Genomic DNA, 72,089 nt, shown 5'->3' with positions numbered 1-72,089 from the left:
TATTGACTAAGAGTTTCTAATTTCCTAGAAAAATGTCATTAAGCTTTATAACCAACCTATCTTCATCAGCAACATTGAAAAAAACAAACAAAACCGAATTTGTTACCCTTCTTAGGTCTACGACCAAGAATAATGACTTCATCCACCGATCCATAATCTTGGAAAACCTCATATAAATCCCTAGTTGACATCTTATTAGGGAAATAAGTGAAAAAGAAAGCAGATTTTAAACTGTCAATCTTCTTCTCTGCTCTCTCCACACTCTTTCTCTAGTGACTACGCATAAACTCATTTTGTTATACGCTTTCCAATAAGCACTGAATCCCAATACAAACAAATAGAGATTAATTAATTTAAATACATGGTAAAAGATTTGAATTTGAAGTCTACAAGTAGAAATTCGGGCTTAAATTTATTTCTAAACATGAACCAATCCCATAATAACCTTTTAATTCGATCCAACATCTCCAAACATCACATGTTGCTCGGTTAAAAAGAATAAATTTTCTTATTAACCAATTCCCTCAAAGGGTCACTTACCAAAACATCTCTTTCAATATCTTCAATTTTCTTTCTCTCATATTTGCTTAAATGTTCAATTCCGATTACTCCTTCCAATAATGAGATATCAAGCCAATCACAAACCATACACCATATTACTTTTGCAAAAGACTATGAAAATTCAAGATGTGAATGACTTTATCTTTAATGGCAACAAAGCACACATGATTACATTTTGATTTCCTTGAATCACACCGCTTTTTTCCAATTTGTCTCACGATGGCAACCAGCCCAAAATGAACTTCAAACAAAAAAATATAGATCTTAGATGGAATATTTGTTTTCTACAAAATTACGCATGCCTTCCTTACGCCTTCCGAATACCTCTATTGCATTCTATCTGGGATCCAAATGATTCTGTCGTTACCCATTTTTTGCACTTCAGCATAGTTATGTCTTTACACTTGTTTTTGCTTTAAAAAAGCTTATAAGCTGTAATAATTTTTTATTAAAACTTAATACTTCTAATCATTGCATTCCAGTCTTTTTTTATCCTTTTTACTAGATTCATATTAATTTAAAGACCTCCATGTTGTGAATACCATTGCAAAATTATTTTGACAAAAAACATTTTTTTTCCCACTTTCATACATGCGTGAGAGATTTTAATTTATTGAAAATATATCATTTATTTTATACTAATATAAATATTTACTTTTACATTTCTTTAATGTTCTATAAATATCTAGCAATATAATTATAGAAAAAATAAAAATAAAAAACTAAAAATAACAACAACAATAATAATAATGATAGAAATTTGGAGGTGTTGTGACTTTCTCGACTCGTTTGCTGAAAAGAACTATTTTGATGATAAAAATTTGGAGGTGTTACGACTTTCTCGACTCGTTCGTTGAAAAGAACTATTTCGATGATAGAAATTTGGAGATGTTGCGACTTTCTCGACTCGTTCGTTGAAAAGCACTATTGAACTTCTCACTTTAAAATTTCCATCAACCTAATGTAGAGAAGTTGACTCAATAGATTTCTTCAATACTCCATCAATAATGACAACATATGTGTAATCTTTTAGGCGCTGTCACAATTGCTCTATAAGTAGAGACAGATGTTCCAACATTGATGACAGTCCTATGAAATCTTCCTCACACAAACATGTTGTTTAGGATGTGTAAATTTTAAAGCAGCTGCTCAGTAGTTCAAATTTGTTGCTGATGTAGGAGTTATTTTCGAGCAATTGCTATTATCTCCTGTGAATGATTGTAGAGCGGTTGTAGTGAACCCATGTCCGCATAAAAGTTTAATATAATCCTCTTACTTAGTGTCAGGGCCGGCCCTGAGCCTGGGCAAGCAGGCCCACAGCCCAGGGCCTCAAAAAAAGAGGGGCCTCAAATTTTTTTGGAATAGACTTTAGGAATTGTTCTGTAAAATGATTATATATATTGTATTATGAAACCCTGTATTGTGTGTTGTTGACGGCGCAGCGGTTAAGGAATTGTGCAGCTAAGCTGATGACGCAGGTTCGAGCCTTGTTGCTGCATTTTATGATTTTAATTGTTTATTGTTTATTTGCATAATAAAATTACTTGAATGGCGTACCTGAGAAAAGCACCGCTTGAACTGAAGAATCATATATAGTCTTAAACTACTTTTTATTATATATAAAATTACTTGAATGGCGTACCTGAGAAAAGCACCGCTTGAACTGAAGAATCATATATAGTCTTAAACTACTTTTTATTATATATAGTATTAAACTTTTTGATTTTATTTCTTTTATATACATTTTTGATACTTTTTTAATTGAATATTCAAAAGTTTACTATATAATTAAATAATAAAAAAATACTATGATATAATTATTAATGGTTTGATTTTGTTTATAAAAATATATATTTGTTAAATTTTATTTTAAATTATATTTAAATTTTTTGGATAGTAGTGTTATTTTTAATTAATTCTTATAGATATATGGATAATATATTAAATTAATAAGTTTAAAATATCTTAATTTAAGTTAGTCTAACCTAACGCAATATTATAAGATTTTATAGATTTTTAATTAATTCAACTCTTTTCATACTGCAACAATTGCAATACGTTTTGACGGTTTATCAAAGTGTTACAAAACAACTAAAAAAAAATTATTTTTTATGTAATTACTACTTACAACTTCCACTCTTATAATATCGAGAAAAGATTAAAATGGTAAACAAACTTAATTCAAACGACGTTTTTTTAATAAAAAGATACATTATTAAATTTATTTTATAATAATATATTAAAAAAATTAATAATATTAGTATTATTTATAACTAAATCTTTTGGTTAATTTTTCATTTTTTTTAAGGGTCCACTTTTTATATTTGCCCGGGGCCTCTAGAAAGTCAGGACCGGCCCTGCTTAGTGTCATATATTAAGCCAGGATGCAAAGCATTGAGGAATCAACTTCACCCGCTCCATAACCAAACTCAGCGTCTCTGTTGTTTTCGGGACTCATCTTTTTAGCTACAACATACACACACAAAATTATTAAGATTAACTTAACATATATTAAGTAAATTTTATTCACCTATCAACTTTATTCATCATTGTTAATTTGTATTGTCTATTTTAAGATATATATGTTTTTTAAATAGTAGCCAGATCAACTTCAGTTGTTATTTAAAAAAATCCATTATTTTTATCATTATCACTTAGAACTAATTTTATATATTTAATATTAATTTTACTGTTAGAAATTAAATTTTAATCTAAATTTGAACAAAATATAAGTATAACGTGAACCAAGAATTTAAGAAATAATTTATTTAAATTTGAACAAAATATAAGTATAATTCGAATAGGGTAATGTTTTAATTTGTTTGTAACGAAGATCTTACCTTTGTTTAATCAATGAAATCATAATTGCTTAACCAAATAATAAAGTATATCATTTACCATCAATCTAGTAAATGATAAATGATAAGTTTATATGATAGAAAGTTGTAAAAGTAATAATCACTCTTGGCCACATAATGAACCTGTAAAAAAAATAAAACAAAAATGGATATAATTAAAGCTTAAGATAATTAATTAAAAAGAATAATTTTAAATATTATTCTAGTATATGATGATGAATAAATAGTTAAGTAACAGTCTCTGAAACAGAAAACTTAGATCCATAACTTCGAAATTTTAAGTGTAAAGAGAGAGCTTTACCGGGAAATCCTTAATGTGAAAAGTATCCTTGAGAAAAGCTGTATGCGCTTGAGAGAAAGAAAAACAGGAAGGAAAGTAGTTCTGGGAGATAAAGAATAGCTGAAGAAAATTCACAAAATGGGGTTGTTTGTGATGATGGTGGTGTTGTGGGAGAGTTAAGATGTTGTCTTCTTATAAAGCAAATGGAATCTGATTGTTAATAAAAATATCACATCACATAGCTGTCTATCATTGTGCTATGTTTTTCTTCTTTTGTTTCATATTGAAAATTTTAAACAAAATCGAATTCATTATTATAAACGGGTTAATTGATAAATTCAAGTGGTCTATTTGGATGATGGATATTTCTATTTTTATATTCTATAAATGAAATAAACTTTTTTAAACAAAAAGTAATTTAAATTATTTTTTTTAATGAGTTAGGAATGTGGACTTGTGTAGTTATCCTACAACATGTGCGGGTTTTGGACATTTTTAGTCCATTTGAATTTTGGAAAAAAAAATTTAAATAAACACCTTTTAAAAAAATTATTAAAAAATCGTGTTTTGGGGAAATTTACCAAAGTATCTAGGTTTGGAAGCACACTCTGGAGTATGCGTCATACCAGATGGCGTCAACAGTCAAAAAAAAGGGAGCATGCGCCATTTGAAATGGAGCCTATGACCAACAAAAATTAGGTTAGCCATTTCACATTTCGCCTATGTATAAGTGTTTACACATATGAACCATTTCGAATGGCTCCGATACGTTAGGGTTTTTTTTTGGAAAAATACCTCATTTCCTTTCATTTCGCACACATTTTTATGTTCCGTTTATCGATTTTATCTCCAATTTTTTCTGTCTGCCGATTATTAAGAGTGATGGACATGGCTGATGTGAAGACAGACCAAGATGTATGTACGTAGTAATGTAAAACAAAGTTCATTAAATAAAGTTTTTTTTTAATAAGCATTTCATTATAAAGCTCGCACTAGGGGTGCAACCCTTACAAAGAGACGCTAAATAGCGTTTGAACAAGATAAATGAAGTTTAAACCATTCATAGTAAGTGGCATTGAACTTAGGATAACCAAAAGACAACCATCTCCATGAAAGGAAGATGATATTGGAACAAACCACATCATAGCAAAAAACTTTCCCCTTGAAGATAATGGAGTTTCGCATAATCCAAATGCACCAAATGATAGCAATCCAAATTATGTTTATCTTCACCCTATGATTAACATTTTTCACCTTATCTTGTAAGACTCCGTAATCCAAAAATTCCACTCCGTTCAATACCTCCTTTATACCCCCCAACCATACATTTGGTTCCAAAATAAAGTTGTTACACAATAATTGTTACAAAGTTGTTACACAATAATTGTCCTAGGACATACAATTAAACATGCGTTGAGGTTGTTCCACGACTAGGACATTTGGCCTTCCTGAATATATCATTAACTACCAGAAAACCTCGTTAAAATAAAACATTATTCATATTTATCCAAATAACCTAACACACGCAAACCAAACACAACACAAAAACTACCCTTAGACTTTACACCACCAAATTACAAAAGCAATAAAAATGATCTACTAAAGAAGCCTAATCTACTTCCACGTCTAAACCAAATCAATCTATAATTAAGCTCCAAATTTGGCTACATGCTGAACAGACAGTAAACCAAAGTGTACTTAACAATATCACATACTAGTACTTTTCTTAAATAAATATAAATATTTTTTATATTGTTAAACGGTACAAGTTTCAAAATTTAAAGTAAGGTTAATGTGTCACTTTCAACTCAAACGGTATAAAAAAAAAAGCATGCCATGATCACTGACTAATGTGGACGTTTCTTGATAGTATCTTTAGCGTCAATGTAATATTACATTTCTGTCTATACCATGTGATGCACGAGGGATACTGTTTATATAGATTACTGTTTTTAAATACATAAATTCATTAACCAAATAAATATCTCATTCTTCCAACTGAATTTTATAATTTTATTTTTGTATCTAAAAGATAGAGAATATATATAAAACTATTATGAAAAAATTGGACATAATATTTGAACGAATAACTGTAGCTATCAATGAAGTTTAGTTAGTAATATATTTCTCTCAAAAAATAATATTGGTACATTTTGGGAAATCAATAATGTTATTTTTCAATACAATTCAAGTTATTAAATATGTTGAATTTTTTTTATAGAGTGCATAGATAAATAAATAAATGCTTTACTTTATTTTTTTTTTCTATGAATGGAAATCGAAGGTTTTGTGTTTGTTTTTGTTGAGATAAGTCAAAAATTTAATGTTGTTGTTATTTAGATTGAAAGATTTATGTTGTTTTTTAAGAATAAGTGAAAGGTTTAATGTTGTTGTTATTGAGATTGAAGATTTTGTTGTAGTGTTGTTGTTGTTGAAATTAAATGTTTAATATTATTTTGATATTGAAAGATTTAATGTTATTGCTGTTGTGTTTATTCATCAAAGTCTTGGCACATCTCTTAAAGGTGTGGATAAATTTTAGCTGAATATTTGTTGTTATAAATATGTAGTTTATAAATATAAGTTATCAATGTGAGCCTAATTTAAAATAGGTGTAGGTTTATTACCATGTAACTTAATAAAAGTTTGCTTTTACAATGTGATTCAGTGAAGTTTTGAATTTAATAAAGTTTTTATTTAAAATGCATGATCAATATCTGATTTCAATTTTACCTTTAGAAAGTAGTTATAAATGTAATTCGATAAAGGTTAATAGATATTGTGGTCAATATTGATGTAGTTTCTTGTATAAGCCATTTATGTATCTCGCACTTTAACAAAGAACATTAAAGCTCGAATAATCTTAACATTTTGTTATAGAATTAATTATTGAATGTTAATATTTAAAAAATATATAATTCAAGAGACCAAATAGAGGTATCCATGGTAACCAGTTAATATAAACCAATTCATTTATATGGTTTTGGTTTATAAACCATACTATTTGTCATAAAAATCAGTTTAAAATTTATAACCACTTTAAAACCGGTTTCAAAATAGTTTTGATTTTACGAAAAAAAAATTTAAATAACTAGGTTTAATAAAAAAAATACGAAAAGAACCATGTTTTCAGGGTATTTACCAAACTGTCTAGGTTTGGGACCCCGGGGAAGTGGATGCGCCAAATGAAATGGCGCATTCATGTGTTGCAAGCCAAACCATTTGGCGCAAACACACAAAAATTAGGGCAAAAGAAATATAGCCATTTCAAATGGCGCAAGAGTGCATCATTCAACACATAGGCGCCATTTCATATGGCTCCTATGTGTTGGGTTATTTTTTTTAAAAAAAAAACCCCTTTGGGTATATTCGCGCACCGTTTTTTATTCCGGTATTTTATTTTCGTAAAAACGTCTGAGAAATCGAGTTCGTAAAATTTTTAGTAACGCTATATAATGTATGCGTTATCGATATCGGTTTTTTACTAAAGCTCAATTTATTGATGAAAGACCGATGAACGGTTACAAGAGGTGGTAAGCGAAACTGATACATTGCATTAAAAAAAATACAGATTATACTAAACTTGCGACGAGGTCGAGCCACGATTAGGGCATCTTTTTATATTGTGCCCCACCTGACGGCAAATGCTGCATTTTCGTTCCATTTTGTCGTGGACGTCCATTTCGAATCTAATCCGTGTACTATTGGGACGCCCTTTTTTCTTTCGCCGCATTGCGTCGTTGTGCCAAACTACCTCTCCATCGTACTCAGGCCAGTAATCCTCCTTGGCCACCACAGGAAACGCAACACTGTAAACTCTGAGCAATGTCTGAGTCTTGTAAATCGGAGACAGTAGTGATATAGCGTCGCGGTGGGCATACGCACATGCAGCTATGACGTGTGAGCAAGGCATACGAAAAGCTTGAAACCTTCCACAGTCGCACCAATCTTCGTCAAGAAGAACCCTAAATTGTTGCCTTGGCAGTCCCTCATTGTGGTCAATTGTCTCGCGCACACTGAACGTGCTATTGAATCGGTCGAAAGAAGTTACTTGGTGAGTGTTTGCTTTTGCCGATTGTTGTTGCATAAATTTCATGCAACTATCACTTAATAGTTGACCAGCTTGCCTAACATCACCCCATCTCCTGCCTCTTGTTGAGAAGAGTGAAGCCATCCTAAAGTATGTGGCCTCCACCAGTGCTGTGATTGGAAGGTTACGAATGCCTTTGAAAACGCCATTCATGGATTCCACGAGATTGGTTGTCATATGGCCCCATCGCACGCCATTGTCGTAAGCCCTTGTCCATTTGTCCCTGGAAAGATTATCTACCCAAGTACCTGCCTCTGGATTTGTCATTACAATCTCACTACGATAATGCTGGAATGTGGGTTGGGTCAATGCATAACCAGCATTGACTAGGGCCTTTCTTAGATGTCTGTCCTTGATCTCCCGCATGAAGTTTTGGGCGATGTGGCGAATACAATAGACGTGTTTTGAAGGGGGGTCATGCCATCCGTTCGCTGGATTATTGTAAGCACTCTCTATGGAAGCGTGCCTATCAGAGATTAAACATATGTCAGGCTGGGGAGCAACATGTTCTCGGAGGTTCCTTAGAAAGAAACTCCAAGCCGCCGCAGTTTCACCTTCGACGATAGTAAATGCCACTGGAAATATATTGCTGTTCCCGTCTTGTGCAACCGCCATGAGCATGGTTCCTTTGTATTTGCCGTATAACCATGCCCCATCAATTTGAAGTATGGGTTTACAGTGTGCAGAACCTCGGACGCAAGGTTTGAACGCCCAAAAAAGCCGATGGAATATTCCGTTTCCTTGGACAGGGTTTCCATCCGGGGCATGCGCGGGCAGTGTCTCTAGAATAGTAACAGTGCCAGGTGCGTAACTATGTAGCGCATTGAGGTATCGGGGAAGAATTTTGTATGACTCCTCCCAGTTGCCGTAGACTGTCTCAATTGCCTTTGTTTTTGCAACCCACGCCTTTCTGTAAGATGGAGTGTAGTTGAAGGTTGTAACGATGTGTGATATTATATTTTTAACCTTCAGAGACGGCTCAGAGCTTATGAGAGGCAAGATCTCCTGACATATAAGATCGGCACTGAGTTTTGTATGATCCTGGGAATTGTTAGGGTTGACACACGTGTGTTTCTGCGTAATCGAACCTATTTTCCATGCATTACTTCTCTTCCTATAAGAAGCCAACAGTCTGAACCCGCACTCTGGAATTTTACAAGTGATTACATACCGTTCCAGGTTTGAACGGTCTACTTCAAACCAACGTTGTTCGCCATGTGCCATCTTTTTATTCTTCTCAGACAAGCCTCCTTAGAAGGAAACTTGTCTCCTTCCTTTAATTCTTCGTCATTTTGGATGTAGGGTGTGAAGAAGATGTTAGATGATGGTTCGTCACCTTGCAGGTTCAAGTTACTCATATGTGCTGGAGGTGCGTACGCATGAGCTGGAGGCACCAACGTTTGTTGCTCGTCGTCGGATTCCTCGTTGACCATGTCGTCAAATTCAGTTTCCAGATCATCTTCTTCCTCGTCTATGACGTCAACCTCGTCTTGCTCGTTGATTGGTGGGTCAATAACTTGTGACTGGACAACATGAGTTTCTCGTGTCTCAACCTGAAGAGTAATGTACAACTCGATGGAATCCAACCTAGAGTATTCGTGGGTGGTAAACATATCTTGCAAGTCTTCGTCAGTGGCAATCTCCATCTCGTAAAACTTGACGGTGTTGTCTTCATTGAAAGAGGGACATTGGTAAAAAATGCTTGGAATAGGACCCATTGCAATCTTAGAGTATAGTCGTTGAATGAAGTATGAAAATGTTGCTCTTTTGCTCAACAAAAATGGTACAACGTGAGTGTTTCTCATCACAAAAACGGCTATCTCATGAGAGTAAGTCTCACCGTTTAGATGGGCATGCACAAGGTACTGGGTAGATGAAGTCATTTTGAAGGGGAAAGTGTGTGGGTGTTGTAAGCTCAAGTCAGATTAGGTAAAATTGTTGGTGTGAGTTGTAATGTTTAGTATATATTGGATGTCTTATAAATTTTGCTTCTTACGTCCTTGCATTATCTCAACACATAGACACGTTGATCTATGTCCTGTACCCCATCACGCGTCTGAAAGGATTCCTGATAAGACACACTGATCTAGGTCTGCCACCAGATTCCGAATTGATTATACAAGACATACACACTGATCTATGTCTGCCACCAGATTCCGAATTGATTACAAAAGACAGACACACTGATCTAGGTCTGTTTATATATAAATAATAATGATGTATATATATTTTAAATAATAATTACGTATATATATTTTATTTAATAAATGTAAATATTGTAATTAATAATTATATGTATTTTAATAATATATATTACTAATTATAAATATAGTTAATAATTACGTATATAAATTACCAATTATATGTATGTTAATTATTGTACACCCGCTAGGGTAAATATTGTCCAGACGAAAACAACTAACACAACAACCACATTTATTTTAATTCAATGACCCTGCGTTGACAACACAAAACCATCGGTAAATCACGATGTTAAGTTGCAGAATAGAAAAGAAGAGAAAAGAACACAGAACAGCTGGTAGTACACGCTCACTCTTTGCAACAAATTAAACAACAGTTAATCTAAACTACTCAAGTGTCACTGCAATAACAAGGGGATCTTCAACGCCTCGGTTAACTTCTCCACTGTGTGTCCAAAACATTAGATCCACGTCCACATCGTCTTTCACATGATCCCAATAATACATGTACGTTCCTTCAGGGTTATTATCCGTCAACGTAATGTATGGACATCGGTAATCTAGCTGTTTAACTTTTCTGGTTGGACCATCTAGTTGACGAAACCCAGTGTTGATGGCTCTAACAATTCTCTAGAAATTCCAGTGAGGGTTAAGGCAAAGCCGCATGTGACTACCTTCCTCAAAGAAGACCACAGCCCAAACTGAGTTCATTTTTAAGTGTTTACACTATGATTGAAAGAAGAGTTAGTACTTCAACTCCACACACACACTTCTATTTATAGCGGGTGCAAGGCAGAGGGAAATTTTATTGTTAATTATTAATAACTTAAATAATAATTGGAAACTCTGTAACAATAAAATATCATTTCATTGAAATATGTTAACAACATTTAATTGAAAGGTACAGATATGCTAAGAGCATTTAATTGAACGGTACAGAAGTTACTGAAATGATATAGAAACTGTAGCGTCTAGGATATAACAACGGTTAAAACAATGTCTTCTCTGTCCTCCATCATTAGAGGGCATTGGATGTCGTCTTCCATAGTCTCCCACCAACGTTGCCTTTCGAGAAAAAACACCTCCCCTTGTTCGAAGTCTCTTGATAGATCTGATTTGTTCGCCTTGACTACACTCCCCGTCCAAAAACCTAAGGATGTTTCTCTTAAGCTGGTCCATGGTTTGGATATTCCAAAACATCACCTGCATTGGAGGTTTGACGGCAAAGTAGATAACGTATCCGTTCCTTCTACGAACGTCCGGTTGATAGACCATACGCCTCACAGGTGGTGGAGGCTCAGAAGTCCGGTGCGAGCTATCTGGCCTTATTCGAGATCTCATTTTTCAGTGTGGGTACTGATGCGCGTGAAACCCTAATTTATAGAGGCATGGACGTCTTGCCTTAGGTCCATTTCTTCATTAGGGTTTCATCTAGGGTTTTGCATGCAGGTCCAAAAACGAAAACCCTAATTTTGAAAAAAAAAAAGGTTCCTTCTAATGCGCCATTCCATTTGGCGCATTAGTGTTTTTTGCTTCCTGTAAGTCGCCATTTCATTTGGCGCATAAGAAGGATTTAAAAAAAAAAAATCCAAATGGAATGGCGCATATGTTGTTGGTGTGGACCACTCCTAATCCCACATGGTCCCCACCTGCATGCGTCTGAAAGCAGTTACTGTTAACTAGCATGGGCCTGCAGCAATTGCTGAAACGATTCATGAAAGGAGTTACTGTTAACCAGCATGCGCCTGCAAAAATTTCTGATACGATTCCTGATAAGATTCCTGATAAGATTCCTGCCAGGATTCCTCCTACTCCTGCATGCATGCTACCCGAGCTGTCACCTAGATCTGAGCTGCATGCATGACACCATGCCTTGCCACCGAAAGTTTGACTGCATGCATGCCAACAATTTCTGCAGAAGCAACACCTAGCACTTATGGATGTGTTGACATGTCCAGCATGCAGGATGTTACCGTTTTTTGCCTCATGAATATATAAAGCACTTAGAATTCTGGAGAAACCTCACCATTATCACTCACCTACTCTAACAACAATCCTTTTGCAATCAGCTTACAAATTTACATCCTTCAACCATGTCTCTCCTAACAATGGGCGAAACACACAGAGGAACCCCCCAGAACATCGCTACCTACGTAAGTATATTAGTATTACTTTAAAATCATGCAACTGTCCCTGATCAACTAACTGATTTTTTTTGGCATACTTACTCTTTTCAGAACGCTCAACGTTTTCGCACTCGTAGTCACGCTACCATCGCTCCGGACGACCGCATTATGCCATACCTGAACCTTGCTGGTTTCGGTCCGATTAGCAGGATAGCCGAGTCTTCTATTGACCACAAGTTTGTTCTTGCTTTGCTAGAACGCTGGAGGCCAGAGACACACACCTTCCATCTTCCAACAGGGGAGTGCACCATCACCCTTGAAGATGTTCATATGCTACTTGGCCTTCCTGTTGACGGTAAGGCAATTAATGGCTGTGTTATGCAAGCGAATTCCTTATGCCTTGAGGCAATTGGGATAGACTTGATAGAAGGAACCGTTGGTGCTAGGGGGCAAGATGTTAACCTTAAGAGGTTAAAGTATTATTATAAAAATTTTCACCTGAATGATGCGTCTCCCCAAGAGACCATACTGCAGAAAACTAGGTGTTACTTACTATTGCTTATTGGAAACGTTTTGTTCCCAGATAGCACTGGTAACACTGTTAACTTTATGTATCTTCGTTTGCTAATGGATTTTAGTAGAGTTGGTCTGTACAGCTGGGGGTCTGCAGTTCTGGCTACCGTGTACCAATCACTATGCAAAAACGCAATTGCTGATTCCTGCACATTCTATGGATGCGCCCTGTTGGTGCAGGTGTGGGGGTGGTGGAGGATGTCAATACTGGCCCCGATTAACAATGGAAGTTGGGACTTTCCGTATGCCTTGAGGTAAGTTTTTAGTATACCATTTTCTCCTTACACATTCTACTCCATTCTAACTAAATCATAATATTTTTGTTGTAGATATTGTGTGAAAAAATGGACTTCACACGTAATCCGCGGTCAAATATCACAATGCACCGCACGCTAATTGATCACCTTGGACCCCAACAAGTATTATCTCTAATTCTTTTCTACTTTTTTTTAAGTATTTTCCATAAATAATTTTTCCCGAAGTAATGTATAACTCTCATGCATGCAGTTCATATGGCGACCGTATCTCGAGTGCGAGTATGAGCCTAGAGCTCAGGATGCAGAAATTTGGACGACAAAGTGTTGCTTAATCCGGTACAACATCATAGAAATGCATCAAAGTGACCGGGTAATGCCTCAGTTTGGGATGCGTCAACGGATACCCGACCCTCCAGTTGACTTGGGAGTGTGGCACCTCAGAAGAGTTAACCATCAATGGACACACCAACACTGGAAGGATTTTGCACCCGATCATCGCCAGATGTGGAAGGACCGTCGCCAGTATGTCCTGAACTTCCCCGTTAGTGACCATGAAATGAAACCTTCTCCTGAATACATGAGTTGGTATCGTACAGCCACATCCCCTAACTTGTTTCTTGCAGCTCCTTTCTATTTAATTGATCCCCGTGCACAGAACTACATCTTGCCACAACAACAACAACCGGAAGAGGAACAACAACAACAACAACAAGAACAACAACAACAACTCCGGCAACAACAACGACAACAACAACGCCTACAACAACGCCAACAACAACTCCTACAACAGCAACAACAACAACAACTCCAGGAACAACAACAACTCCAGCAACAACAACAAAATCTATTCAGTACTCCATCCCGTTCCGCACGCAACTTCCGCCAATCAAATATTTTCCAATCCCAATCTCAACCATTACAAGAGTATGAAGACCACCATCATTCCTCGGACCAATATCAGACCCATTCACAACCATTCGGATTTGGAGCATTTGCAGGGTCCACAAGGGGATTCGGCCAAAACCTAACTCCCGATTCATCTAGCCTTCATCTTAGTCCCGACGATGGTCCTCATGGTGAATCCTTTTACCGTGGCACCCCCTCCGGCTTCGCAACACCTTCAAACCAATTCGGCTTTAATCAAGGTAGTTCTAGTGCTGCTGGATGCTATGAACCCGAAGTCTTTTCCCAACCCACACCACCACCACGACTAAACACATTTGAGGGAATGGGTAGCCGACTTTACAACAGCGGTTTTCCGGATAATTATGGGGGCATCGACGAATTCATAGACAGCGATCCACGCGACATCCCAGTACCAGGCCCCGTGACACAAACCCAACAAGAAGCACAAAGGGGCAGGGGTAGGGTTAGAGCTAGGGCAAGAGGCGGTGTCAATATTCGCGGCGGAATCAACGATCGTGGTAAACGTCCCATTATAAGACCAGGTTGCGGAACGGATGGCTATCTTGGTGATGGACGTCATTGATCATGTTGTTGTATTTTCATTAATTTGTTGTATCGTTTCTCAAATTATTTGTAACCGATGTTTAGTTTTTTAATTATATTGTAATCGATGTTGTTGTATCATTAATCTGTATTTTCATTAATCTGTTACAATTTCGATTTTCGTTTTCTGCTTTACATTTTTAAGACGAAAAAAATATTTTACAAATTTATTTATGTATATATCTTAACAAATAAAAATATAATAGGATTTTTAAAAATAAATATTTTCATAAATCTTAATTAAAATAAATTAAAAAAAATGAAAAAAAAATGAAAAAAAAAATAGTAGTGCACTTAGGCGCCAAATGGTTTGGCATCTAGGGCTAAACCCTAGACTTATGCGCCATTCCATTTGGCGCAAGCTTTAGGAATTTTAGGGTTAGCCATTTCATTTGGCGTATGCATCCCTATTTAACACCTATACGCCATTTCATTTGGCGCATTCAGTTAACTGAAATCCCAAACCTAGACAGTTTGGTAAATACCCCGAAAACATGGTTTTTTCTGTATTTTTTTTATTAAACATAGTTATTTAAATTTTTTTTCAACTACCTAATCTTAATTGTAGGTTGTATCAATAGTTGAGTAAACCAATAGTACCAAGCTCGAATCTTGGTCGTGTCATTTTATAAAACATTTTCAATTTTCAATTTATTTCTATTTATTTATTAGAGGTAGGAAGTCTATGCTGTATCCTTTTAACTCTGGATGCTCTCACTACGCCATAAAAGACCTACGAAAGCGCTTTTTATAGCCTTTAAAAGCGCTTAAAAGCGCTGTGAAAGCTGGCGCTGGCGTAGCTAACAAAAGCGCTTTTGAAAGCGCTCTGGTAGGCCCCCCCTCTAAGAGCGCTTTTCTGGAAAAAGCGCTCTTGTAGGCCCCCCTTTAAGAGCGCTTTTCAGAAAAAAGCGCTCTGGTAGGCCCCCCTTTAAGTGCGCTTTTTCCAGAAAAGCGCTGTGATAGGCCCCCCTGTGAGAGTAAAAAATAAAAAAAAAAACGCAACATACTAAAGCGCTTTTGGAAAAGCGCTCTTATAGGGTGGGCTTTAAGAGCGCTTTTTCTTGAAAAAGCGCTCTTAAAGCCCACCCTATAAGAGCGCTTTTACAAAAGCGCTTTAGTATGTTGCTTTTTTTTTTATTTTTTTTGCTTTTTTATTAATCTTTGGCAGCGCTTTTACAAAGAAGCGCTTTAGTAGGTGGGCCTTTAAGAGCGCTTTTTAAAAGCGCTTTCGTTGCTAAATGAGGTATTTTAATGTGCAGCCTGTAATTTAATCCTCCCAGTCGACCTGTAATATTTTCGACCTGTAATATGTTTTCAGCCTGTAATATTTTCGACCTGTAATTTATTTTCGACGATATTATTTCAGCCATCAGTAAGACAATATATATATATATACTAATATAATACCATTATAATATCCAAAATTATATATATACATCATTACAACATCAATAATATTATAGTTCAATTCGACACAAATCCTTCATGAAAAAGCGCTTAATATAAAAATGACACAAATCCTCTTTTATTTCTTCCAACTTAAGTTTCGGGTATCCAGCGGCACGGAATTCGTCAAGGTTCTACAAAACAAAAACAAAATATGAATGATACATTTAGTTAAATGTAATAAATTATATGAAATTATCTTAAGTTATAAATTCATACCGTGAGCGGAATCTCTAATTGATTTGCCTGAAGGATTTCTTTCATAAACCTCAATACAAAGTATCCGCAATCGTAACTGTTTCGCTGTTGCGGACACTACATAGAAAAACAAATAAGATTCTATAGTTGTGCATTGTTTTATCAAGTAGCATAAATATATTATAAGCAACATTGTGAAAAATAATGTACCTGCACTTGGATCCAAGTAATGTTGTTAGATTTAGTTTGGGATACCTGTGCGTCCCGTTGACTTCGGAACACTTGTATTGATCTAATTAACAAATATATAAAAGCATATGTTTAGATCAATCCCACAAATAAGTAAATATATATATAAATATACACGAATATATATTTAGAACGATCCCACTTACAAATCAACGATGTCCTTCATGGCCGGATAATTGGTCCATTCACCATTTACCGAATTCAGATAATAAACGACTTCCCTTATAGGGTTGATAGCAAGCAGCAACCAGTGTGCTCTATAAATAAAAACAATAGGTTATATGAAAATTTTGCTATACACAAAAGAAACAGAGATTAGATGAACAAAGAATGAGAAACTAACCCTACTGGTCGGGTATTATACGCCCAAAGATGCAGACATTCTGTATTGCCGGTGGACATGAATCTATCGACTAATCGCTGTCTAACTGATTCCCGTTCCAAAGCAATTGCCATTCCGCTGCAGTGGGCGGAAGACACGAAACGGAATCTGTTAGACAACAGAGTCCCGCGCAACACTCTGTCATACAACAACCTTAAATAAAAACATAATAAACATTAGATTATTTTCATTGAAATGTGTAAATAAATTATATTGTGGGACTAATTAAATAATATATCGGATGAGGGAATATTACCGGATGTATGAGTGCATGTTATTGACGCCTAGTTGATCATGCTTAAAAATCTCCTCCAAGTCATCAAGTGTAATAAGTGACTTGAATTCAATACCGAAGACACTCTCATCCATAACGATTTCACGTAAAGCACCATCCTTCAAATCGGAAATATCAACCATTGTTGCGAGCGTCGACCGGTACCGAGGCACAAAAGCACCGCCTTTTTTTCCCGCTGGCTTCGGAGGACCAGTGGGTGGTACGGTACGAACTTGCTGCGTCACTTGTTGTGACTCCCGAGCGGATGCCTAAAAATCATATAAGTTAGGTAAAATATAAAATCATGCAGATTTAGATTCAGATTAATTATTAACACTTTAAATGTACCTCTTTTAGAAAGCGCTTTCGTAGCCCATTCTGTAAGAGCGCTTCTAAAAAGCGCTGTCAAACCCCCCCCCCCCTTAAGAGCGCTTTTAGAAAGCGCTTTCATACCCCCCCCCCCCTATAAGAGCGCTTTTGATAAGCGCTTTCATTACCCCCCCTTTAAGAGCGCTTTTTTAGCGTGTTTTTTTATTTTGTTTTTAGTGCAACCTATAATAGCGCTTTCTACTAGAAGCGCTTTAGTAGGGGTGCTGCTAAAACTTAAATTTGGCGTAGTGTCTGACTATCGTGTATACTTTACTGTGATGATTTGAATGAAGAATTGAAAGCTAATACGCGATAGCACTGGATGTAGACTCACAAAATTTAGGGGTGCAAACAAAATAAAGTATGGATTACATTGTTAATTGTGGATTTACAACGTTGATGGGTTGCAGTTCAACCCCCTGACTACGCTGTGGGCTCGCCCTACGGGACAAATAAAATTGATACAAAGCTGCTAAACACAAGTGCCTACACTTAACTAAAATGAAAATGAAAATCAATATAATTACAAAGACAGCAACAATAATAACAACAGCACGAACATTAAAATATGGAGCATTTCTAACTTTTTCGGGTCGATATCATAAACAACAATGGGGCTCCTCACTTGATGTTCACCGTCATCCCAAATTAGAGAAGCAGAACTAATGGGTTCTTTAATGGATCCATCTATTGTAAGAATGTATGTTTGCCTTTCTCCTATTGATGTGAAAGACAAAACACCGGGCTTTACTGAAATGATTAGTCCATTAGGAACCGAAAGAAATGCTCTATATGTGGATGTTGGTGATCCAATATTTGTTACCGTTCGTTCGAAGGTCCCTCTGATGTTGTGCGGATTTGATGCTTTTAAAGCAAACGATGGATAATTTAAATCCCGGGCAGATATATATGATATATTGGAACAACTCCTTGAATTTTCAGTGAGTTGTTTTATAACGGACTTATTGTAGCCTAGTTGACATATGAATCTTATGTAGTCCATTTTTCCAGCATCATATATTAAGCCGGGATTTAAAGCTTTCAATGGATCAATTTGACCTGCTCCGTACGCAAATTCAGCATCTTGATTATTTATCGGACTCAATTGTTTGGCTGCAACACAAGGAACACATAATACTTATTTATATTAATTTAAAACATTAACTAAACTATACACATTTCAAATCAAATAAATATAAATTACTTTATCTTAGTGTATTGTCTTGTTATGATAAGTAAATATGTGTTGCATGTCCCTTTATATTTTTTATATAGATACCAAGAAAAATAGTAGCAAGTAATTTTGAAGAATCATTTAAAAAAAACTTCTTTATATAGAACTATCGATATCACTTGTATGTAATACTAAATACTTATTAAATTTATAGATTTAAAAACTTAAATACTTTCAAAAACTTTTCATAAGTTTGAAATAGTTAGTTTAAATATTATATTTAGCATTGTTTCATAGCTGAGGGCATGAGTTCGGTAATATATATTCGACAATAAAAAAATAATTGAAACATAGATAAAAGTTTAATTTTATAAAAATGAAGTGAAGTATATAAGTATAAAAAAAAAAGAGAAGAAAAAATGTAATTCAATCTCCACATGGATAACTTTCTTAATTGATTACGATAAATATTCACTTTAAAAAGGACAATTTGTTTTAAAAACAATAATCAAAATTAAATATGTGCTAACTTTATTTTCAATTTATTGATGCAAATGTATATCAGTATGCACTCCAAGTGTGATCGTATTACCTGTTGTCATCAGTGCTGATCGGATAGCAGCAGGTGACCAAGTAGGATGGAAGGATTTGATGTATCCTGCTGCACCGGATACATGTGGACATGCCATTGATGTTCCGGACACAATGTTAAATCCAGAATTTCTTCCTTCGAGAAAAATTGGAGACCAACTAGCCATGATATATACACCGGGAGCAATTAGGTCCGGCTACAACATTAATCAATAGGAAAAGAGTTAATCATAATATTTAAAATGAAATAGTTGTTTTTAATTTAGTGGTGAATAAAAAAAACAAACCTTAAGAATATCAGGGGTAACTAGATTTGGACCTCTCGATGAAAAGGATGCAACAACAGGTGCTAAAGTATTTTCTAATTCATCCGATTTAAATATTGTTGCAATAGGAGTTCTGCAAAATAATTTATTGAAAGAAGTTAAAATTTTTAAAATGATTGTAAGTAAGTGGATATAGAAATTGCAGTACATTTACCTCAAGAATTTATGTACTTGTGTATCCTAGAGGCATCTTTTGAATGAAGGTAACTTGCAGCTAAAGGGTAAGAGTCAGCAACATCTCTAAAACTTTCCCCTTGCGTCAAAACACCAATAGCACCAACTCTTAATGCCTCTAAGGCTCCTTTGCTGCCGCCTTCGCATAGGACAATTTTTCCTTTCGCCAACTTAGCATCAAGGGAATTGCTAGTACAAAACCTACATTTTTAATTACAGTATTTTTGTTAACAAATTATAAACTAAGTTTTCATCTGTATTTAATAATACGTTGTTATACAACTATGAATTTAAATTAGTTACCTGGATTCATCGCCATTTAAGTGAGCTTCTTTATTTGGAACATCTCCACTGTAGACAATAGGATACATTTTTCCCAAGAGGTCAAATGTATTCACGGAGATCCCCTAACATTAAAAATTAAAAGGAAACATTAACATAGTATATTATTAATTTAGTTATGAAGTATACATTACAAACCAAATTTTGAAGTCAGAGAAGATGAAATAAAAACTTATTTTAGAATATGATAGAAACAAAATTATAGATTTACCTCATAAACCTTGTTGTTTCCTAATTTCACCTTGGTTACAAATTTCCTATTTAAAGTTCCAGCTCCCACAATAATAGACCATGGTGAAAAATTTGATAATGAAGCAGGTTTTGGGCCATCGTTTCCTCCAGCAAATACAGTTAAAATTCCATGTGTCATTGCATGAAAGGATCCAAGCGACAATTCATCATTAAAAATCATAAATTGATTTTCTGTTTCTCCACCAATGGACACTGATATTATGTGAACTCCATCTGCTACCGCATCATGGAATGCATCGAGAATACTCGTTGAGTAGCACGTTGAAGTTCCACATACCTTATATATAGCAATACGGCTGATGGAACCGCACCTCTAGATGTTCCTTCTCCTAAGCCAAACACACTTGCATGTTCGATAGGATTTCCAGCTGCGGTAGATGCTACATGCGTTCCATGACCGTAAACGTCAATGGGAGAGAGCATTGCATTATCATTCAGAACACCATAATATCTAGCCCCAATTAACTTACTACAAAAAAAAATATATTATATGAACAATTGTTTGTGATATACTCTCTTATAAATCAAATATTTTAATGAGTTCCAAAATTACTTCTTACTTGTTGCAAGTGAAGTTATAGATTTGACAAACACCCTTCCATTTCTTTGGAGGTGGTCCGAAGCCTTTATCATTAAAACTCTCGGATCCTGGCCAAATTCCAGAATCTATTATTCCAATGATAACATCGGATTCATATGATTCTCTCTTCACATTCATTGGAAAACCGATAAAATCCCAGGATTTTGTTGTAAGGAGATGTCTCTTTTTATTGGGAAATACAGCCACAACTCCATCCAATCCTACAATATCAATTTTCGTAATTAAACATAAAATTATTAAGTATAATGAATAAATATAATTTAGTTTTCAATAGTTAAAAGTTAGTGTCTACACACCTTCCATTCTTTCTGCTTCTGCCTTGGTTAGTTTTGCAACAAACCCTCCAAAGCTAGATTTGTAATGATGTAGTAAAGCTTTTGGCTCTTGACTGTTAAAATTGAAAATAAATATAATGAGTAACAAACCAATTATTAATAATATAGTTTTATGACTAATTTCATATTTTGTTATGATCAAATAAAAGGGAGACCTAACAAAAAAAAATAGTAAAAGTTTAAAATAAATTATCAGAGACCTATCAAAGAAAATATTAAATTGCATGTAACTGTAACAAACAAATATATCATAAACTAAATGACTTTCTTAACATATGTCACTTTATTCTACTGTATTATAATTTTAGACCATTATTTTAAGAGAAAACCACTAATATACCACTTTAAATTTTGAGTTTGTTTAAAAAATTATATAGGAGAAAAATCAAAAAGGTTAAATGATATATTATGAAGGGCAACAAATTTAAATAAGGGATAAAAATGAAATTAAATAAATAATTTTTTTTTGAAAAGGCTAAATCATATATAATCAAGACCTTGCTTAAGAAATGCCAAGTCTAAAATGGTCCAAAGTGTCCAAAAAGTTACCGGCCATAGAGATAACAAAAGCAGAATTAAGATGCTAAACACCCCAAAATAAAAAAGGAAAACTGGAGCACTAAACCAGAACACAAAGCTAACAACCACCCAAACAAAACTCCCTAAATCAATTAATTCCTCATCTGGCAACTAATGAGCCTTTAAGACAGCAGCCAAAAAACACAAAGGAACTCCAATAAATGGAAAGAATTCTTGGAACTGCTAAACACCAACCAAACCAGCTGTAACTAAAACCGACAACCGACCGGTCGCACTTGAGTTGCACACTTAAAAACTCAAACCTAAATAGGTTTATGTGATGTTGGATGACTTAGAAAAATATTTTCTTCAACATCCTTACCCTATTTATTGTACTATTAAAATTTTAAAACTCTAATTTAAATATGCAACCTATCAGAAGCTTGGTGTAGCATGTTTTTGTAATGGACCAATGCCGAAACTTCATCTTTCATATATCCCGTATATACTATGTAAGTCTTATCAATGGGGGAAGAATATCATTGAATAATACGGTATTAGCTAATATACCGGTGTACTACTTGTCTTTCTTCAAAGTTCCAGAAAAAATAGTACATGAATTAACAAGAATCCAAAGAAATTTCTTATGGAATGGCTCGGAGGAGAAAGGAGGAATACCGCGGATAAAATGGAAGGACTTATGTAAACCAAAAATAGAAGGTGGGTTGGGAATAAAGGATATCGCAAACTTTAATATGGCATTGATGTGTAAATGGATTTGGCGTTGTTTGGCGGAGAAAGATTCAATCTGGCATAAGTTGGTGCAACAAAGATATGGATCCGTTATAAGAAGTTTAGTTTTTGATGAAGGGAGTAGGAATTCGGCGAAAGAATCCTTGTGGTGGATAGATCTATTAAAACTGAATATTGATAATGACTTGTTGGATGGTTCTGGTTTTATGAATTGGATAAATTGGAAACTCGGTAACAGGGACTGCGTCTCATTCTGGCTCCTTAGGTGGATTGAAAATGAGCCTTTATTTTTAGCATTTCCTAATGTTTTTGCTGCAGCAGAAAATAAAAAGGCTTCCGTGAAGGATTATGGTGCGTGGGTCGATTCCGAGTGGGTTTGGGATATAAAATCAGACTTGATGTTGAATCATGAGGTAGAGCAGAGTGAAGTTGCGAGTCTAGAAACAATTTTGCACGGTGTCAGCTTGTCTTGTGACTCACCAGATAAACCGATTTGGCCATGGGAAAGTTGTGGTGCTTTTTCTGTTAAATCCTGTTATGAGAAACTTATGTAGGGACATCCGGGCTCTTTGCTTGACGCCAAATGCAGGCAGAGTTTGAATGTAGTTTGGGAATCGAAAATTCCGTAGTCAAAATATTTGGGTGGAGGATGCTACAAAACAGATTAACTACCCGTCAATAATTGAATCGGAGGGAATCATTGAAGGTGAGGACAATTGTAGGTGTGTTTTATTTAATACAGCAATTGAAAGTAGCGAGCATTTATTCTTGGAATGCAATATGTCAAAACGCATATGGGCTGCGATTTGGTGTTGGTTAGGTGTTCAGTCTATTATCGACAACATAGGTGATAATTGTCGGAATAAAGTCTTAAATGCTTATAATGTTTTCAAGGGGAAGGTTGGTAAGGGTTGGGAAGGTTCGATTTGGTTGGCAACAGGTGGTGCTTATGGAATGCTAGGAACGGATTGTGTTCAACAACGAAGTCTTTGATATTGGTGAGATATAATATTCAAAATCAAGATGGTTTCGTGGTGGTGGTTGCAAATAGGTTCAAACCAGTTAAATTGCAATTTTTATGAATGGAGTAAAAGTCCACTAGACTTTATGTTAATAGTCAATTTTATTTAATGTAGGTTAAGATTATTTTCTTCTCCTTTGTATTTGGGTTAAGTACCCTTAGCACTCAAATTTTAAATATAAGTGTTGCTTATAAAAAAAAAAAACCTGTTTTCTACCTAAATGTTTTCCAATATCCAAACCCAAGATTTAAAAGTATTTTTCATTCTCTTCTATAACTCCAAAGATTTCCAAAAACCTTTGTCTTTCTAAATTTTCCCTTGAGAATACCATAAACCATATAAAATCTAAGATTGTCATAGTGTAAAACACTAAAGAGATACATATTTATAATAACAATTAATATCCAATAAACAAAGTCCAAAAACACAACCCTTAACAAATGGATCTATAGGCCGAACCGGGAAAAAAATACAAAACACGCAAATCAAGAAACTGTCAATTTTATCGAAAACCCAAAATCCGGGAATCGCCCAAACCGGACATTTTTGTTATTTTTAAGCTTCCTAATTTTTGACAATCTCAAAATATATTTTCTTTCTCTTCATCAATATCAAAAGAGATTTTAAGGCACACTTTAATACACTTTCTTATGTCCCATTTAGTTTTTATTTTCAATGTTAAAGGGAACTTTTGTCTTTAGATTATCATTTACAATAAATTTGTATATTACTTTGTGTAGGAGGTGCTTAAAGGATAATGAATGGATTAACCTTGTTTGATGAGCCAACAAGAATTAATCGAGAATATGTTAGTACTGTTGAAAGTCCTCAAACAGTGTAGCCCCAGCTGAATGTATATATTATATGGAATTTAACACAGATTAGTTCATGTAGAAACAAGAGACCAATAATATTAGGAATAAATCACCTTTCTCTTTTTATCTCTTTTAAAAAGGTAAAACAATAACCTTTTATCAACAAAAAGAGGTCATAAAACCAGCAAAAGAATAAATAAATATTCAAGTTCCTACTAAAGATAATCTTTAAGCTTACAACATTTTCTTCAAAAAAGGAGAAACTCATCCTCGGGACCATTACACACTTCTTTTTAAATTGCATCCATTTGATACACTTATTTTGAATATGGAAAGGTAAGTAAACTACAAAGTTACAACTTATAAATCTAATGGTCATGCGCAGAGTTAATAGCTTTGTAAATTCATTAATGAATCTGATTCCTAAGAATTGAGGCAATTCGTTGTACATGTTGTAGGTGATGATTGAGAAAAGTCAAAAGGAGGAGAAAAATTATGCATCAAACTAGATAGTTCTTCAAATACTACATTGCACAAACCTACTAATGATTTTCTGGAAACAAAACGAGGAATTCAGGAAACAAAACAAGGAATGCAACAAAAGCTTGCTATTTAATTTAGGTTGAAAGGTAGAGTTTTAATTCAGTTTAATGTATAAATTCTGTTACATTTGAATGGATGATATATGAACATGAACTAGATTTCATCATTTATAGTTATATAATTTTGAGTTTTAAGTATATATTAATAATTTTATTCATGTTTGATGTACGAATATTGCTTTTCTAAAGAGATAATGTTTTGAATGATAATAATTCTATGCAACTATTTATTTATTAGAATGTTTTTATCAAAAATAGAAGTAACAAATTATATAAAAAATTAAACACGAGTTTTTTTCTTTAAAAATTAATATTATTACTTAAAATATCATTAAGAATCAGTAACTATTGACAAATCGTCACAACTCAGAGTTAGTGACAATAAAAAAAAATCGCCGCAGAATAGCTTTTATTCTTTGTGATGGAAAGATATTCTATTTTTGCAAAATTCTTATTATGATGATTTTTTGTTGAAAAGTGTAGGTTCGATATCGGTAATGGTTACAACACATCTTTTTGGCATTCTTGTAGGAAAGAGGAGAGGAGTCTCAAGGAGCTATTTCCGGTGGCTTTTTCTTCTACAAAGTTAAAATGCGTATCCGTGGCTAGTATGGGAAGATGGAGGGGTGATGTGTGGGAGTGGGGGGACCTCGGCATCCCGTATTCTTTGGAGACCGAGGCTGCAGACTTAGATAGGCAGCAGCTCCGTAGCATGCTGGGAAGCGTGTGCTTGCGGCCGGATGTGAGGGATGGAGTGCGGTGGCTCGCGGAATCGGACGGTATATTCTCGGTTCGTACTTGTTAAAATCTTTTTAGTTTTTTTCACTTACCAAGAGGGCCTTTGAATAAGTACGATAGAGTTTATTCTATGATTTGGAAAGTGGTGGTTCCGTTAAAATTAAAGGCTTTTGGTTGGCGGTGTTTGATAGATAGATTACCCACTAGGGATCTTTTGTTATCTAGAGGTATTATTATTCCCTCTTTAGATTCTTGTTGTTTGTGTGGTTTGAAGAGGGAATCCATGAATCACTTGTTGTTTAAATGTTCGGTGTCTTCGGTGATTTGGAACAAGATAGCTTGTTGGGTGGGTTTGGTAGATTACAAGTTTGAAGATATTGGGAATTGTTTTTTGGTTAGGCATAATTTTTGCAAAAAGCACAATGTTAGAGCCGGTACGGAAGGATAGTTGTGGTTGTCGGCTTGTTGGTCTATTTGGAAGTTTAGGAATGAGATCATTTTTCGAAATGATAGTTGGGGTGTTTCAGACATTGTTTGGAGTGTTAAGGAGCTCTGGTGGAGATGGTCCTTCATCGGGAAAATTACCCGCACAAAATTATAATTTCTTTGAGTTTACAAATGACCCTTTTTTGTATTATTCTTAGATTATATTTGGCTTGTAAATTTTTTCCGGGGCTTTTGTTTGTTTCGTCCCGCTCTTTGTAATCTCTTCGATAGAACTATTGGTTCTTTATAATGAAAGCTTGATTAAAAAAAAATAATATCGCCGCAAACCCTTTTTCTTGTAGTATATACATTTTACTCATGTGAAGAGAAGTATAACCATGCAACATTTTATCTATTTGCTTTTTCTTTTACCATCTCACTAAGAGATGTGTTTTTATTATTAAAAAAAGAGAAAATATGAATCTATTATAATTGAGAAGTGGTAAAAGTTCATGGATAGCAAAAATATTTTATCTCCTTTCTTAATTAAATCACCAAAAATATTTGAAGTCTAACTAGGTGATTAGGACATTATTCAATTGATTAGAAGACTTGTAACTGTCGGTAAAGTTCTTAAAGAATTTTGTCACAATTGTCTATCAACACTGATCAACAAAAACTTTAAAATTTAATAAATGTCTGTTGGAGGATTTAAGAGGGGTTTCTTAAAATTTTAACCCTCTTAGCATATTTAAAATATATTAGTCAACCGCTTGGGCTTAGGCCCTCCCCTTAATCAAAAAAAATATATATATTAGTCAACGTCTCGATTATTTTTTAATAACAAATAAATGATAGGCAACAAAAAACCCCAAAAGAATACATAAAGATCCTAAATATGCACAAGACGCACAATACCAATAAAATACACAAAAGTTCGAGAAAAAAAAAAGTAAAAAACATGCTAAAAAAAATTTAGATCTCACCCCAAGAAACACCATCAGTAGAAAAGAATCCACTTAAAACGCCACAATAACTCCCCACCACAATGTCAAAAACTGTCAACCTTCTATTAGCTTAAGTAAATAATAGAGTTCTTAAAGAAAACACATGAATTAATCACATACGTATCTAAATTTCATTTTCAACGTGTCGATTGTTTTACACATAGACAACTTTATCACAGTTAATAATTAAATTATAAATACATTACGTGGTTTTAATTATTTATACAGAAGAAAAAATAAAAATAAGAAGGACGATTAAGATAAAATAATTTAATTTATAATTTTTTAAAAATTAGAATAAAGTAAATTTGAGTGGAAGAGCTCAAGGACAAATGTGGTTTTAAATTTTTTGTTGCAAGAACTCAAATATCTATTTAATTATTTTTAGAGACGCTCAACTATGTAAAAAATGGAGCATAATGTGTCTTTATCATATTTAAAAAAAAAAAGTAAGTAACATTTAAAATAGGATGAAAGAACTAAAACTGTGTATATCATCTCAAAGGAGCCCGCTGTTAAAACAATTACATATTAGCACATTTCTTTTAATAAAAATTGGAAATTATACCAAAATTGTTTAAAACAATAGCATGACTATTTTTTTAATGAATAAAATATAAAAATTAAAACTTTAATTTAATATAAATTTATCTAAATATTACTTAATAACAAGAATTGGATTGATTTTTCTAGAATTAATGAAAAAAAGAAGCAAAACTCACCTTAATTTATTTACATATGGATCATTATTCGACATGTATGGTACATCATCACCACTTATTAATATTAATTTTCAATTAAGTAGTACAATATACAACATTATTCTTGATCATTAGGCTCATACATTTACAGCTTTTAATAAAATTAATATTCGACAAGTTTGCTCTTTTATTTACTTCTTCAGATAAAATTATTATTAATATTCCACAAGTTTTCACTTTTATTTGCTTCTTCAAATAAAATCATATTTTAAACATGTTGATACTCCATAGCCACATTTGCCAAACTTGGTTGATTCCTAATTTCACTTTGGTTACAAATTTCCTATTTATCGTTCCAGCACCCACAATAATAGACCATGGTGAAAAATTAACCAAGGAAGCAGGAGTTAGACCAAAATTTCCTCCAGCAAATATCGTTAAAATTCCATGTGTCATTGCATAAAAAGATCTAGCCGAAAATTCATTGTTAAAAATTTTATTTTTGTTTTCCATTTCTCCTCCAATTGACACTGATATTATGTCAACTCCATCGCATCAATGAAAGCATCAAGAGTGTTGCACAAAGAAGTTCCACACATCTTATATATTGCAATTCGGGCTGATGGAACTCTGCAATGTTCCATCTCCTAAGCCGCAATAGATCACTCTAATGATAACATCAGATTCTTAGAAGTCCCTTTGTAATAATGGTGTATAGACTTTATTTTTTTGATAAAATTGAAAATAAAAATAATGTGTAACCAGTCTATTTTTTCTGACTCGTTTCATATCTAATTATGGAAGATAAATGAGACATAACGAAAAGCAAATGAGATTTGTAAATTAACAAATACATAACGTGTTTATTATAGATTAATGTTTAAGGAATGAAATTGTCAAAAACTTAACGTTACAGGGAAATAAGGAACGTTCCCTTTTTTTCTAAATTTTTTTATCATAGTAATAATTTGCAAATTATTATACTAATTATATAATTTTAAAATTTTAATGACAAAAAAATAATAAATAAAATCAAAAGTATGACTCACCTCATTTAATCAAGGAAATCATAGTAGTTTGAAAAGGAAAAAAAGCATCTCTCTCAATGAAGCTGCAGAAGTTAGAACAAGACTTAATTAAAAGTGATGAAGATCTAAACAACCTTAAATTGTAGTGAAGATTTAAATAAAACATACCATAATTTGTATAAGACAAAGTAGCTTGGATCATTGAGAGGAATAGAACTATTACCACTTTAAGTTTCTGCAAAAAAAATAAATTGGATGAATCTAGAGAGAGAAAGAAGAGAGTGATATTTGAGTAAGTTGGAATTGAGTGATTCTAAGAAGAGAGCACCGGGTTTTTATTGAATCATAACATGAAAATGCCACTAAATTTTGAATGAAGTTACTAAAGTGCCATTGGTCATGATAGTGAGTTCCACTTCACAACATATCACACTTTTGACCATCTTCCATCATTCTTCCACTCCCATGACACATTTACAACTGTAAATTTATCTTTTGATTTATCATGATAACGACAACTAATGTTTATGAAAGGCACACAACATTGAAATCCACAATTAAAAAAATTTGAATTAGGTGTGATAAAATGGGAGAAAAAGAAACAGAATATGGATATTAAAAGGAAATAGGAAAGAAATAAGCACTAATATCAAATAATTGATCGAGGTAAAATGAAAAATCTTTGCAAGAGCAGTAAATCATAAGAATGGCCGGTGAAACACCATAAATCAAATAAGTTAACTAGATTTAACATGTACGAGAAAATAATATTGATGTGTACTTGTCAATATCAAAAAAAAAATTCTTAAATCAAAATAATAATTTTTTATATTTTTAAACGATATAAGTTTGAAAATTATAAAGTCAAGTTATTTTGTCACTCTCAACTCAAACGTTATCTATTATGCTAAGGATATTACCAATTCCAATCAATTTAAGCCGTCTAAAGATAAGGGAATAATTTTTTTATTATAAAGTTAAAGTTAAAGAAAGATACTCTTTCTCTTTTAATAAAGATTTTAACCTCAACTGTTGGTTCATAGCTAAAGCTATCTAAACGATGGAGTGTACAAACATCTTAGATGCACTATACAAGTTGAAAAGAGTTGTAAGCAATAATGCAAATCATATAATCTATTTTGTTCCATAAGCTTGACCAACTTTTATTTTAATGTAGTAATCTCAATAGCAATAGCGATATTACTATTATAGTACAATTGTAAGCAAGAGTGGTCTCATAAAAATCATATAATCTATTTTTTATCTCTTATCTTTTTTATAAAAATATTATATTAAAATATATATTTAATACCTTAATTTTGTAATACATCTGTAAATATCTGTTTTTTGTCCCTTTCTTTAACTATCTATTTAATGTGCATTAAAATACTAATGTGAAAAAAAAACATAAATTAGTTATAAATCACTGAATTATAAGTCTTTCAGTTACTCTGGATTAATTAAAAAATAATTTAATTAAAAGTATCATGTTATTGAAAAAATTTATTAAAAATAATCAAGCAGTTTCTATATATTATTACTATATCCATTTAATACATATAAATTTATCCATGTAAGATTTTTTTCCATAATCTTTAATATATGATAAATATCTAAAATAAATTCTATAAATAGTCACTATTTACAATACTAATATATTATTTTTATTTTATTTTTTATAGGAATTATTATTTTCATTATTATTATTGTTATACAAACATTTAAAATTGATGTTAATAATAAGTTTTTTGCTTTATTACACAATTTACTATTTTTTTTCCATTCTTTAACTGTTTTATCACTCAGTACAAATAATACTCATTAATGACACTTTTTATTACTAAAATTATGAGTTACAATTTTTAATAAGAGTTATTGCCGTATTAATAATTAAGATCAAATATATAAATATATAATTGGTGCATGAATTTTACATATTTTTTTGTAGTATACAATTTGGTTGTAGGTCATCATCTTTGTCTTGCCTCCTAACACCTCTTTTATATATATATATATATATATATATATATATATATATATATATATATATATATATATATATATATATATATATATTAAAAGCAAATAGATTAATAAAGGAAATCGCACTAGGGGTGCAACCCTTACACCGAATTACAAGGTGTGGAAACAATCCATGGGATACTTGTACCACTCATAAAAAGTGGGCAAGGAAATAGATCCCCTTATTCTACCCAACCAACTCCAAGAGAGAAACATTACATTATAAACCATAACCTCAAAACTAAAGAGAACGTGCTCAAAGATCATAGAGTTAAGCATACGCCATATACTCCAAATCAAAGATAACCAAATGAATTGAATCTTTGTTCTAACCTTAATACTTTTAACCTTCACATGAACTTGTTGGAAGTCTTTAAAGTCTTCCAAAGAAAAAGGGACTTTGTCACCAATCCAACCATATATCCACTCCCACACTTTCTTAGAGGCTTCGCAATCGAAAAAGAGATGATTTAAGGACTCCGGTTGGTCATCACAGAACACACATCTCGGGCTGCTTATATTACCGATTCCTCTTGCAATAAGAGAATCAATTGTTGGGAGCCGAGATACGAAAAACCTCCACGCAAAGATGGCAATCCTAGACGGAAGATCCAAACACCAAAGATAATTCATATTGCTCACCGTTAGTGGCTGCCAAGCATGAGTCTTTTTACGGGAACTCCACGAAGAAACACTTGCCACCGAGAAAATCCCATTAGAACTAGGATTCAAACCGAAGCTATCCCCTACGCCCTCCCGCTGCTGCACCGATTCCAGAAGGACCAAGCACCTGTTCCACTGGTCCACCAAAACCGTGCAAGCCGAAACCGCAGCCGCAACTTCTTCACTACCCAAGCAGACCGGCAGCTGCTAGCGCCCTCCCTGCACAGTCCTGCAAAAAACACTTGAAACGGAACAATATTTGTTGACAGAGACTGCGTACAGCCCCGGAAACGCAATGCACAGCGGCTTGTCTCCACACCAATTGCTAATCCAAAACAGAATATTATCACCATTGGTAAAAAAATATCTAACGTTGCTCTTGAACCCTTCTGAACCATCCTCCGAAAGAACTTCATTAGCGATTACGTCCCTCCACCATAATGACTCTTTTGAATTGATTCCAACTGAAACTTTCCCTTGCACTTTTAGCTTCGGATCCACGTATCTAACCTTCAGAAACCAACTCCAAATAGCTTTATCCTCCGTTAGAATTCTCCATTTCCACTTGAGAAGAAGAACCCGGTTAATATCTCCGACGTCCCTAATTCCCAAGCCACCTTTATCTTTACTTTTGCAAACCGTTTTCCAATCGACCCAATGAATACATCTCTTGTTCTTACACCCTCCCCACAGGAAATTACTAGCTATACCTCTTATCTCTTTAACAACCACTACAAGAAAAATACAATTTTGCGACACTCGGTTTACGACAGTTATAGAAAAATTGTCCCTAAAATATACTTGCGACAGTTCCTACGACCGTTTAGTGCAACTGTCGCGACTCGTTATGATGATTTATAAAAATAAACACTAAACAAATTTAAGATCCTTCAACAAAGGCATTATATCAATGGGTCAGCGACAACTTTTAGAACTGTCTCTAGGCATGGCAACGGGGCGGGTCGGGGACGGTTTTTACCTCCCCCAAACCCAAACCCGAATCCTCAATCAATCCCCGTTACCCGCCCCAAACCCAAACGGGGATGGAGAATTAAAACCCAAACCCGTCCTTAACGGGTTCGGGTTGGGTTCGGGTATCCCCGCCCCGCCACCATGTATTTCGTAAAATTAATTTTTTTATTAAAAATATTTATTTTTTCAAAAATCAAATTACATTATAAATAACAAAATAAAACAATCTCAAAAAATTTCACACATATATTTCAAATATTCAAAATAATAAATACAAATCAAATAATTAAAATATTAGCCACATATTTAATAATATAAATTATGAAATATAAATAATAATGTACATATTGAAATAAACGGGCGGGTTCGGGGACGGGTTCGGGGTGGATACTAGTGTCCCCATTACCCGACCCATCCCCATGTTTTCTAATCGGGGAAAACCCAAACCCGAACCCAAACCCAGTCAAAGCGGGTTTTCCCCGTCAACTTCGGGGCGGGTTCGGGTGGGTACCCGTGGGTCTGGGTTTTATTGCCATGTCTAACTGTCTCCACGTGTTTCTATTCAACTACACCTCAAACTCCAACTAGCGCCTATTTTTTCTATTCATCCCTCTAATTTTCCTTCACCCACTTTCTCTATCCTTCACATTTGAATTTGGCTTTCATATTTTTGCGCTACACGTTCCCCTAAGAAACCCTATCCTTTCCCCCAAATCACAATCCCTCAATCTCACTATCTGAAATCAATTTCTGTAAGTAATATCTCTATCTTCCCCAAATTTCATTGTGTCAAGTCTTTCAATCTCTCTCTTTCTCTCTTCAACAAACAATGGCAAACACTAGGCTTCGATTTCACGTAAAAAGATCTGTCACTTTTGGTTTTCACCAGGTTTGTCGATTTTCTTCAATTTCGATTTTGATTCTGAACTTTTTTTAATTCTTTTGACCTAAAAACTTAGTTTTTGATTCCTAAGGTTTGATGATAATGATAAAAAGGTATAGAGTCTACATCTGTCAAAGATAACCCTGCATATAGGAATGATCTTCTAGATTTTGAGTCTGTGTTATATATGAGTAGCTTGATTTCTTCTACTGATGCAAATTGCATTTGTGCTATTAAATTCTTACTTCGGATATTATCTTCAGAGACTCTATTGTTCGGCTATGGCATCTCAAAGTCGAAGCGGCGGTGTTTCTCTACCTAACAGACCAAACAATTCCCAAGACTCCATCATCACCTAGATATCGCGCTCCCCCATCGCCTCCTGGAGCAAACAAGCCTACACTGACACCTCAATCATCCCTAACAAACTCCTCAAAAGCACCGATCACTTGGATCACTAGAACCACCTTCCTTGTGCTCTTCGTTCCTTTTATCAACGAAAAGAATTGTGAGCAGCAGCTCAACGATCTTGAAGTCCAGCAGGCCAGTATCCCTGGTACTCCTCCTAAATGATTGTCATCACGTCTATGAAAATTAGGTCTTGGTATGCAGAGATATCGATTGTTTATTGATTAAGAATTTTGATCTCTTTTTAGGGTTTCTAATTGCAATAATTGTATGATTTGCACGTTTTTAGGAATTTCACAGTAATTACAAGTTTTGTGTATTCTTACGCAGTGATACTATTATCTTAGTTTCAGTGTGGAATTCTTGGTTACTTGATTTGATAAATAAAATATGCATAGGAATGAAATTCTATTATTCTAGAGACACCATTTCAAGATAGTTTGCTGAAGCATGTTGCTAAAGAGAGACACAATTTAATTAGCATATTTATAATTTATATTTAGTTGGCCTTGTTTTAGAAGCTATATATTTGAATGTTGCTTAAGAAGTTATGAGAGTTGGTTGCATCATAGGTGATAGAATTAGTGGGTTTGTCATGGAGTTTTTGAGTCTTGGTAAGTTAAATCTTATTTTACAGGTGATAGAAGATGCATTCTAAGTTTTATTATATGAAACATAAGCATCTCCTGCGAATTGTTAGTTAAATGGCTTTACAAGAGATTCTTGTTCGTACAGTAGGGGAAGATGTCATTATGAATTCCAGTAATGTTGTTGATTTTGTTGATCATGGAACTAAGGTAATTATAGAAACTTTTAAATTGAAGATACTCCTCACATTCTATTATAGGTATTATTTTGAAGACTAATATGACTAGACATTATTTGGCTTATCAATCGTGTCACGTCACATTCATCAATTATGTTGTAGGTTTCAGTGGTGCTGGAGAATTGTCAAAAATATGATTGAGATCTCTTGGTTGGACATGGAGTTTTTGAGTCTTGGTAAGTTAAATCTTATTTTACAGGTGATAGAAGATGCATTCTAAGTTTTATTATATGAAACATAAGCATCTCCTGCGAATTGTTAGTTAAATGGCTTTACAAGAGATTCTTGTTCGTACAGTAGGGGAAGATGTCATTATGAATTCCAGTAATGTTGTTGATTTTGTTGATCATGGAACTAAGGTAATTATAGAAACTTTTAAATTGAAGATACTCCTCACATTCTATTATAGGTATTATTTTGAAGACTAATATGACTAGACATTATTTGGCTTATCAATCGTGTCACGTCACATTCATCAATTATGTTGTAGGTTGCTGGAGAATTGAAAAATATGATTGAGATCTCTTGGTTGTTGATCAGATGGTATTATTTTGATTTTATTTGGCTTATCAATCGGTCCTAGGTCCTATAAAAATTCTCTCTTTAATTATGAGTTTTTGGTTTAGTATTGTGTTAATTGTATTATTTTGTGAATAGGTGAGGACAAAGTTATTCGGGGCAACAGAAGTTACATACTCTGGCTACACTTGTTATACTGGTATAGCATATTTCATGCCTCTTGACATTGAATCTGTTGGGTAAGTTTTCCATTTTTCTAACTTAAAATGGCAATTTAACTATACTTGCTAGCCTTCATTTTTTGTTTATGTGAAAAAGCATATATACCATGTTGAGAAGCTCACTTGAACTTCTATGGTGAAAGATACCGAGTCTTCTTAGGACACAAACAATATATTGTATCATCCGATGTCGGTGCTGGAAAGATGCAATGATACGCATGGCGGTCATCGATGGTCTTCAAGCAACCAAATTGATTTGATATACAAGAAGGAACTCTTCCAAGAGAAACTCTAATGCAGCCCTTAGATACTATTGTATTTAGATGGATAAAAATGCAATGGTTAATCTCATGTAACTTTTATATATATATATATATATATATATATATATATATATATATATATATATATATATATATATATATATATATATATATATATATATATAGTAATATCTTTAATTCTATATTAGACATTGGTAGTGGTGCGTACTAGGCTATCTTAATCTTAATCTTAATATATATAAATGGATGGTTGTCATGATGGCAACCCTAGCCACATGTCACCATGATAATCATTCTTAGCAAAAATCCTAATGGGTTATTTACTAATTTGACCATACACCTAATGTATTATTTACTAATTTAACCCTACATTAAAAATAAATAATAATATAATATTTCAGCACTACTTTTAATGATAATCATATAAATAATAATATATAATAATATAATATATAATAATACTATCCATATAATAATATTAGAAATAATTTTATTTATAAATATTATAATTTTTTGTATATTATACAATAGCCAAAAATAAAAAATATAAATATATTTTTAATAAATATATAATAATATCATAACAATCAATATAATAGTAATAATATTAATAAAATAATAAAAATAATAAACCATCAATAATAATAGTTATAATAATAATAGAGAAAAAGGGATATGCACCGACCGTGTAAAATAGTTTTACACTGTCAACCAATCACAACCATATATCTAATTAAAACACAATTTTAATTAAAAAAAATTAATATGACATGACAAGTGTAAAAATTTTGATTGGATGAATGTGTAAAGTTAGTTTACACTGTAATTAAAAAGGAAGACTTTGATGTAATTAATTAATTATTTTTTATTAAAACATAATTTTAATTAAAAAAAATAATATGACATGACAAGTGTAAAAATTTTGATTGGATGAATGTGTAAAGTTAGTTTACACTGTAATTAAAAAGGAAGACTTTGATGTAATTAATTAATTAATTTTTATTACAAATTTTTTAATTTTATTTACATTGTTATTATATTATTTTATTCTTAATATCTACCAACAATATTTGTTTTGGTTACTATGAATGAAGTTTCTAATAATCATTTTACAAATAATTTTAAAAAATGAAGCAATTTAAAATTGAGGAGGGATATTCTTACTCCAAGAGTAGGTTATCAAGACTTACTCCTCATCATGACCATTGATTCTTCTCAATCTAATAGTTAAATTTTTCTTTAAAATTTATATAAAGTAATATATAATAATTTTATTCTTAATCTATTTTTTTGTAGTAAATTGTATTTTAGTAGTAATTATTAATTTATATAATTTTTTGTTTTTATATTTTAATGTTATCATAATTATGTTGTGTATCAGTTACGATTTATTTTAAGTACAACTATCCGTTACAAATTTCTAATTATTGTAAAAGTTAATGCTTATAAGAGAAAGAGTTTAATGAAACGGTTAATTCAATAAAAATTTAAATTATAAATCCAGTCACACAAATATATAAATTAAATTTAATAGTTTGTGTTATCTTTATAAATTCAATCAAAATGTATGTGATGTTTTATTTTCTTCCATAATATCATTTTATTATTTTAAACGGTCAATTTGTCTCACTTTTTATCTTAAATAGATAAACTCCTCTTGCTATCTTCATGACACGTATATTTTAGAATTAGAACATACATAAAATGGAAAAGCATGAGATGAATGGGCAAACAATTCAACACCCATTAAAAAACAAAATTGTTTTTTCTATCTTTATCTAATCATGAAAGGTTTCATTTTTTTACAACAATTCAAATCAATTTCATATCCATATTTTTCTCTATAAATTTTAATTTTATCGTTTTGATCATATTCCAATTAATTTTATAAATATTAATTTGATCATGTTTAAATTCATTTCATACTTATATTCATATTGTCTAATATAATTTCTAATTGTTATTTTGCAGCTTTTGCAATTTGAATAAAAGTCCGATAGGCTTCAATTTCTACAAAGAACAATCTTAGAATGAAGATCAAAATATAACTCTCTTACTCATACAATCATTTGGAGCATCGCAATTTTAGAAACTGAGTTCAAATGTTTCTTTTATTAATTTTTATTTATTTTTGTGGATTTAATTTCCTTCCTCTTTCTTCACAAGTCTAAAATAACTATGTTTTCTTTGTGATAAATTTTTATTTCTTTCTTTAATATAAATTATAATTATTATTTTAATCGTATTTTATACTCATAATTATTTAGATATAGATTGTTTATTGTCTTTGTAATAAAGATTCACATAAATTTACATGTCTAACAATTTTTATAGTTTATGGTCTCTACGAATAACAATCTTAGAATGAAGATAGAAATATTTACTGTCAGTGCTTTCGTCTAGATTTAACCATACCAATTAAATTATTTTTATTAATTAATTTTCTTCTTTCATTTATGATTTCTTTGGAATATAACCATATAAATAATATTTAATTTTCATTTAATTGTTATGAACATACTTTTTTTTTAAAAAAAACTTCTATAAATTGACTTATTATTCTATATTTTATTCTGCTGCATAAAAAAAACTACAATTGAGAGTTATAGTGACAAAAATAAATGATATAACCGCGCATCGCGCGGGTCACAATCTAGTTGTAAGAAATCCATTCTCTCTATGTTTGAATAAAAGCACACTTAGAAGAAACATAATTCTTGCTTGGGGATTAAAAAAATATCTTACTTCTAGTTTTATATTGTGTATTGGTTATTAGGAGTGAATTAGTATAATGAAAGTCTCGCTTTTGATGGTATCTCACCATTGTATTTTTTTTTAAAGAATTAATATATTTAGAGGGGGTTATTAACCTCCGTAACTTGTTCTAAAACCTCCGCAAATTCAAAAGTTATTTTAAAATATACATCAGATTTGACGATAATTACAACCGTCGCAATAGGTCATTTACAACAGTTGACTACCTGTCGTAATTTAGAGTTGGAGTGGCGGTTCTAGCAACCGTCGCGAAACCCCCTGCCGACACACATTTCTACGACGGTTACCAAACCGTCGTGCCTTGGAAATTGTGGCGGTTAAAATCGCCGTAACTTCCCAAAATCAACTGTCGCAATTTGCCAATTTTCTTGTAGTGAACCTTCTTCGGCGCTTTATAGAAAGAGAACATAAACGAAGGAATAGCATTAATCACCGCATTGATGAGCGTCACCCTACCTCCAATAGATATAGATTTACCCTTCCATGACGAAAGTCTATTTTTTATGTTTTGAATAGGTTTCAACCAAGCTTTCCTCCTTCTATGGTTTCCCCCCACCGAAATTCCTAGAAAGGTAAAAGGAACATCACCTCTTTTGCATCCAAGGAAGTAGGTTGCCGAATTCATAAAATTTATTCTCAATCCCGACACCAATTCAAACCCTCTCAAAACAACCTTCAAACTCCAAAGGTTATCGATAGTCGGTTCACCAAGAAGAATAGTGTCGTCCGCGAATTAAAGGATGTCCACCACCCCTCCTTCTCCATACTTGAAAGGTTTGAAAGGAAATATATATATATATATATATATATATATATATATATATATATATATATATATATGTATATATATATATATATATATATATATGGTATATATATATATATATATATATATATATATATATATATATATATATATATATATATATATATATATATATATATATATATATATATATGAGCATATCAAGTGAGAGCATTTTATAATGAGAGATGAGAGGAATAAATATCAACCATTAGATTCATCAAGAGAGAAAATGTTAGTAATTTAATGTGGCTATTAAATTCTCTCTTTTGATGAATCCAATGATTGATATTTATTCCTCTCATCTCTCATTATAAAATGCTCTCACTTGATATGCTCCCATATATATATATATATATATATATATATATATATATATATATATATATATATATATATATATATATATATATATATATATATATATATATATATATATATATATATATATATATATATATATATATATATATATATATGGGAGCGTATCCGGTGAGAACTGATAACTATTATGAGAAATGAGAACTATCAATATTAATCGTCAGATTTAATTGACGTCTAAGATTTAAAAATTTCACATCAAGACAACATATTGGATTATTTTCTATTAAGCTTAATATTTAAATATTCTATTAAGAGTAATTCTTACCATAAATATTTTTTATTTAATCATTATTAAAATATTTTTTGTTAACATACTTAATATTTAGTTAGAATATTATATCTAAAAAATATAACTTAAACATATTCGGTATCTTTTTTTAAATTTTAAATATTTTTCAATATTAAAAGATGAATTCAAAAAATTAAAAATCAGAAAATAGTATTATTATTTTTTAAAAGGTCAATATTATATTAATTTAAAATAGTTAGTAGCATAAATTATTTACTAGTAAAAACATATATTTTTAAAAAACTTATAGCATTTGATTTTATTTAAACATTTTAACTCTGAGAAAATTAATTTAAAAAAAATAAATTATTTTCTCGTTGTATTTTGAATTTTATATATCAAAGTATATATTTCCACAATTTATTTTGTTGAATAAATTTTTCTAAAATTACTTTTGAAATCAAACAACACTTTCAATATTTTAATAACAAATTAATCATCACAATTATTAACCTATTTACTTATCTTCCTAATATTAAAAATAAAAACAAAACAAAATTTTTTCTACTATTATCCTGATTTTTTATTTCTGAATTTTTCTTTTAGTATGAAAAATATCTAAAATTTAAAAAAATTTAATTTTAAATAAAAAAATTGAATACATTTGAGTTGTATTTTGTACTTATAATATTCTAACGAAATATTAAATATTAAGTATGTTTATAAAATGTATTTTAATAATAATTTAATCAAAAAATAAAAATATTTATAGTAAGAATTTCTTTTTATAGAATATTTAAATGTTAAGCATAATAGAAATTATTCAGTAAGTTGTTCTTGATATGGAAGTTTTAAATCTTAGGTGTCAATTAAATCAGACGATTGATACTGAAAGTTTTCGTTACTCACAATAGATATCAGTTCTCATAGGATACACTCATATATATATATATATATATATATATATATATATATATATATATATATATATATATATATATATAAATATATATATATATACTCAAGTGAGAACACTGGTTATTATTAGAAACGACAACAATGAATCACGACCATTAAATTTTGATTTTGTTGATTTTAATGCCCTAGATTGGTTTCTCTTTCTATGATCCTTAATATTTATTTTAAATCAACATAGAAAGAGAAATCAATCCAGTTCATTAAAATCAACAAAATCAAAATTTAATGAGAACACTTGGTTATTATGAGAAATGAGAACAATGAATCACGACTCACTTATAATACAAACATCATGTTAGAAAGAGGTTCTCTCCCTTCTCTCTAACTTCTTCGTTCTTTTGCGTTAGCTTGTATGGCTACCATGGGTGAAGGTGGTAAAGGTGTTTGGAGAAAGGTAGATTATAGCAGGAAGTCGCAACCTAAGTGGGAAGTTTGAGGTGAGGGAGGGTGTCGCTGTCTCGTCTTTCTTTGTGTCTGAGTTCGGAGCAAGATGGAGAGCGAATGACTTGTATTACTAGTTCAAAGAACATGGAGACATTGTGGAGTTCGTGATACCTCCTAAGACAGATAAGTATGGTAGAGGTATGGTTTTGTGCGATTTTCTAATGTGCCGGATGAGAAATCTCTAGAAGTCAAGTTGGACAACATTTTTCTTGATGGTCGGAAACTACACGTTAACCTGCCGAGATTTGTCAGACCTAACCCTAAGAAGTTGGGTCCTGATCCGAAGTTTTGTGGGGCATCTAAGGGTGTTTCGGAGGGAGCAAAGAAGAACCCATGGGGTGGTAATATGGCGGACGGTGGTAGGAAGTATAGATCATTCGCCAATGTTCTTCAAAACAAATCTCCTAGTAGAACAACCATAGAAGTACCTAAGACTTTGTTCTTCTCTTATTGTTTGGAAGTTGTCGGTCACTATAGAAAGGCATATACAGGTGTTATCTGGAATCCGGGTGCGGAGGTTGATCTTAATAAGTCCTTCTTGGAAGAAGGTATTTTCTCTATCAGAGTAACTACCTTGGGTCCTAATATGTGTCTGTTAGAGGACTTGATAGAGGGTGAGATTGTCCGGTTCATTGAGGAGAGGAAAGATTGGTGGGAGGCATGGTTCAGCGCCATTAAACAGTGGAATCTGTTAGACGTTGACAAGGAGAGAGTAGCGTGGATCAAAATTATTGGTGTCCCCTGTCATGTATGGGAGGAGAGTTTCTTCAAGATGTTAGCAGAGTTAGTTGGGAGTTTTCTCAAGTGTGATGAAGGCACGAATCTTAAGTCCAGAATGGATGTCGCCCGCATCTGTATTAGGACCTGTTGCCTTGGTATGGTGGAAGAGCGTGTGAATGTGAAGATAGATGATAAGGTTTTTCCAATCTCCATTATGGAAGAATGTGATTTATCGTGCTTCAAGAAGTTATTTTCAAGGGAAAGGGATGATTTCGTGTCTGTTTGTTCTTCCCAGTCGGAGGAGGATACAGATGTGGCGGAGGAGGGCGGTGAGGAGTACGAGGAGGAGAACGAACTGAAAATAGATGGAAGCGGTGATGGGATGTGTGAGGCTATTGCTTCTGCTGCTGAGAGGTTGACAGGTGTTAGCAGCCCTTTTTCATTAAAAAGGCAACAGTCTAAGCCTTGTGGGAAAAAGGTGTTTTTTGACTGTATTAGTAGAGGTGCTTGCATGACACCCGAGGCAGTTTTGTCTAGAGCAATTAATGTAGATGAGATAGGGGATGATGATAGTTTTGTGGGGGATTCAGAAGGACTTGTTTTTCCTGTTGTGGGCCCTATTAAATCAAGTGGTCCGGAAGTATGTGGAGTGTCTAATGGGTTAGCTGCTGGAGTAGAAGTTTTGGGCCAATAGGCGTGTAATGGGCCTGGATCTTTTGATAAGGCCTGCAGAGAATTTAATGTTGTAATTATTAAATGGTATAATAATTACAAGTGTGTTCTAAAATGACAAATGGTGAAAATGAGTAAATGCTAATAAATGCATGTAATAAAGTCCCACATTGGAAGATTCACTCATTTTCAAAGTCCTTATATTTACTGTCATTGCTTTCGTCTAGATTTAACCATACAAATTAAATTATTTTTATTAATTAATTTTCTTCTTTCATTTATGATTTCTTTGGAATATAACCATATAAATAATATTTAATTTTCATTTAATTGTTATGAACATACTTTTTTTTTAAAAAAAAACTTCTATAAATTGACTTATTATTCTATATTTTATTCTGCTGCATTAAAAAAACTACAATTGAGAGTTATAGTGACAAATATAAATGATATAACCGCGCATCGCGCGTGTCACAATCTAGTTGTAAGAAATCCATTCTCTCTATGTTTGAATAAAAGCACACTTAGAAGAAACATAATTCTTGCTTGGGTATTAAAAAAATATCTTACTTCTAGTTTTATACTGTGTATTGGTTATTAGGAGTGAATTAGTATAATGAAAGTCTCGCTTTTAATGGTATCTCACCATTGTATTTTTTTTTAAAGAATTAATATATTTAGAGGGGGTTATTAACCTCCGTAACTTGTTCTAAAACCGCCGCAAATTCAAAAGTTATTTTAAAATATACATCAGATTTGACGACAATTACAACTGTCGCAATAGGTCATTTACAACAGTTGACTACCTGTCGTAATTTAGAGTTGGAGTGGCGGTTCTAGCAACCGTCGCGAAACCCCCTGCCGACACACATTTCTACGACGGTTACCAAACCGTCATGCCTTGGAAATTGTGGCGGTTAAAATCTCCGTAACTTCCCAAAATCAACCGTCGCAATTTGCCAATTTTTTTGTAGTGAACCTTCTTCGGCGCTTTATAGAAAGAGAACATAAACGAAGGAATAGCATTAATCACCGCATTGATGAGCGTCACCCTACCTCCAATAGATATAGATTTACCCTTCCATGACGAAAGTCTATTTTTTATGTTTTGAATAGGTTTCAACCAAGCTTTCCTCCTTCTATGGTTTCCCCCCACCGAAATTCCTAGAAAGGTAAAAGGAACATCACCTCTTTTGCATCCAAGGAAGTAGGTTGCCGAATTCAAAAACCACTCCCCAACATTCACGCCATAAACGTTGCTCTTCATAAAATTTATTCTCAATCCCGACACCAATTCAAACCCTCTCAAAACAACCTTCAAACTCCAAAGGTTATCGATAGTCGGTTCACCAAGAAGAATAGTGTCGTCCGCGAATTAAAGGATGTCCACCACCCCTCCTTCTCCATACTTGAAAGGTTTGAAAGGAAATATATATATATATATATATATATATATATATATATATATATATATATATATATATATATATATATATATATATATATATATGGGAGCATATCAAGTGAAAGCATTTTATAATGAGAGATGAGAGGAATAAATATCAACCATTAGATTCATCAAGAGAGAGAATGTTAGTAATTTAATGTGGCTATTAAATTCTCTCTTTTGATGAATCCAATGATTGATATTTATTCCTCTCATCTCTCATTATAAAATGCTCTCACTTGATATGCTCCCATATATATATATATATATATATATATATATATATATATATATATATATATATATATATATATATATATATATATATATATATATATATATATATATATATATATATCTGGTGAGAACTGATAACTATTATGAGAAATGAGAACTATCAATATTAATCGTCAGATTTAATTGACGTCTAAGATTTAAAAATTTCACATCAAGACAACATATTGGATTATTTTCTATTAAGCTTAATATTTAAATATTCTATAAAGAGTAATTCTTACCATAAATATTTTTTATTTAATCATTATTAAAATATTTTTTGTTAACATACTTAATATTTAGTTAGAATATTATATCTAAAAAATATAACTTAAACATATTCGGTATCTTTTTTTAAATTTTAAATATTTTTCAATATTAAAAGATGAATTCAAAAAATTAAAAATCAGAAAATAGTATTATTATTTTTTAAAAGGTCAATATTATATTAATTTAAAATAGTTAGTAGCATAAATTATTTACTAGTAAAAACATATATTTTTAAAAAATTATAGCATTTGATTTTATTTAAACATTTTAACTCTGAGAAAATTAATTTTAAAAAAAAAATTATTTTCTCGTTGTATTTTGAATTTTATATATCAAAGTATATATTTCCACAATTTATTTTGTTGAATAAATTTTTCTAAAATTACTTTTGAAATCAAACAACACTTTAAATATTTTAATAACAAATTAATCATCACAATTATTAACCTATTTACTTATCTTCCTAATATTAAAAATAAAAACAAAACAAAATTTTTTCTACTATTATCCTGATTTTTTATTTCTGAATTTTTCTTTTAGTATGAAAAATATCTAAAATTTAAAAAAATTTAATTTTAAATAAAAAAATTGAATACATTTGAGTTGTATTTTGTACTTATAATATTCTAACGAAATATTAAATATTAAGTATGTTTATAAAATGTATTTTAATAATAATTTAATCAAAAAATAAAAATATTTATAGTAAGAATTTCTTTTTATAGAATATTTAAATGTTAAGCATAATAGAAATTATTCAGTAAGTTGTTCTTGATATGGAAGTTTTAAATCTTAGGTGTCAATTAACTCAGACGATTGATACTGAAACTTTTCGTTACTCACAATAGATATCAGTTCTCACAGGATACACTCATATATATATATATATATATATATATATATATATATATATATATATATATATATATATATATATATATATATATATACTCAAGTGAGAACACTGGTTATTATTAGAAACGACAACAATGAATCACGACCATTAAATTTTGATTTTGTTGATTTTAATGCACTAGATTGGTTTCTCTTTCTATGATCCTTAATATTTATTTTAAATCAACATAGAAAGAGAAATCAATCCAGTTCATTAAAATCAACAAAATCAAAATTTAATGAGAACACTTGGTTATTATGAGAAATGAGAACAATGAATCACGACTCACTTATAATACAAACATCATGTTAGAAAGAGGTTCTCTCCCTTCTCTCTAACTTCTTCGTTCTTTTGCGTTAGCTTGTATGGCTACCATGGGTGAAGGTGGTAAAGGTGTTTGGAGAAAGGTAGATTATAGCAGGAAGTCGCAACCTAAGTGGGAAGTTTGAGGTGAGGGAGGGTGTCGGTGTCTCGTCTTTCTTTGTGTCTGAGTTCGGAGCAAGATGGAGAGCGAATGACTTGTATTACTAGTTCAAAGAACATGGAGACATTGTGGAGTTCGTGATACCTCCTAAGACAGATAAGTATGGTAGAGGTATGGTTTTGTGCGATTTTCTAATGTGCCGGATGAGAAATCTCTAGAAGTCAAGTTGGACAACATTTTTCTTGATGGTCGGAAACTACACGTTAACCTGCCGAGATTTGTCAGACCTAACCCTAAGAAGTTTGGTCCTGATCCGAAGTTTTGTGGGGCATCTAAGGGTGTTTCGGAGGGAGCAAAGAAGAACCCATGGGGTGGTAATATGGCGGACGGTGGTAGGAAGTATAGATCATTCGCCGATGTTCTTCAAAACAAATCTCCTAGTAGAACAACCATAGAAGTACCTAAGACTTTGTTCTTCTCTTATTCGCCCATGAGATTGTCCGGTTCATTGAGGAGAGGAAAGATTGGTGGGAGGCATGGTTCAACGCCATTAAACAGTGGAATCTGTTAGACGTTGACAAGGAGAGAGTAGCGTGGATCAAAATTATTGGTGTCCCCTGTCATGTATGGGAGGAGAGTTTCTTCAAGATGTTAGCAGAGTTAGTTGGGAGTTTTCTCAAGTGTGATGAAGGCACGAATCTTAAGTCCAGAATGGATGTCGCCCGCATCTGTATTAGGACCTGTTGCCTTGGTATGGTGGAAGAGTGTGTGAATGTGAAGATAGATGATAAGGTCTTTCCAATCTCCATTATGGAAGAATGTGATTTATCGTGCTTCAAGAAGTTATTTTCAAGGGAAAGGGATGATTTCGTGTCTGTTTGTTCTTCCCAGTCGGAGGAGGATACAGATGTGGCGGAGGAGGGCGGTGAGGAGTACGAGGAGGAGAACGAACTGAAAATAGATGGAAGCGGTGATGGGATGTGTGAGGCTATTGCTTCTGCTGCTGAGAGGTTGACAGGTGTTAGCAGCCCTTTTTCATTAAAAAGGCAACAGTCTAAGCCTTGTGGGAAAAAGGTGTTTTTTGACTGTATTAGTAGAGGTGCTTGCGTGACACCCGAGGCAGTTTTGTCTAGAGCAATTAATGTAGATGAGATAGGGGATGATGATAGTTTTGTGGGGGATTCAGAAGGACTTGTTTTTCCTGTTGTGGGCCCTATTAAATCAAGTGGTCCGGAAGTATGTGGAGTGTCTAATGGGTTAGCTGCTGGAGTAGAAGTTTTGGGCCAACAGGCGTGTAATGGGCCTGGATCTTTTGATAAGGCCTGCAGAGAATTTAATGTTGTAATTATTAAATGGTATAATAATTACAAGGGTGTTCTAAAATGACAAATGGTGAAAATGAGTAAATGCTAATAAATGCATGTAATAAAGTTCCACATTGGAAGATTCACTCATTTTCAAAGTCCTTATAAAAGAATTAATGACATTAACTCAACAAAAGGACAAAAGAGGATAAAGTGCCACATTGACAAATGTAGTGGTCCCAAGCATTATTGCCACTTGTCCCAATCTTATAACCACTCGCCGGTGTCGCCACCGGCAACACCGGCTCCGGCTCCGACTCCGATTCCGACTCCGGGTCCGGGGGCGTGGGCGTAGAGGCGCTAGTGGCGGCTTGTAGACGACACTTGAGCACTTAGGCAGGTCGCATCGGAGCGATCGGGCTATTCGCGGCGTTAATGAGGCGGCTCCGGCATCGGAGCATATTAGTAGATCATCAGCACTCTAGATCCAGCGTCCCAGAATTGAGGGTGTATACCATGATCTCCAGCCTCATCACACATGATCAGAGCTACGTTTTCTTTTCTAATATTCTTTTAATTACATAATTCTCGGTTTTTAATTGTTTTCTTTTCCTTTTATTGATTATTCTTTATTTTCCTTAAAAATATTTTATTTACCAAATAATAGTGTTTTGATAATTATATATTTTTTTAATCGAAAATTCGATTTTTCTTATAACATTAAAAATAATAATTGTTTTTTAAACTAATAATTATTTTTGGGTAATAATACAATTTTAATTTTGCCTCAAACCCTGATTTTAGCATGATAACTAATCATTGTTATTGGTAGGTGTTGTCCGTTAACCTTAGTTAATTTCTGTCCCTTTTGGGGTTTGCCTTGCCATTTTTGCCTAAATTATTACTATTGGGATCACTCATACACTAAAACAAATTCTCTTCTTCGCGCAAATTTTCAGGGTTATTTCAAGTTCTTCAGCCGCGCGCTTCACCCTACCAAAAGCTAAGTTTTCTATTTTTTTTATATATTTATCTTTTATTTTTAATTCCTCTTTTACTTATTATCAATGTCTTGTATTTGCCACAAAAAGTTTTCTACCTTTCTCTTTTTCATTTTCAGGGTTAGCCAAGATCCTCCGACTACGCACCATCAGAGCTAAGTTTCCAATCCTTATTTTATTTTATTTAAATATTATTTTACTTTTTGCCTTTTGCCCAAAATAGGGTTTGCTTCGAATAGTCAATACACTCACCCCTATTATTTTTTTCTTTTAATTTTCAGGGTCGATCGAGGGTTCGAGGAAGATCGAGGCATTCAAGAAATTAGACTAATTATTGATCCCTCTTATTCTCTGTCTTTTAATTTCCCCCATCCCCGCAGGTGTTTATTGTAATAACGTAGGAAATTTTATTTCTGCTTTTATTTTGTTTTAATTGCGTGGTTAATAATTTAGGGAGTGCAAACCATGAACTGAACATAGATCACCTAACTACAAGATAAATGTCATCGAAGTTAACCACGTGATTGTTGCACCCACACACCTTTAGGGTAATCCCTCTGGTTGCCTTGTTGCCTTATTGCTGTTGCCTTGTTGCCTTATTAATTTTGTTGCCTAAAATAGTCAAGTCCCTCGATTCCGACGATACCTAAAGCAAACGTTGCCTTCAAAGTTGTTGAAACTCCCTCGAGGTTGCCTTATAAAGAATAATTGTCCCAATTGCTAAGGTCTCCTCGCATGATGCCAAAAAAGATAAAATGACTATTATATCCTTCCCTTAGACTACCTGCCTCTTTATGGCAAGGGGCAGTCTTATGGCGAACGATACTCTCGATGACCCTTAACATCCAATTGATAGACTTCCCGCCCTCTCATGGTATGGATAGACCCTTTCACCTGAAAAGTTAAAAGAACAAATTTTTTAACTTAGGGTAGTTGCTATTAATTTCTTGCTCTTTTTCAAATTCAAATTCCAAATCAAAATCTTTTCCCACTCATTTTTAAATACTTTCAAAAACAAGGCTACGCTTATTTACAAGCTAAAGTTCTTAACAAATCTTTTCTATTCACACCCCACTTTTCAAACAATTCAAATATTTTTGAAAACAAAGTGAGCTAAGCAATTAAGAGCCCATGGATAACCATGGATGCAAAGGGTGCCTTACACCTTCCCTTTGTATAACTTACCCCCCGAACTCAAAATCTTTTTAAAAGGTATTTTCCTGTTCTTTTAGCCTTTCCTAAAATTGGATAAAATAAAAGTCGGTGGCGACTCTTGCTTACCGCGACATTCCAAATAAAGTCAGTTCACCGTATTATAGAAGTGCTGCCAAATTTATTTTCCAAGCATTAATTTCTTTTCTGCATTTTATTTCACCACTTCTTTTTCTCACAACAATTTCTACATCGGAGATTGTTGTGAACCTTTCATAGATCTAACATTACGTTATATTTAGTTCTTTTTATTTTCCTTGACTTTAATTTTACGCCCAATAATATTTGAAGAACGATCCAGCCAACCTGTGGCGGAGGTTCGAGTAATTCAAGATTCACATTTATTTCATTCAGGTTTATTATTTCTGCCTTTATATTATTTAATTGCATGATATATTGTGTGCCTTGTAATATGCCTTTTATTATAAACCGAACAAATTTATGCATGTTTAACCATATCAATATGTATGGCTAATTAATTAAGATATCGGTATGTAGAATAAGTTAACCGTGGGATCCGAAATAAGTTGGCTTAATTATGTTTTATTAACTATCACTTGTTTTTGGTTTTATGTCTAATTTAATTAATATAGTCTTAAAATCAATAGAGCGAGAGTTTGAGGTTTTAAGGCCGACAAAGGTTAAAATCAATAGAGCGAGAGTTTGAGATCTTTAACTGGATAGTAGACATAAGGCATTAGTTTTAAGGATGGCGAAAGCGTATTAAAACTAATTAGAAATTATTTACCTTCAAAAAGTGTTTTTAAACCCGACGCGGGATGGCGAAAGCGTACATTAGGGAATACTAGCATGAGCCGAGTCAATAGAGCGAGAGTTCGAGACAAGGAGATTTAAGTAGATAACGACTTCATAAAGCGAGCATTTTAATAACTATGTTATTTTCAAAAAGCTTTTCTAAATCTAATGGGATGGCGAGAGCGTACATTACGAGTTAGGATAGAAGTCTAAATCAACAGAGTGAGTTTGAGAGGGGGACTTTTAAACAACATAATTAATAAAGATTTTTAATCGAATAAGAACCATAGCCAATGGACCTTCAGATCGCCTAAGTTAAAGGAAATACATACTGATATCCGTTTATTATTAAATTACTTAGACTCACAATTACATTTCCCTTTAAGAAACAACCAAGATATTAGTAGCCTTAGCTTTACATAGTAACCTTAGATAACGGTAGATCGATTCATAGTCTCTGTGGATTCGATATCTTTTATTACTACACGACACGACTGTGCACTTGCAGTTATCAAATTTATAGACACGTAAAGTCGCGGATCAGATGATTGTAATGAGTAATCAGAATGGTGCAGCAAAAGCGGAATGTATAGTGTTGGATAATTGCTGGTGTGACTTGAAAGGAGTCAGATAGTTGAAATTCAATTGTATAGGAATATGATTATTGAGTTTTTTTGAAGGAAGCAGTTGAGGAAAAGTGTAAGTATTGTTTTATCGCTCAAATGGAAAAGTGTGATCATACCATGGATTGTGTAATTATATTATTCAGTTATTAGGCGCATTGTATGGGTTGTACCTTAATGTTCTATAATTATTAACCTTTTGGAGACATAACGAGTGGTATACCTTTGGAGGTCAAATGTGACGTAAGCGTTGAGATTTGAATGCATGAGGAATGATTTCTATTGGTTATATCAGATGAATTTGAGGATCGAAAGATGAAGCAATTATGTGGCAAAGAGATAGCTTTGGGTAGAGTAGCTTGGGGAGGACCGGCTGGTGGGAGTGTTACCTGGGAGTTAGAAAGCCAGATGAAAGACTCCTATCTGGAACTCTTTGATTGAAGTATGTTTTCAAGGACGAAAACTCTTTTAGTGGGGGAGAGTTGTAACACCCGTATATTTTGATTTCTAATTTAATTGGAAATTTAATTAATAATTAGAATTATTTGTGGTTTGTGGAATTTAATTGGAAAAGAATGGTTTATGGTGTTGGGCCATGTGTGATGTTAAGGAATGAGGGGGTGTTATGTTAGTAAAGGCCCTATTCTAATTAAAGGTTCTTTTATAAAATAATAAGGAATTGGGAAGAAAAGAGGGGAACTTGAAAAGAGTCTGGAAAAAGGGAGAACATGAAAGAACTGGAGGACTTGGAACACGACGAACGTGAAAGAGGAGCAGTAGAAAGAGAGACCAATCAAGAACTCCGATCAAAGGTAAGGGGGGACTCTCCGGTTAACATTTCTTATCATGTTATAGATGATAGGGTTGATTAGATGTATTGTTTAGGTCAATTAGATCATAGGTTAAATTGGGGTTGGGGATGGTTTGATGAAAATTGTATGATTTGGTAAACTTTGCATGACTTGATGATGTTATGATGATAATAGATACAAATTGTATGCTAAAAGTGTGTTATAATATGTGCTGTGTGGCTGTATGAAAAATCCTGTCGATTGGAATCGTTTTGTCCAAGGTTTGGTGGAATTGGGATAAAACTCGTATGCTGTTTTCTGCGATTGGGGTTTTGTGAAATCACCAGTTCGCGCCGCATCCAAGTGTTGGCACCACGAACTGCTTGGCAGAAAGGTCAAGAAAAGTTGATTTGCTAAGTTCGCACCGTGAACCTTGTTTGTGCAGCGAAGTGCGTGGCAGAAAGGTCAAGGAAATTTGATTCGTTCAGTTCGCGCCGCGTACCTTGTTTGCGCCGCGTCCTGTTAGTGATAGCTGTTTTGGGAAATTTTAAAGATGCATAATTTTCAAACTGTATGTCCGTTTTTAGTGCCGTTTCGAGCACGGTGAACCTTACGAGATAACCTATGTATTTATATGATTAAATGAGGTGTAACTTTTGATTATTTTAAACCATGACTTGCTTGATTTGATGAATCATGTGTCGTGGACATATACGATGAGATATGACGATACATGCTATGTTTAAAATATGAGTCGTATGATGATTTGTTTAATTCGATGGTGAAGTTTATAAGGTACTCTATGCGATGATATGAGTAAGATGTGAATATTTTGTTAGTTTTATGGATGATGTGTTGTGGACATATATGATGAAATGTGTCAATATAAGATGTGTTTGAAAACATGATTATGTGATGATTGTTGAGAACTGTATAATGATGATTATTTTTTTTTGGATGGTGTGAATACATGTATGCTCCTTATGAAATGATGATGATGAGGATTGATGCAGATACATGTATGTTCTTAATGATGATGATGATGATTTATTGTATTTGAATTATGCTAATGTATATAAACATACTCTGATGATGATGATGATGATGGTTTGAGTATTAGATGATGTCACTCATAGTCTTGACAATGGTATAAGTATGTTTCAAATATGTCTTCATTCATTCATAATCACATGTTTTCATTTTCAGATTGAAGATAGCGGCTTTCGACTTGGTGAGGATTAGCTCATGAGTCAATGTGTTAGTTTAGCGTCAAGTGTCATGCTCTGATAATTGTGACACTGGGGAACGTTAGCTTAGGGTTCATGTCATAATAACTCTATTTTTATGATCTTGGTTTTATTTTGGGATGTAGTATTAAAGATGTTATACTCATCCGAATGTTAGATTTCTGGTATGTTGACATGAGATTATTTTATGAGTTATGATGAAGTATGTTGAATTTCCTCAGTGAATGCATGGCAATGACGTATGATGTTTGTTTTTAAATTGAATTATGGCAGCCTTGTTTCATGTACTCTAAAATATTTATTTAATTGTCGCGGGGTTTAGAAGGGCGTTACACTGGTCCTATCAAGAGCAAAGCTGTAACTAAGAGTACAGGGGTTGGTCTATCAAAATCTTGGAGCAAGGTCATTCCAAAGAAAAGAAAGGAGCGGGAAATTGTTGGACCTGAATCTGATGTTGAAGTGAATGTTCATGACATCACATCAAAGAAGAAGCCTATAACCAACAAGCTTGCTGCAAGTATTCCTGAAGTTCTTATTGTTAATGTGTCATTCCACTATGCCTCTAGTGCCAGCAGGTGGAAATATGTACTCCAAAAGAGATTGGCTGTTGAAAGAGAATTGGCTCCAAATGCTCTTAAGAACAAGGAGGTCTTAGAGAGAACTCAAGAGGCTGGGCTACTGAAGACTGTTTGCAATATTTCCAAGTGTTATGAGAAGCTGGTTAAAGAATTTGTTGTGAACTTATCTGAAGATTGTGGCAACAGTAGGAGTGTGGACTTCATAAAGGTGTTTGTGAGAGGTAAGTGTGTATCATTCTCTCCATCTGTGATTAATAAATTCTCCGAAAGAACAGATGAAGCTCAAACTGAGCTTGAAGTAATAGACAATAAAGTTTGTCAAGTGATCACAACCAAGCAAGTAAACAGCTGGCCCCTAAAAGAGAAGCTAACTGCAAGTAAGCTGAGCATCAAGTATGCAATGCTTCACAAGATAGGAGCAGCCAATTGGGTTCCAACAAATCACAAGTCCACTATTTCAACTTTGCTTGGCAGATTTATGTATGATGTAGGAACAAAGGCAAAGTTTGATTATGAAACATATATTTTTGACCAAACCATGAAGCATGCTGGAAGCTTTAGTATTAAAGGTCCAATTGCTTTTCCATCCCTCCTGTGTGGTATAATTCTGGACCAGTATCCAAACATTCTTAATGAACATGATGTAGTGTGCAAAAGAGAAAGTCCCCTGGCCTTCCATTATAAACTGTTTCAGGGTAAGCATGTTCCAGACATTTTGTTGGCTTTGGCAACTTTTGTGGCCAAATAGGGGGAGAAGTAGTAAATGTCACCCCAGAACAATAAGAATGGTGGTTGTGTGTGATCAACAATTCTAATTTGCTTATTTTTGTGTTGATTTGTTTGTTCTTGTGCTGCTCTTGTGGCTGCCTTTTGATTTGTTTGAGCACTATGTGCACGCTGGTGATGTATGTTGTATGTATTGTATTAGCTCGCCTTGATTGTGTTTTGGTTGCTTTGTGTCTGTTGCAATTATTTCTCTGATATTGTGTGACAGGTTGTTTTAGCCAAAAACAACTTCCAAAGGGGGAGATTGAAGGTGTTTTCATGTTGGCTGCATTTGTGGTAAAATATACCTGGTTGATATTATATTATGCAGACTGCATATGTGTTAAGCTAATACAGGTTCTGTAGTGAATTTCATGACCGATGTCATGACATCTGTGTTTGACAGCAGGAGCTGTTATATTTTATTTATTGTCTTTCCTGATTTCTCTCAATTATCAGTTTAGGAAACCTTTTATTGTGTGCTGAATAATTCGTCCAGAAGATCTTGCTGACAGCACATTTTGTAAGAACCAATTGGCGTATAAATTAGGTTAACTTGGTTAACCCTAATTTGTTTCTAAAAAGCCCAAGGCCCAAGAGATGCATAGAAAAAGAGTGCAATCCTAATTTGGAACGCAGACAGAAGAATTTGTGTATTGTAAAGAACCGTAGTTTTGTAGCTGTCTCTTGTGATCCAAGCAATTGTCCTTGATGATTGCATTCAAATAGGTTGTGTGTGTTTATTGTCACTCTAAGCTTTTCAGCACGAGTGTGTGTCTCTTAATTGAAGCTTTTAAGCAGATCAAGGTGTGTTTTGAAGAGTGTCTTCTCTCTGTAATTGTTATATGTTTATTTGTAATCACTGCTGTGATTGAGGGGGAGTGAGTGGAGATACTCCGGTCTTGGAATAGATTGGAATTGCATTGGGTAGGTTTTAAGTGAGGAGTTGTAAACGGGGGAGTTTAACTCCGAATTAATTCTGCTTATATTGGATTCCCTCCATGGCTTGGTGGCCCCCATAGTAGGTTGTTTGAACCGAACTGGGTAAAAAATTATGTGTGTTCTTTATTGTTTTATGTTGTTCTGTTATAATTATCTGTGCTGTGTAATTGTGGATGTCATAACATCCAGTAAGACATCGAGCATGTGTTACTACAATTTTCACATCACATCCTCATTAGGGAAGTCAAATGTGATGGATTGGTAGTATTCAATCGGTTGGTGAGCAAGATATTCTGCCAACACACTAACCTTTACAACCTTTTGAGTACGGTATTCAATGTCAAATTCAGATAACAACATATGCCAACGAGCAATTCTTCCAATTAGAGAAGGTTTCTCAAATATGTACTTCATTGGATCCATTTTGAAAATCAACCTAGTAGTGGGAATCATCATGTATTGTCTTAATCGTTTGGTAGCCCAAGGTAAGATCCAACAAGTCTTCTCAAGCGGTGAATACCGAGACTCACATCAATGATTTTCTAACTCATGTAGTAAATGGAAAACTCTTTCTTTCCAGTCTCATCTTGCTGACCCAGAATACAACCTATATAATGGTCTAACAGGGTTAAATACATAATCAAAGGTCTTCATTCAACTATATGGAGCAGAATGGGAGGCTCGAGAAGAAATTCCTTGATACTATCAAAATCCTTCTGATAATCACCAGTCCATACACATCCCTGATCGTTCGCCAATAACTTTGGAAATGAACCTGGAGATATAATTCAAACATCCAAGGAAACCTCTTATTTGTTTATCTCTCCTCGGTGTTAGCATTTCTTGAATAGCTTTGAATTTATCAGGGTCTACCTCAATTCCTTTCTAGCTAACGATGAAACCCAACAACTTCCCAGAATGGGCACCAAAAGTGCATTTGTTAAGGTTCAAGTAGAGTCGATACTTCCTTAAACGCTGGAAAAAATTTAATAGATCTTCCGTATATCTTTCCTCATATTAAGACATGGAAATCATATCATCCAATATACTTCAATCTCTTTGTGAATCATATCATGGAATAAGGTTGTCATAGCCCTCTAGTATGTCGCACCAGCAATCTTCAATCCAAAAGGCATCACTCTATAACAGAATGTTCTATAGGGAGTGATGAATATTATCTTTTCCATGTCCCTAGGCGCCATCTTAACCCGATTATATCATGAAAATTCGTCTAAGATAGAGAAAACATTGAATTTTGTCAGACTATCTACCAACATATCAATGTGTGGTAAAGGAAAATCATCTTTTTGACTGGATTTATTCAAACCTCTGTAGTCAACACACATGCGGACTTTCCCATATTTCTTTGGCATCAACACAATGTTGGTAATCCATTGAGGATAAATTGACGTGACAAGAAAACCTGTGTCCATCTGTTTTAATACCTCGTCTTTAATTTTCTCGACTATATCAGGGTGACTTATTCTCAACTTCTGCTTGATAAGGGGGCATTCTGGCTTCAATGGAAAATGATGATCCACAATATTTGTATCTAAACCAGGCATGTCTTGATATGACCAAGCAAAAATATCAACATATTATTTTAGAAGCTCTACCATCCTCTTCTTAACATATTAATCAAGCAGTTCTTCGATCTTGATTTCTTTCTTATCCTCTTTAGAACTCAGATTAACAACTTCTAACACCTCATTATACGACTGGATGATGTCTTCCTCGTGCTCAAGCAACCGGAAATCTCATTAAGAATACATTCTTCACCTTCTTCCTCCGCCTCATACACATGACATTCAAAGTTAGGACAGGGTGTAGGGCAATTATTTTTAACAGTTTTATTGATTAATTTGTAGATGTGATTTATTTTTGAAGTTCGGAAGAAACATATGCAAACAAGCAATCATGCAGATTATAAAAAACTATTTTTCAGGGTTTTTTATGTTACCATTTTTCAATCAAAATCAAAAAATTAAAAATGCACATACATGTGTGGGAATAAAATGACTTTAGTAATGATTTTATCATCTAAAACAAACAAGAAAACCCAAACAACGTCACTTCCATCTTGGGTGGAGTGGAAGGATTTTTTGAAAGAAATAAAAAACAAATTAATTTGAAACATGAGTTCATTCGGAAACATCCAAAGAGATCCAATTTTTAATAATCTTCTCTCGTGTCACGAAGTCTGGTGTCTCCGGCTCTTGTTCTTCTTCAATAACAGCATCCACTTCTCGAGAAGTAGCACTCATATTGTTATTGACCAGTCTCGTTGTAAGGTGACTTCTATTTAAGTTACTTGGCGATTGCTTAACATAGTGCTACATTTTTTCCTGTATCGAAAAAAGATCAAAATGGCAGAGATTGTATGACAATTGGTTCAAGACTTTTGAAACCTTATCATGTAGTTGCTTTGATTCTATCAATCTTCTGATGAGTTTTCATTGAATTTGAACCAAAGTTCATCATTCACTCACCATTGATCATCAATTACTAACTATTGACAATTAACAATTAACTTTACTTTTATGCTCTTTATTGTATTGCCTTTATTTTTATGCTTTATGCTTTATCATTTATCATTCATTATCAAGTTTATGTTTATGCAATTTTTCCTTTGTCCACTTGAACATATGTTCATGTTTATGCAATTTTTCCTTTGTCCACCTTGACATATGTTTATACTTATGACCTTTTTCTTTTGTCTACTTGGACCATACTTTACTTTTATACTTAAAATAATAATAATCAGCTTGAATCATAAAATACTTAATATGGACTTGGACTTTGGTTACCTTACCCTAAGCTTTGTGGATGGGCCCATGGACTTATAATTAGGATCTTGACCCTGGCACTTTGGAGTTTCATATGAGTTCTTGACACTTTGATTATACTGTGCTTGTTTGTCTGGAAGTCCTTGGAGTATACTCCAAGGCATTGGGTTATTTCTCTTTGTGTATGCATGTGATGCTTTGAAAGTCCTTGATGGTTAATTCCAAGGCATTGTGATAAGGAATTCATCTGTACACAGCCGTTACTCTGTCCAATGTTTGTCTCAAGTTCTCATGGTTATGTTTGAAGATATGAAGTTCATCTGGATCCCCAAATGGTATTAGGTTTGCTTGGTTATGGTAGTCCAAAGGATGAGAAATCGACATTGACTCTTTAATGTCAAGTGTTGGCTTCTTATTTGGTTAGATTGTTTTTTTCTTAGCTTTTACTTTATGCTTTAGGATATTCCTTTCATCTCCTCCCCTTCTTAGATTTTCAAAATCTTCTCCCTTTTCCCAAAATCTTCTTATGCGAGCAAACCTCTTTTAAAAAATCTTTTTTTCCCTTAATGGCTTTTCGTTCAAAGTTTAGGAATGATTAATTGTTGTGGTGAGATGTAAATCCCTAAAAGTCTTTATATTGATTGATATGATGGAACATTTTCCACTTGAAGGAGTTAGTTGCATACGAGTTGATTTTATCCAAGTTGGAGCCCTTCTTTCATTTGTGATGTAAAAGGTCCATTTGTTCTTGTAACACCCTTCTAAACCCTGCGACAATTATTAAAATAATCAGAGTAAAAGCATGCAACCAAGTGTGCCACAATTAATTTAAACCAAAACATATGTCATATGTCATACATTATTAGAAATGATTTGGCAAAATACAATATCATGTTAAACACATCGGAAAATATGCATCACCAAAACCAATGTAATAAAACAAAACCAAAAACCATAAAATAGAGTATGTAGTTAACTCAAAACTAAATCTTTCCCCAGTGTTACACTATCAGAGCATGACTGACACGACGCCAAACTAACTGATGAACTCTACAAGTCATCATCACTGAGCAATAAGCCGCTAATTCTCAATCTGAAAATGTCAACATGTAAGGGTGAGTCTCATTCACGATTAATAAATAGTATGCATTCATAAGAAACAAAACATCATAATATATTATTCACTCAATTTATAACATATTCAGATTTTGAACTATCATTCATCAAACACAACAAATACATCACTTAACATAACACTGAAAATCATTCAATCATGTTATGGCAAAATGCATATGAACCAACTGACATTATGCATGTGGTACGGGTAAGGCGTGGAATTAATCCACCCGACCGATCTAATCATCACTGAGATACTGCCCTACCGGCAAAAATTCCACACAATGGGAATTATGCCCACCATTGAGCCAAACATCACCGGGATCCATCACCAAAATGATTTATGAAATGAGTGCACACATATGACATACTCACAACATCACCGACCCGATGAAATACATTGTCTCACCATATTTCACCAGTATCATCACCAACAAGTATGCACATGCCTCCGTAATCATTCATTCATTTATACATTTATCGCAATCAACATAGTAATAATCACAATTCATTCATCACCACACCTATACATCGTCATACTCACATAATCAAATATATGCACAATGTTCATTTCACCAAAGCAATTAAATCGATGTTTACAATAAAATCGGGCCACTGCCCATCTCACCAAATGATCATATAAAACATTTAATTATCTTTGCAACATCCAAAACGGCACTTAAAAAGGATACACGGGTCAAAGAATACGCTGTTTCGAAGTTCGGAAATTTTCTGCACAGCAGGGTACTCTTAGCAATCCTCCAGCGCGCTTATGGAATTAAATTTTCAATAACCTCGCTTCAAGCAACCTATGACAATATCTAGCTACGTTGGAACCTCCGCTTAGCGGGCTAGGTCCGCTTAGCGAGCTCAGTTAATTTTTTAAAAACGAACAACATCCACTTAGCGAGCCTGAGGCCGCTTAGCAGACGTGCAATTATGCAAAAATTCACCTCTGTGTCAGACTTGCGATTCCACACATCCTTCACACAAAATCCATTCTAAATATCGATTAAAGGCATAAAATCATCAGATACATCATCACACATTATCAAACATCAACAAAAACGGGTTTTCAATCAATAGTTCATGCAATTTCCTTAATTACCCTAAACTATGGCATCCCTAAACCTAACAATCCCAATCCCAATATATACAATTGATTCAAACCATATCTTAATCAATTTTATCACCTATATTCAAACAAGAGATACTAAAAGGAAGAGTCCCCCCTTAAAGACAGAAAATGGCATGGTTTTCTTTGGTTGTTTTTTCTTTTAAAATGTCACACGACTTCTAAAAATACAAGATAAAAGCATGAATGCTAATGACATGGTAAGACGATGGACATGTCGGATATGCTACCCAACCCAATCCGAGATTGTGATCGCCTCCGAAACCGCCAAGTATATAATAAGTTCAGTAATTTTTCCAAGTTTTTCACTCATTATATTTCTATTTTTCTTTTTATAAAGAATAAAAAAATAGAGAAAAAAATAAGTCTCTCAAATGGAAAAGATGAGCTGTAGAAAAAAGAAAGAAAAAAAAAGAAAGAAAGAAAAATGAAGAAAGAGAATAGAAAAGGCAAACAAAATAGAAAAATTGAAAAAGTATGTGATGTTTTATTAGGGTTGAACAATCGGTCGGGTATATAGGATTTCGGGCCTAAATGCAAAATTTGAATCAAACTGCGATTACGGTTTTAAGGTTCAATTTTGATCGATAAAGTTTCGGCGGTTTGATTAAGACGGTTTGGTGGATAAATTGGACCGATTTAATCGATTTAATATTTATTAAGTAAATTTAAAAAAAGACTCATCTTTTATAAAATTCACAAACATTATTTTTTTAATTTTTTAAAATACATACTCAAAAATTTAAAATTAAAAAAGCTATTTTTTATTATTAAAAATGTTATTATTATATTATAATATTTCAAATATTTTAAATATTATTTGACATTGACAATTATCATATTTCAAATCATAAATTTAATAGTATTCAAAATTTTATATTTTTGTGAATACATAATGCCACAATACTACGTGAGCCATATAATAATAAAAATAAATAAAATAAATATTAATTCATCTGCTCTGGTTTTCGACCAGTCTAAACAATCATTAAAATTTAAAAAGAAGAAGGAGAAACAAAGGACTAAGAAAAGGTCTACTCTCCATTGTCAACCTAGCAGTGAGGAATAAAAAAGGATTACTAGTATGCATACCACTTGATCATCAAAATCTCATAACGTGATGTAATCAAATTATACTTGATTTATAAAAACAAAATATTAGTATGTAATATCGGAATTGTATCATCATATTCAATAATTATAATTTAGATTAAATATTTTTTATCACATTACATGTCATTAGTTGTTGTGCATATTTATATCTCTTAATTAATTGTTATATTCATCTTTATAAAATTTAAACACTAACTAATTTAAAGAGAAAATTATTCGGTATTCATAAGAAAGAAGTCAAAAAAATAAAAAAACAATCGCATTGTAAAACAAAACATGTTGATAAGACTTTAAAATTAAATGTTGTGTTTTTGGGAGGAGAATATGATTGTAAAAGGGAGACAAGAATTTGGTGGGTTAGGCAAAGAATAATCAACCAAACTCCAATCTACTTTTGCTTTTGCTTTTATTTTATTTTGCAGATTTTTTTGATAAGTTCATGCACCAAAGTTTATGAGACAATTACTCATGCATAAATAAGCTCAAACATAGCCATAAAACTTTTGCTGCATGTGGAATATTCTCTTCTATTTTCATCATATCTTCATTAAATGTTAGTTTATTTTTTTCAAAACGAAAATTTGGCTGTCTTGATGAAATTTAGAGAGTGTGAATTTTACTGTAAAGCTGCTTTGGCTTGATGGGAAGGTGATTGTAGCAAGAGGAGTATTGTACTTGGTTTGTTCAAAGCTAATATTTTATGATTACTTACATAATATTATCTATATTTGTATTGTGTAATAGAATTTTTTTAAAAAAATATAGATTAAATAAATTAACAAGATACGAAATAAATTAGTATATAAATATCACTCTTTCAAAATTATTGAAAAAAAACAAAATATGATGTCCAATTTTAAAATTAAAAAATTGTCCCTATTTATATTAATATTTGTTTTAATCGACTGGACATAATTAAGACACTATATAATTAAGTGTTAAATATATTTTATTCTTTGTAATGTGAGAAAGTTTTTTCATAATTTAAAAAAAAAATTATTCATCCTTTGTAATGAAAAGATTTTCTTTTGCTTTAACTCGATATAATTTGGCCTCTTGAAATATGAGCGAATTTTGGTCATTCCTCCATAAAATTGAAAATTTAATGTCTAAATTGTATACTAAAGAAGCAAAATAAAATAATTTTTACATTATAATGGGCGATAGAAAACAAATTACAAGAGATAAACCAAAGCACGTTGACATTGATAAGTTATATTTTACCTTATTATTTTTAAAACTCTAAGCAGTGAAAATGACACTCACAAATAATATATTAAAACCTATCGAAAATTGTAAATTCAAAGTCTTGTTATCAAAATGAAAACAACGTATTTCTTAAAAAATTTATATGAATTTTCTTGATGATTTTATACAAGTTTGTCTTCTATTTTATAAATATTTGTGAGGTTGTAATGGCCCTAAATATTTTTTAATAATTCAAAGGTGAGATTTTTGCCGCCATTATTGTAGTTACTTTGTGACATTTTTTATTGTTATTAGTCTCATATGTTTTTGTAATTTAAATTCACATTTTTCTTTAAAATTTTATTTAATATTTTAAATATAAATACCTACGTATATATATTTTTCAATAGGCAAATTTAATATAAGAGAGTATAAGGGATACTCCGCCCACGAAAACAAACACAAACTACCCGCTTATACAAATGAAGGGGTTAGAGTTCCAAAACGCAAAATTATACACAACCGAGATTTTACAATAAGCGAACATCCACTTCCACGCTCGCGAGACGATAGCCGTCTAACAATCGATAAAGCTGAAAGAGGCGTTATTAAAAATCATATCATTCCTAAGCAACCACATACTCCAAACAATTGCTAACCAAATCACTGCCATGATAATTCTATGAATCTTAATTTCCACTTTGTTCCAATGGTACAGGAAATACTTGAATTCCTGTCAAGAAATCTTCAGCTCACCTCCTATCCAATTATAAATGTTCTTCCAAACGCCATCTGAAATGCAACAAGAGTCTAACAAATGCAGCACCAACTCGTTTTCCAATCTGCAAAAAACACACAAACTGTCCACCAACGCACCTCTCTTGCGCAACTCGTCCTTGGTTGACACTCTCTTTAGAATAAACCTCCATCCGAACATAGCAATATTCGAAGAAATTTTTAGATTCCAAATGAGGTTGATTACCTCCACAGTCCGACCATCCAAAAGCCCCGATGTTGTCCTGCTGAAACGATTATAAAAAGAACTCACAAAATAACAACCGTCTTCGCATAAAGACCAACTAAAACCGTCTACAGTTGTGGCCTCTAAAACCGCACCATATATCCAGTCAATAAACTCTTCCCATACTGCATTTTGTTGAGCTACCTTCATATCCACCATAGCGTCGAACTTCCAAACCCATAATCTGTTATCCCACGCACCAGCTTGAGCAACATTCATACCACCCTTTGTTGCACTAACAAAAATCTCAGGAAAGACATCCTTTAAGGACTGGTTCCCCAACCTGTTGTTGTGCCACATCGCTGTATCATTCCCAGTCCCTGTAGAAGTTTTAACCACCCCAGCAAACCCACTAACAGTCGAGGGTAAGCGATAGTCACATGTGACTAAGTCCCACCACCATATCGAATCCTTACTCGTTAGCATCGTGGAGTCACCAACTTTAACCTTCAGCTTGACATTACCATATCTACTGCACAATAGTCTCACCCAGAGCACATCGACTTCCTTCAAAATACGTCACTTCCACTTGTTCAACAGTGCCATGTTCATAATACGAGTATCTTTGACACCTAAACCGCCTAGATCACGAGGCTTACAAACAATTCCCCAACTCACCCAATGAATGGCTCTTGTATCATCCTTACCACTCCACAGGAATATGCTTTGAATTCAAAAAATAAGCCGAACACTTTACTATGAGCCTTATAAAAGGACAAAGAATATATCGGAATAGCATTCAACACCGAATTTAACAAAACCACTCTACCCGCAAAGGATAAGTTCCTTCCCTTCCAATTTGCCAATCTGTTTTTAATTTGGATAATCAAGTCTCGCCATATGGAAATCTATCTAGTATTTCCTCCCACTTTTACTCCAAGAAATTTGAAGGGCAGCTCATCAATATCACACGCCAAAAAACTCGACGCTGCTTCCATTAGCCAGTCGCTTATGTGAATACCGTAAATCTTACTTTTATGGACATTGACCTTTAGCCCAAACATCATCTCAAAGGCTCTAAGAATAACCTTCATGCTCCACACGTTATCACTGCTACCATCCCCCACAAGGATAATGTCATCAGTAAATTGCAAAATATTGACCTCCTCGGTTAGATTGAAACGAAATCCTTTGAAAAATCTAATCTCCACAGCTTTGTTCATGAGACTAGTCAAAACCTCCATCACAAGAACAAACAAAAAAGGAGAAAGGGGGTCCCCTTGACGGAGCCCAACAATTCTTTGATTCTAAGACGAGTAGGCATATCCTTGATGGGGTTATTTTTTTCTAGTCTCAGGATGACTGAAGTTTAGTTCCTTTCTGCAAGGTTTTTGCCTTCATAAATGGATGAGGTTACTACTGAGGTGAATAAGTCCAAAAATTTGATACTGATGGTTTTTATTTCTCATTCTATAACAAGTTACAGGGGCTTGATTAAAGACGAGAATCAAGTGATATATTTGCTTGTTACATGTGGGTTCTTTCCATTACTTGTTTGGAATCTTTGAATTACTTTATCACATGCTATCTATTAATTGTTTAGATGATGCATTGATGCATGCTTATCATATTGTTTATTTAGGATTTCTTTGTTACTTCTTTATATGTTTGTCTTGATAGCATGTCTAGCCTTACTGGTTGCCATTCTTTTACATGTTTTCTTTTTACATGTGCCCTTCCAATACTTGTATGGACTCTCTTGATGATTGATATCTTGTTTACTTGTAACATGTCTTGATATGTCTTGTTATGTGATGCTTATTTCTTGTTTAAGCTCCTTATGTTTTTTGCTAGTTTGATCACATGTTCCTTAAGTTTTTGATTCCATCTTTCCAGAAGATGTGAATTTGGATATACATTAAGTTTGAAACCATGCTTGATAACACTTAGGTAGGATTCCCTGTATCCTAACTTTAGGTCCATCATTGCATGACAATCCATAGGTAGGATTCCTTTTACATTCATGGTTTGTATCTTTAACTACTTAAGTACTTTTTGACTTATCCTTTGTTTTACTATTATCATGAAGAAGTTTTCTTAGTATTTTACTTTGTAGTTGTCATCATCAAAATAAAACTTATTACCTATAAAACATGGTTTCACACTAGTGTCTCCTAATTGGAAACCTCAGTTCTTACACAAATATGTCTCTTTTGATGCGCCACTTTAATATGCTTGACGATAGTTCCTTACAAGGTCCGGAACCCTTTCTTCATTACATTGAGTCTACATAGCTTCATAAGTCACTACATTCTACTCTTATTTGATATTCGTCGTCTTCAAACATTTTCTGACTCATCACCGCTTGCTCAAACGCGCACCATTGATTTCCCACTTCTTTCCTCTTGATTCATTCGAATAGTTCTAATATAAGAAACTTATCATCAATAATTTTCAACTCTAACAATGATATTCCGTATTAACCTCCACACGAAACCCATATGAATTCATATCAATGCTTGATAAGTCCATTGGTCTTGACTTCCGGTTCCCAGGAGATTGAGATGATTTGTTCTAAGTTCACCTTCATTGTATGGTAGAAGCTACCCAAACTTTGACCCCCCCTTTGGGCCTTGATTATATCAAGTGGCATTGAACACCAAAAGATTTTATGATATCTATAACAAACAATCTTGATAGTTAATAATCTCATACATAGTCTTAATGAAGAAGAATGGGCTATTACAGTTAACCTGCAAATGTCACCCAATTTCTATAAATTCTTACTAAGTGCACAAGGCATAGTCACAATAATACTACATCGAGATAATTCTTTACTTCCCTTCAGCATCTCTAATGGTTACGACACTCTTTCCAACCCTCTGTATTCACAAGCTCATCAACTAGCGCACAAACATCTAATTACACATCAATCACAATGTCTCTTTTATACCGATCCATCAACAATCCTTCTCTAGAGTACAGTGAATCCTTGAGGGGCTGTCATGAATGCAACAATTGCCTGATGGGTTTTTCATTGGAAGATACTTATAAACTAAATCTTGCGAGTATTATATTCATATTTATTGCATGCTTATCTGATTCTTTTTAATCTATTGTGCTACTCTAATTTCAACCGGTCACATACTTATTTAAATCCTCTGAGTTACACTTATCTCCAAATCCACTTAGTTTCATTACTCAATGGCACTTCATTTGTGAATTCCAATAGTCTATTTTTTGTATACTCAAACAAAATGCGCACTTGAGTCTCAAACACATTAGTCGACAACTACTCCTTATAATCGGAAGAATCTCTACAATATGCTAACTAACATTTTCACATTTCTTGGCTAGATCCAATACAACATGATCTTGGTTCCACATTTCGAGTTCATAACATTTGAATTCGAGTATTTCCTTGTGGAGAAATTCGTCTTATTCAATTATTCCTCATACCGTACATCCTCTTTAGAGTGTATCTCACAAGGTAGCGTTCCTCACTTTCTGATTGTAACCATTATACACTGAATCTTATGTCGTGCTTCGATCAACCCTCTTCGAAATTCTCAACAGTTCAACTTGGCGTGACTATGGCTCTTCTAGAACTGAAATAATTTCTACTTCGGAGAGTCTACTGATGATTCTTCTAGAAATATCTCAAGTTGAACCAATCCAAGATATATTGCATTTATTCTAGCACCATTCGCCAATCGATAAGGAACAACCATACCATGGAATGGAAAGGGTACGCCGATCACACATAAATCCTATCTTCTGCATTTAGGTAAAGAGATTCACTAATAATGTGAAGGAACAAAAGAAGCGTCCGCAATGTATAAACCTGATATTACTCACGTAGTCTCGACTACTCATGGTATTACCATAAACATAGTATTGGAAACTTATGTGCCTTGCTGCCGCCTACTCGGGAGCTAAGCCATGTATAGTCCCCTACATCCATAAATGATCATGGAGTGAAGGAACCTCCCCATGTAGCTCATAGGGAATGGAGTGTAAAGGTAGTTCTCAATTGTCGAGTGTGATGTATCCATTGACCTTCCTACTCTACCTTACGAGAATTCAAATCCACGTCTCGTGAGTATATAATTATAATCAAACATTGAGATCAAGACCATTGCAATCCCACACTTGACCGAAAAGGATAACTCATGTATCCCATGCATAATAGTGATACTGTAGCGCTATACCTGTCTAGAAGCACTAACATGGTGGTCCAACTCCGAATCCATGTACTCATGTGAACTATCTAGTGTCGTATAAAGATCTCCATCTATATCCTATAATCACGACAGTCAGATATGGGTGGAGATCATGAGAGGTCATCGCGTCTCAAGTCCTTCTTGTCCCTATCCTTAGGAATACAATGCCTATGAGTGCCACACGCTCAAGGTTTACTCATTACCATGCCATGCATGTGATCATCCACTCAATACACGCATAAGAGATTCCAAAGATTATTCCAACTACATGAATACCATGGTTCTAATCTAACGTCACGGTTCGTGATCATATCGTTGATGCTTTAACAATTCGTGATCACCCAACGCTGAGCGTAGTTTTACGGCCTTACTTAGGGATTGATGAACCATAAATGGCATAGGACATGGTATAGTGCACTCCGCATATTCATCCACCTCAGTTGTCGTCTAGCGTAGTTCTCAGACATAGGCAGGTCATAATAACTAGGAGATATAGTAGTCCCTACTACAACTTCGTACATAGGATTTTCCTAAACTAGAAGTCATACCCAGGTTTACCCTGTCGGTATTCATTTCTTGATAGCCCACTGTCGCACGCTCGCGAAAAGATGGACAGAGTCGCCACCAATATATTTATCCCATAAGGGAAAGGAATATCAGAAAACCTGAAATAAGGATAAGAGAAGGTCTTGCGACCAGAGATAGTGTACGGAAGTCGGTTACGCGAGGGGAAGGTATTAGCACCCCTCACGTCTGTGGTACTCCACAGGATCCACTTATGTTTGTTCTATTCTAAGGGTGTATAAATCTAAGGCTTAATTACTAAGGGAATGCATGCAAATGAAAAAAGAAATACGGGGAAAATAAGGTTTTTAAATAATTGTGCTCGCTTAGGCCCCGCGACCCAATGCCTACGTATCCTTTTCAGGAATCAGAGCGCCGTAGTTCGGCTCTTTAGTTTTTGTTTGTTTTTGTGTTTTTTAGTTGAACAGTTACATTCGCACTCCGCTGCTCGACCTCTGGAGTCTTAAGCTGGGAATGGAGCGGAAATAACGTGTCCGATTAGGAGAAAAAATGCCCTGAAGGCAAGAGAAAGAATGCCTCGGAGGCAAGAGAGAGAAGAGAGATGATTGGTTTGTATTTTTTAGGGTAATTCCATGATGAACAAAACCCAATACAAGGTTCCGCACCACTTCATTACTTTGTTTAGGTCTGAGCCTTTATTAAGTGTTTTAGATGTTTTTGATTGGTGATTTTTAAGGGGAATTAATCTGCGAGTTGAATCACACAAATTGTAGAGAAACAGATTAGGGAATGAATCCCACTCATTTCTCTACATAATGATTGAGAAACAGATTAGGGAATGAATCCCACTCATTTCTCTACATAGAAATCGAGAAACAGATTAGGGAATGAATCCCACTCATTTCTCTACATAGTGATCGAGAAACAGATTAGGGAATGAATCCCACTCATTTCCCTCCCACTAAGTGATTGAGAAACAGATTAGGGAATGGATCCCACTCATTTCTCTCCCACTTTTAATGAAGTGTGATTCGCCTCTTCCTTTATTAAATGTCTTAAAGTTGAAAAGAAACAGGGAAAGAAAACTAGCCTAAAATGAATAACTAGCCTAAGTATGAAGGGAACTTCTAAGTCCTAATGTTGTCATGGTTTCTACCTAAAGTTAGGAATTAAAGAGACATGAAAATTAAAGTCACAATTAGAAGTCATAAGTAAGATACATGAGCGAAATCGAGTAAGGATACAATGGTACAAAATTATACACAAGTATGAAGTAACAAGCCAAAAAATATAGTACAAAATGAAGCAAAATACTATTATTTTTTATATTGATTTTATGGGAGAAATTGAATTACAAATCAAGCAAAAGACTAAAACAAATAGCCTAAAACTAATATTTTTATGTACATTTTTTATGTCTAAAATTGTATTAAAGGTCTAAAATGATGGTAGAAAATTAGTGATTTTATTATTTACAAGAAATAGGAAAAGATCTACTTAAGACTTAAATCTATTAATGGAAAATAAAAAGAGACAGGGGGGGCGGTCTGAAATTGATGGTGTGATTAGAACAGGGGTGCTAGGCCCACAAGTCAAAGCCCAGCAGAGTTTGTTTTTTGTTCATGTTTCTTCATCACACCAAAAATGGTGTGTATGGGCCTCACGGGGGTATGAAGAAAATGATCGGCCCAGATTGTTTATTGATCCAAGTTTTATTAATTATTCAGAACTAATTATTGGTTTAATTAAAAATAAAATAAAAAAATAAACAAAAGGGGAAATTAGGGTTGTCTTGAGCGACGATTGGGGTTCTCACTCTCGTTCTCTTCTCAAATGCACACGACGGCGCTTCTCCATACTCCAACCAGACCAACACAGCGCCGCCGTGAGTCTAACCACGAACTCCCTCGCCTCTCCTCTCAATCTCCGCTTCTCCTCTTCTAATTCTAAGAAATACCTCCCTAAGTCTAGACAATCCACGGATTCAGACTATAATGGAAGAATCGTAATTCATAGATGGCCAGGAGACGCATTATATGCGTGAATAAAAGGAAGCAAGTACAAATCGAACCTGATTGAAGATCGGAGGCGCAGAAACAGAAAATCGGAGGGAAGCTCCGAGCGGTGACCACGAAATAAACGTGTTGAAGATGAAGTTCTTCAGGTAATCTTGATTTCACGCTTCTCTTTATCTAGTCTTTCTTCTATCTTCTTCTTCTTCTTGTCTCAATTTTCTTGGCTTTCTGAAACTCTGAGTGCTGTGAAGGTTGTTGTATGTGTGACGATTGTTGTTGTTGAGTAGTGTGAGCGAGGCTTTGGTGGTGAAGAAGGTGAAGGTCGAAGGAGGCTATGCTTCACCTCTTTCAGAGCTTGATCAGTGCTCTGAAGAGGATGGTTCAAGAAGCTTTGAGTGAGTTTGGTTATGGAGGAGATGGGAAAATTCAGAGAGAGTGGAAAGAGGAGGAAGATGAGGATTGTGAAATGGTGAATAGAGCCTGAGGAAAGTGGTGAACCCTGAATGAAGGTGATGAGGTTTGAATATATAGAAATTGAGAGGGAGAAAGAGTTAGTTAGAGATGAGTTTGAGCTGTTAGATCGGAGGGAGTTAGTTACAAAATTGAGGGTGGAGATTGAAGGTTGATTTCAGGTGGTTATGAATGTTAGCTACGGTTAAAATCTGTTTGGAATCGTTTGAAAGTTTGTTAGGAGGTTGTTATGATAGTTAGTTATGGTTAGGGAACTGTTAGTTAAAACAGTTAGGAAGTTAGGGTTGTTAGGATAGTAACTGAATTCTGTTAGGGTTGGTTATTGATAGTTAGGTTAGTTACACAATTAGTTTAACTGTTAACTGAAATTGGTTATAAGGCTGTTAGTTATAGGATTGGTTTAGGTTAAAAGGAAGAATAGTTGGTTGGTAAGTAGGTTCTGTTATGTAGGTTAGTGAAATTATTCATAACTGAAATGTGTGTATGTATGCTGGTTTTTTGTAATGACTGTGGATAGTATATATATGATGCTGGCAGGGGCTTCTTCTTTTTTATTCATGGCAGTTAGAAATGGTGAACTGGAGTATGAATGTAGTAATGATATGCAACTTGTTTTGGATAATGTCTGAACTTGTTTCGGTATTGATGTAAATTCCATGGTGTGTTTGACAGGGAAAATAGAGAGCTGGCACTTGAGGATTTTAGCAAGGGAGAAGCTTCGGAATCGTCGCTTAACCTTTGTGAATGGTGCACTGATATTTGAATGGCGTTACAAGTGAGATTCGACTCAGCTGCAAACTAAGTTTGAGCGCGAGTTGGAATTGCATGACAAACTGTTTCGGACCCGGAGCTCAATTGTCTTTGGTAAGCATGGTTTGGACATCTGATGTTTGAATTGTTTGGTAAATGTATATGTATGTGGGGCTGAATAAGGGACTGTTTGTGTGGTATTTTTCTGGTTTTGCAGGTACTGAATATTATTGTGTTATAGTATGGGGCTGCTTTTGTATTTGAAACAGGGACTGGTTTTGTTTATTTCTGAATTGGTTTGGATAGTAGGTTGGGTTTGCATTAATATGAAGCTGTTAAGAGTTTGTGTTGGTTTTGATTTGTGAAGCTTTTCTTTGCAGGGCTGTTTGGATCGTGGCAGTGGTTAGTTAAAGTGAAGGGATGATGAAGTTGTTTGAAGAAAATGTGCCAATGGAGGACAAAGTGGATGGACAAATAATAGATAGTTTTAGTATTTTTGTAATGTTTCTTGATGTAAAAGTCTCTTGGACTTGAAATGGTTCTTTGAATGTATTTCTTTGATGGAATGTAGTGGTGAAAATTTGAACGATTGGATTTTTTTGTGGTTAAACAATATGTAATGATGCCCTTTGAGATTGAGTTTTGTAATATAAATAATGGTGTTGAACTTTGGACGAATAGTAGTGTATGC

General features: G+C 33.6%; 2 protein-coding genes, 1 long non-coding RNA gene and 1 pseudogene across 3 annotated transcripts; 1 reads left to right on the top strand and 3 right to left on the bottom strand.

Moving 5' to 3' along the window:
* Positions 1-29,445, bottom strand: part of LOC131620972 (cucumisin-like) — a 60,861-nt pseudogene extending 31,416 nt beyond the window's left edge.
* On the bottom strand, positions 780-3,891 carry LOC131620975 (uncharacterized). The gene is made up of 3 exons (XR_009289405.1): positions 3,721-3,891; positions 3,402-3,542; positions 780-3,027 (listed from the first exon to the last, which is right to left on the bottom strand). It is a non-coding gene; the product is annotated as an uncharacterized LOC131620975 (long non-coding RNA).
* Positions 15,670-19,279, bottom strand: LOC131620973 (uncharacterized). The gene is made up of 7 exons (XM_058892174.1): positions 19,140-19,279; positions 16,987-17,273; positions 16,692-16,883; positions 16,495-16,605; positions 16,310-16,391; positions 16,121-16,216; positions 15,670-16,035 (listed from the first exon to the last, which is right to left on the bottom strand). The coding sequence occupies exons 2-7, from the start codon at positions 17,145-17,147 to the stop codon at positions 15,913-15,915; spliced, it is 765 nt and encodes a 254-aa protein (XP_058748157.1). The 5' UTR covers positions 17,148-17,273; positions 19,140-19,279; the 3' UTR covers positions 15,670-15,912.
* Positions 29,446-53,096: 23,651 nt separating the features above from the next.
* On the top strand, positions 53,097-54,156 carry LOC131619489 (uncharacterized). The gene is made up of 2 exons (XM_058890578.1): positions 53,097-53,114; positions 53,233-54,156. Exons 1-2 carry the CDS (start codon positions 53,097-53,099, stop codon positions 54,154-54,156), a joined length of 942 nt encoding a protein of 313 aa, XP_058746561.1.
* The last annotated feature ends 17,933 nt before the right edge of the window (positions 54,157-72,089 follow it).

This window comes from Vicia villosa, linkage group LG7, assembly GCF_029867415.1.
Source record: "Vicia villosa cultivar HV-30 ecotype Madison, WI linkage group LG7, Vvil1.0, whole genome shotgun sequence".
NCBI lineage: Eukaryota > Viridiplantae > Streptophyta > Magnoliopsida > Fabales > Fabaceae > Vicia > Vicia villosa.
Note: the sequence above shows the minus strand (reverse complement) of the source record. Positions and strands in the feature narration are given on the sequence as shown.

What these genes read in the sequence shown, in the direction of transcription:
- LOC131620973 (XM_058892174.1), bottom strand. Translation starts at nt 17,147, where the DNA reads ATGGTTGATATTTCCGATTTGAAGGATGGTGCTTTACGTGAAATCGTT. An exon ending in AACATGCACTCATACATCCG is followed by an intron (nt 16,884 to 16,986) that starts GTAATATTCCCT and finishes TTTTTATTTAAG; the next exon opens with GTTGTTGTATGACAGAGTGT. An exon ending in TTACTTGGATCCAAGTGCAG is followed by an intron (nt 16,217 to 16,309) that starts GTACATTATTTT and finishes TTTTCTATGTAG; the next exon opens with TGTCCGCAACAGCGAAACAG.